The 72,089-nt window shown below is 38.6% G+C and overlaps 1 protein-coding gene across 1 annotated transcript; it reads right to left on the reverse strand.

Annotated features, from left to right (window-relative positions):
• Positions 1–28,032: 28,032 nt before the first annotated feature.
• Positions 28,033–38,610, reverse strand: LOC147602920 (gibberellin 2-beta-dioxygenase 8-like). Its single transcript, XM_086797138.1, has 3 exons — positions 37,995–38,610; positions 37,516–37,846; positions 28,033–28,430 (listed from the first exon to the last, which is right to left on the reverse strand). Exons 1-3 carry the CDS (start codon positions 38,510–38,512, stop codon positions 28,182–28,184), a joined length of 1,098 nt encoding a protein of 365 aa, XP_086653264.1. The 5' UTR covers positions 38,513–38,610; the 3' UTR covers positions 28,033–28,181.
• Between the last annotated feature and the right edge of the window lie 33,479 nt (positions 38,611–72,089).

Consider the following 72,089-nt stretch of genomic DNA (forward strand, 5'->3'; position numbering starts at 1 on the left):
AAAGAACTCCCCTTCCTTACATATGTGTCAAAATGGAATCATTATACCCAAAATATCTCATATTTTTAATATTGCTCATAGTTTTTTACTAATAAACCTTGTACATTTTCAACTCTTCATCTTATGTGAGCATTTACTCATTTTTGGATACCCAAAATATCTCATATTTTTAATATTGCTCATAGTTTTTTACTAATAAACCTTGTACATTTTCAACTCTTCATCTTATGTGAGCATTTACTCATTTTTGGGTATCTTCTTTTACTAATTGGATTTATCTCCTCCCTACACATGGATTGATGCTATTGGCCCATAGGAACCTTAATTGGACCATAATCCAAAAATTTCTGAAAATCTAGACCCTTAGGCTAAGGTCCTTTATACCCATTTCCAATTAATTCCAATTGCACATTGGAAAGTTCTTTTTGAATTTCTGTTTCAGGGGAACTTATTTTAATAAGATGAGATAATTTTCTATCAAAAATATTAAAAATCTAAATATTCTCTCTCTAGAATATTTTCTCTCTCTAAGTTAAAACAGTTAGAAACAAGTCTTTTATATTTCTGAAGAGGGATTGATTACAGGGGAAGATGCTGGACATTTTGAGAGGCTGGGGAGGAATCTTACATTCTCTCCCACTTCAAGAATGCGAGATGCCCTCATCTCGCAAACTGGGGGTAATTTCGCAAGATGCACAAGTATGAGACTGAGAGAAGATTTTTAATTAAGATTAACCACCAATTAAAAAAGTCTCAAAGAGAGTAAGGGTCAAGACAAGAACAAGATTTAAACTTTATTCATTCTTGGAACATATACAGTAAAGATAGAAGAACTCTTTACACTTCCATAAGCCCATCCATCATATGATCACAAAAGCAGCACTCACAAGCTGCGCACGTATAAGGTAACTCATCTATGGGAATAATTCTGTTGGTTATTGCCACACCTATCTCAGTGGTATGAGGTGATCTAACAAAAGGACCTCTGAGAGGCAAGCCAAAAACGGGGTAAAGGCATATCTTCTGATGAGGAAGAAAACACGCCAGTAAGAAGACCCGCTCAGAAAACCCAAGATGTCTTGATCTCATGACGCAGTAGTATCGGGGACCCAAACCCAAGGTTTCAATAACCATGGCCAAGCGGACATTGTTACGAAAGTGCTGTTGACCCCAGGGTGTTACCCTAGTTATGTCTTGATAGGTTCCCCATTTGGTCTGAGCTACAGAAGTTCCCAAGTGAGGAAAAAGTGAGCGTTCATACTCTTCTATAAAATCTTTCTTCACAGACTCGCTTGCGTCTTGAAGGTGAGAAATCATCATGGATAAAACTAATTCCTGTTGCCAAGCCATGAAGGAGATTAATAAGAAGAGAGATCGATGGAAGTAAGATTTTACTGTGAGCGACAGGTAAAAGTTACGACTTATAAAAAGGAAGGAGTTAGCGTAACTTAGAAGCCAACGGTATCTTGTCACTGAAGTTTTACCGTCTTTCCATGATTTGGGTTTGGCACATATTTCTATGAAATACATTAACAACTTTAAGATGAGGAGGTAAAAGAAGCTTGTAGGCTAAGTCACCTACTTTCATTGAATTCAGATATAAGGTTCACAATATCTGGGGGATAACTTCTTATACTTCCCAAGAGATAAAGGAATTCTTTTGGGCCGTACTCGAATGAAAACCAAAACCTTGGTGTCCAAAACACCGATTTTCACTTCTGAACTCACTGTTCTGAATCCTTAAAACAAGTGGGCTCGTGAGAAGGTATTCTGGGTAAAGTGTCTTCCTTTTTTTAAACAGTCTTTCTTTTATTTTAGAGAGGGAATAATTTATAAGATCAGAAAAGGAGGTTCTTACTCCTACATACCTCGAAGGCTGGGGGAGGAATCTTACATTCTACCCCACTTAAAAAGTGCGAGATGTCCTCATCTCGTAAAGTAGAGGACAACTCTTTTTCTTAAGATCCAATTTATTCTGGGGTTCCTTATATTCTGGTCAACCCAACAGAATACGGGGATAATTATCCCTTATATAGAACTCATCATTAAATAACAATTCATTTCAGATCATATCATTCATATCTTTAACACGATAATGGTCCATCAGATCAAAAATTTTTCTTTCTGAACATTCCTCCACGGGAATTTCAGTCAAGCAAGTTTTTAATTTGTCATCCCTTAACTTGATATACCGAGTCAAGTGTTAACAGTAGCACTTTGACAGCACAATCCACTAATCTCATAGTGATTTGCTAAAATCATTATCATCATTCCAGTTATGAATATCATCACAGGGACTCGTCCCATTCATCCTCATTGAGGTTTCGCTAAGCTTATTACATTTCAACCAATTTTCAAGAATCATCATTTTTCAATCAGAATCCAAATCAATTCATCAATTCTCAAACAGAATTAAAAATCATATCAACCACATTCGAAATCATCCTCTGGATAGCATTAACGCTTATAATTTCAAGTCTTAGATTTACTCGTATATTTTGTCAGTAAAGAGCTGCAGTTATACTCTCGATATATACGGGTAGTCACGGCCCTTGGAATTATAAGGTAATTACCATCATGTCTAGGCCTCAAGCAAGTCAGGGATTCTATATAATTGCGGTACTTCCATTTTATTAAATTACAAATTTTTCAATTTGAATATCAAATTGTATGAATTATATCACACAATTACAACCTTTTTGTGTTTCTTGATAAATTTTTGACATATTTGGCTTCTCAATTGATCTTTATTAGCCAATTGCTCTGATGATTGTATCCTGTGACGTTAAAATACTCTTCCAAGGCTTCCACCCATTTCTCCACAGCCTCGCCCAGGTTCTCCCCTTCTCCTTTGAAGGGTCCTGGCTAAGTCCTATGAAGAGCCTTGCGAACATCAAGTTCAAGCTCGTCATCTTTAGAGACAGGGTCTGGCTGAGACCACGGTTTCCTCGTCTCATGATTCTGTCAAAATTTATATATTATTAAATTTTTATTTTGATATTATTCACGAGATCCTAAGACTTAAGAGTTCGGAAAACAATTTCTTATACAAGACAAGATCTTAATGGAGATCTATGACATATGTCCGATAAAAGTTTTTTTTTTAAATCAGGGCAGGTCATCCGCCAAATAATCATTTATCCAACATAAATTTTTTTCACCGGAAAACGTTTCTTTATTTATATAAAAGTTGCAATATGTACATAGAGCAACTTGGCTCTGAGTTCAAAAACTCCTCGGAAGACATATAAGAGGACCATACTGGCATAATGCCCTGTTACATAAGTTCTCTAACTACGAAGGGAGTTATTATTTTCTCCTTAGGGATAAATCGACTAAGGAGTCTATAAATTCGACATGAAAGTCTAAAATTTCGAGGTGTCGAATGATATAGAATGACACCACGCACCATTTTTCAGCTTTAACAGGATCATAGTCAATGAGAGATTCTGCCACAGCATTGTACGGCGGTCGCAAGGGGCGTGGACATATTGCCCTGCAAACCACTTATGTTGTATTCTCTCCGTTGGGGTAGGAAAATATAAATCCGCGAAATGGCATGCGAGTCTTGCTCGGCTTGATTGAGTTGAAGCGGAAAAGAGGAAATGTTTGAAGGCGAACGCAGTCATATCTTGAGACTGGGTGAGGTCGGGAATACCAGATAAGTAGGGAACTTCCATCTATAAAAAAAATTCTTTAATTAAAAATTCTTCATTAAAGAGGCTTACAGAATGAAAATACATTATGAAAAATGCTTTTTTTTGAATTTTTATTATCAATTTATGATAAGAATTTGCTTATCCGTATTAGTTTAAACCGGCTCTAATACCAACTGTGAGATCCCTATCCCCACCATGCGACAGATTCGGGGTACCAGCAGCGGAAGTAGCACTTCATGCGCGAGGCAGGGTTCCACACTCGGGGCCTCGTCCACGAATATCCGGACAAAAGACTAATCCGTCGGTTTTTCCAAACCGAACTCGGAAAAACTTTCCTTATCCGGAAAGCACAGGCGATTCCTCCAAGATAACTTTTTACTCTAACGTAGTCAAGACCATTAGTAACTAATCCGACTGCACCTATAGAGATACTCGATCAGATCAAGGAAGAGACTTGCACTTGGATCATTAGGATCAACGCTTTTTTCCCCATCAAGAGGCACAGCCGTTGATTCCTATCCATAGAACAATTACTATCCGGGATTTACTTTATCTATCGTAGTAACAGAAATTGAGTCTCGATTTACGGATCCATCAGTCCAGCCTAACCCCATCCGATCCCATGGGTTAGCCAACCACCCAACCACTGTAGTGATGGGATCCAATTTGGAATTTGGTTAGGTTTTGTATCTATACATCCACATCTACATCCACATACATACACATCTACATGCATACATCCACATCCATATTCATACATCCACACTTCCATTTCCACATCTACACATCCATATTCATATTCATACATCCACATTCACATACATAGATACTCATCCGTATCTACATTCATACATCCACATTCACATTCATACATACACATCTACATGTATACATCCACATCACATTCATACAACCATATTACATCCATTCTCGTCCTAACACATTCCATATACATCTTAACACATCCCAACTCATCTTAACACATTCTATCACATCTCATACACCTCTTATCAGATCTCATACACCTCTTATCATATCTTGACACATTCTATCACATCTCATACACCTCTTATCATATCTTATCACATCTCATACACATCTTATCACATCTCATACACCTCTTATTACATCCTATCACTTCCCATACGCATCTTATCACATCTTATCACATCTCATACACCTCTTACCACATCCTATCACATTTCATATCTTTTTATAGAATACAAGAGAATTCTTATATTTGATATAAGATTTCTCTACACATTTATTTATGCATAAATTTCATTTATGATGAAAATCACACTTTTAGTATAAAAGAATATCTTTTATGCATACCTCTATACATGAAATCCAAATATAATAAAAGTCACACTTTTAAAATAAAATAATCAACTTTCATGCATATCTTTATGCATGAAATTCAAATATAATAAAAGTCACACTTTTATAATAAAATAATCATCTTTTATGCATACCTTTATGCATGAAATTCAAATATAATAAAAGTCACACTTTTATAATAAAATAATCAACTTTTATGCATACCTTTATGCATGAAATCCAAATATGTTAAAAGTCACACTTTTATAATAAAATAATCAACTTTTATGCATACCTTTATGCATGAAATCCAATTATGATAAAAGTAATACTTTTACAATAAAATAATCATCTTTTATGCATACATCTATGCATGAAATTCAAATATGATAAAAGTAACACTTTTATAATAAAATAATCAACTCTTATGCATACTTCTATGCATGAAATTCAATAGTGCTAAAAGTAATACTTCTACATTAAAATAATAATCTTTTATGCATATCTCTATGCATGAAATCTAATTATGATAAAAGTAACACTTTTATGTTAAAATAATAATCTATTATGCATACCTCTATGCATGAAAATCAATTATGCATAATATAAAAATCAATTTCTCTATGAATATCTTCAATTAATCTAGGATGATAATCCCTAGAATATGGTAGGAAGTCCTCTTTTCATGCTTTAAATGAAATTATTTTATGCGTAATTTTTATAAAAATTTTGCCATAACTCCGCTGCTATGATTGATAAATCTCAATTTTTTCTAAGGGATAAAGCTTATCATTAAAAAATAATTAGAATGATCCCTAATTGGATCAATAATCCATAATGGATTGAATCATCAATATTCATGAAATACATAAACTAAAAGCATAGAAAAAACCATTAATTTGACCTCAAGTATAGATTAATCTTGGATTAAGGAAAAGCTTTATGAAAAGCTTCATTTGGATTGAGAATGGATCATGAGTATGACCATTTCTTGAGTGAGAGAGAGAAATTCCATAAAAACCATTTGAATTAAGCATAAATGAAAATTTATGTAATTCTTAACTATCATTAATCAATTAACTTCAATAGCATTCATCAAATTATGTAACTCTTCACTACTATTCATCAATTAACTTCAATAACATTCAAAAACCATTCCAATTAAGCTTCTCAAGCTTGAGAGGGGTTGAGAAGAGAGAAACATTGAGAAATTATAGAAAATGATCAAAATTCACTAATTACCTTACAAATTGCTTGATTCTTTGTTCACGGTAGAGGCCCCCAACCAATCAATTAGTTAAGTATGTTGGTGGAGCTACCAATGGGGATTGAAGAAAGAGGGAAGCTCCAAAAAAACTAGTGAATTATTAATGAATTCACAGTTCTTGGCTTAGGTGGAGTAGAGTAACGATGCATAAACACTATATATTTTTCAACAAGGGGGAGGCTTCTATTTATAGGAAAAATTGAGCTCCTAACCAAACAAACTGATTCTAGAATTTTCTAAATCAGTTTGGTCAATATTTGACCATTTTTAGGTCAGTTAAGCTAACTTTTTGGAACTAGACTTGAATGAGGAGAGAGGAGAGATGAAATATCTCAATTTTTATGAGCTTAAAACTCATTCAAGCATGTGAAATATGCACCTCCTTTAAAGAACTCCCCTTCCTTACATATGTGTCAAAATGGAATCATTATACTCAAAATATCTCATATTTTTAATAATGCTCATAGTTTTTTACTAATAAATCTTGTACATTTTCAACTCTTCATCTTATGTGAAATATGCACCTCCTTTAAAGAACTCCCCTTCCTTATATATGTGTCAAAATGGAATCATTATACCCAAAATATCTCATATTTTTAATATTGCTCATACTTTTTTACTAATAAACCTTGTACATTTTCAACTCTTCATCTTATGTGAGCATTTACTCATTTTTGGATACCCAAAATATCTCATATTTTTAATATTGCTCATAGTTTTTTACTAATAAACCTTGTACATTTTCAACTCTTCATCTTATGTGAGCATTTACTCATTTTTGGGTATCTTCTTTTACTAATTGGATTTATCTCCTTCCTACACATGGATTGATGCTATTGGCCCATAGGAACCTTAATTGGACCATAATCCAAAAATTTCTGAAAATCTAGACCCTTAGGCTAAGGTCCTTTATACCCATTTCTGAAAATCTAGACCCTTAGGCTAAGGTCCTTTATACCCATTTCCAATTAATTCCAATTGTACATTGGAAAGTTCTTTTTGAATTTCTATTTCAGGGGAACTTATTTTAATAAGATGAGATAATTTTCTATCCAAAATAATAAAAATATGAATATTCTCTCTCTAGAATATTTTCTCTCTCTAAGTTAAAACAGTTAGAAACAAGTCTTTTATATTTCTGAAGAGGGATTGATTACATGGAAAGATGCTGGACATTTTGAGAGGCTGGGGAGGAATCTTACATTCTCTCCCACTTGAAAAATGCGAGATGCCCTCATCTCGCAAACTGGGGGTAATTTCGCAAGATGCACAAGTATGAGACTGAGAGAAGATTTTTAATTAAGATTAACCACCAATTAAAAAAGTCTCAAAGAGAGTAAGGATCAAGACAAGAACAAGATTTAAACTTTATTCATTCTTGGAACATATACAGTAAAGATAGAAGAACTCTTTACACTTCCATAAGCCCATCCATCATATGATCACAAAAGCAGCACTCACAAGCTGCGCACGTATAAGGTAACTCATCTATGGGAATAATTCTGTTGGTTATTACCGCACCTATCTCAGTGGTATGAGGTGATCTAACAAAAGGACCTCTGAGAGGCAAGCCAAAAACGGGGTAAAGGCATATCTTCTGATGAGGAAGAAAACACGCCAGTAAGAAGATCCGCTCAGAAAACCCAAGATGTCTTGATCTCATGACGCAGTAGTATCGAGGACCCAAACCCAAGGCTTCAATGACCATGGCCAAGCGGACATTGTTACGAAAGTGTTGTTGACCCCAGGGTGTTACCCTAGTTATGTCTTGATAAGTTCGCCATTTGGTCTGAGCTACAGAAGTTCCCAAGTGAGGAAAAAGTGAGCGTTCATACTCTTCTATAAAATCTTTCTTCACAGACTCGCTTGCGTCTTGAAGGTGAGAAATCATCATGGATAAAACTAATTCCTGTTGCCAAGCCATGAAGGAGATTAATAAGAAGAGAGATCGATGGAAGTAAGATTACTGTGAGCGACAGGTAAAAGTTACGACTTATAAAAAGGAAGGAGTTAGCGTAACTTAGAAGCCAACGGTATCTTGTCACTGAAGTTTTACCGTCTTTCCATGATTTGGGTTTGGCACATATGAAATACATTAAGAACTTTGAGACGAGGAGGTAAAAGAAGCTTGCTGATACCAACTGTGAGATCCCTATTCCCACCATGCGACGGATTCGGGGTACCAGCAGCGGAAGTAGCACTTCATGCGCGAGGCAGGGTCCCACACTCGGGGCCTCGTCCACGGATATCCGGACAAAAGACTAATCCGTCGGTTTTTCCAAACCGAACCCGGAAAAACTTCCCTTATCCGGAAAGCACGAGCGATTCCTCCAGGATAACTTTTTACTCTAACGTAGTCAAGACCATTAGTGATTAAACTGATCCAACTGTACCTATAAAGATACTCGATCAGATCAAGGAAGAGACTTGCACTTGGATCATTGGGATCAACGCTTTTTTCCCCATCAAGAGGCACAGCCGTTGATTCCTATCCATAGAACAATTACTATCCGGGATTTACTTTATCTATCGTAGTAACAGAAATTGAGTCTCGATTTACGGATCCATCAGTCCAGCCTAACCCCATCCGATCCCATGGGTTAGCCAACCACCCAACCACTGTAGTGATGGGATCCAATTTGGAATTTGGTTAGGTTTTATCCCGGGTACCAAGGAAAAGAGTTCCAAGGCCCCCTAGCCGGAAGTTCATGCAAACATACATAAAACTAGTCACACCACTTACACACCCAATATGAAATTGCCTTTTTCTTAGCATCAGCTAACTTTAAAACAATCCTTTAATGAAACCATTATGTCACTGATGACAATTCTCAAAGTCTCTAGTTGAATCCTTATTTCCAGTCATTCATTCATCGGTATACTTATGGCATCATTGGCAACCAGAACGCTCACCACCTGTTCACTCAGGGGCCTTTTCCATAGTTCCTAGCTCATAGTAACCGGCAATATATTCATATAATAGAATGGAATCTCCGTGGAAGATCAGCAAGATCAACCCACATATCCATATAAAAGAGCCATGGACTCATCCGTTGAGGACCAACAAGGTCAATCAACAAGATCCATGCCCGGTTTCAGAAAACAACTCTTACTCCTTGTTCCAATATCTTCCACGACGCACGTGTGGGTATCTTCGGCGACCCAGAGCTCGAGCACCGTATGGTCAGCACCCTCTAGGATCCTTCGCAGGTGACCTAGCGCTTCACTCATAGGCCGCTTCCTTGGTCCCTCATCCACCATACCGGAAGCTCACCATTTAAATCGAACCGAGGCTGGTCAAGACCTTGGTCGACCTTGCTACGCGAGACGTCCTCCATTGACTCTCCGTCAGCAGTTGCAACTTTAACAGTTAGGTCTTCATGACCTTAATCCACAAGACGGTCAAAATGCTTCCCCAGCATTCTTGACATAAAACAGTCATTTACAAACAGTCACAAAATACAGTTTCTAAATCGAACTCTCGTCTTTCCACATTATCCCTCCTTAGTCCACATTACTTATTCCACATTCCATTCAATGTGTACTCATTCTCATCCATTTCCTCATATCGACGACACATTAATTCACATACACATTCACATTCACATCCATACATCCACATCTACATGCATACATCCATTTTCACATCCTCATTTATACATCCACATCCCATATCCACATTCATACATACACATCCATATCCACATCCATACATCCACATCCACATCCACATCCACATTCACATTCATACATCCACATCCACATTTCCATTCACATCTATACATCCACATCTACATCCACATACATACATACACATCTACATGCATACATCCACATCCATATTCATACATCCACACTTCCATTTTCACATCCACACATCCATATTCATATTCATACATCCACATTCACATACATAGATACACATCCGTATCTACATTCATACATCCACATTCACATTCATACATACACATCTACATGTATACATCCACATCACATTCATACAACCATATTACATCCATTCTCGTCCTAACACATCCCATATACATCTTAACACATCCTAACTCATCTTCACACATTCTATCACATCTCATACACCTCTTATCATATCTTATCACATCTCATACACATCTTATCACATATTTTCACATCTCATACACCTCTTATCACATGCTATCACTTCCCATACGCATCTTATCACATCTTATCACATCTCATACACCTCTTACCACATCTTATCACATTTCATATCTTTTTATAGAATACAAGAGAATTCTTATATTTGATATAAGATTTCTCTACACATTTATTTATGCATAAATTCCATTTATGATGAAAATCACACTTTTAGTATAAAAGAATATCTTTTATGCATACCTCTATGCATGAAATCCAAATATAATAAAAGTCACACTTTTAAAATAAAATAATCAACTTTCATGCATACCTTTATGCATGAAATTCAAATATAATAAAAGTCACACTTTTATGATAAAATAATCAACTTTTATGCATACCTTTATGCATGAAATTCAAATATAATAAAAGTCACACTTTTATAATAAAATAATCAACTTTTATGTATACCTTTATGCATGAAATCCAAATATGTTAAAAGTCACACTTTTATAATAAAATAATCAACTTTTATGCATACCTCTATGCATGAAATCCAATTATGATAAAAGTAACACTTTTATAATAAAATAATCATCTTTTATGCATACATCTATGCATGAAATTCAAATATGATAAAAGTAACACTTTTATAATAAAATAATCAACTCTTATGCATACTTCTATGCATGAAATTCAATAGTGCTAAAAGTAACACTTTTACATTAAAATAATAATCTTTTATGCATACCTCTATGCATGAAATCTAATTATGATAAAAGTAACACTTTTATGTTAAAATAATAATCTATTATGCATATCTCTATGCATAAAAATCAATTATGCATAATATAAAAATTAATTTCTCTATGAATATCTTCAATTAATCTAGGATGATAATCCCTAGAATATGGTAGGAAGTCCTCTTTTCATACTTTGAATGAAATTATTTTATGCGTAATTTTTATAAAAATTTTGCCATAGCTCCGCTGCTATGACTGATAAATCTCAATTTTTTCTAAGGGATAAAGCTTATCATTAAGAAATAATTAGAATGATCCCTAATTGGATCAATAATCCATAATGGATTGAATCATCAATATTCATGAAATACATAAACTAAAAGCATAGAAAAAAGCCATTAATTTGACCTCAAGTATAGATTAATCTTGGATTAAAGAAAAACTTTATGAAAAGCTTCATTTGGATTGAGAATGGGTCATGAGTATGACCATTTCTTGAGTGAGAGAGAGAAATTTCATAAAACCATTTGAATTAAGCATAAATGGAAATTTATGTAATTCTTAACTATCATGAATCAATTAACTTCAATAGCATTCATCAAATTATGTAACTCTTCACTACCATTCATCAATTAACTTCAATAACATTCAAAAACCATTCCAATTAAGCTTCTCAAGCTTGAGAGGGGTTGAGAAGAGAGAAACATTGAGAAATTATAGAAAATGATCAAAATTCACTAATTACCTTACAAATTGCTTGATTCTTTGTTCACGGTAGAGGCCCCCAACCAATCAATTGGTTAAGTATGTTGGTGGAGCTACCAATGAGGATTGAAGAAAGAGGGAAGCTCCAAAAAAACTAGTGGATTATTAATGAATTCACAGTTCTTGGCTTAGGTGGAGTAGAGTAATGATGCATAAACACTATATATTTTTCAACAAGGGGGAGGCTTCTATTTATAGGAAAAATTGAGCTCCTAACCAAACAAACTGATTCTAGAATTTTCTAAATCAGTTTAGTCAATATTTGACCATTTTTAGGTCAGTTAAGCTAACTTTTTGGAACTAGACTTGAATGAGGAGAGAGGAGAGAACACCATATTGGGGAATATGGGAATTTTCCACAAGTTTGGGACACGTGGTCAAAAGTTTGGATTAACCATAACTTGAACACCACTAATCCAAAATGAGCGCTTTATAGCTCTTTAGATTCCATTTTTCAAGCGCTTTCCAATGATAGGTCATATGATAGGGTTTTGAGAAACTTACAAACATGTTATCCATGTCCCCTTTTTTAAGTATTCAAAAACGGGAATTGGAAAATTCTCAAATTCACTAATATGGTATTAGAGATGAAATATCTCAATTTTTATGAGTTTAAAACTCATTCAAGCATATGAAATATGCACCTCCTTTAAAGAACTCCCCTTCCTTACATATGTGTCAAAATGGAATCATTATACTCAAACTCATATTTTTAATAATGCTCATAGTTTTTTACTAATAAACCTTGTACATTTTCAACTCTTTATCTTATGTGAAAAATGCACCTCCTTTAAAGAACTCCCCTTCCTTACATATGTGTCAAAATGGAATCATTATACCCAAAATATCTCATATTTTTAATATTGCTCATAGTTTTTTACTAATAAACCTTGTACATTTTCAACTCTTCATCTTATGTGAGCATTTACTCATTTTTGGATACCCAAAATATCTCATATTTTTAATATTGCTCATAGCTTTTTACTAATAAACCTTATACATTTTCAACTCTTCATCTTATGTGAGCATTTACTCATTTTTGGGTATCTTCTTTTACTAATTGGATTTATCTCCTCCCTACACATGGATTGATGCTATTGGCCCATAGGAACCTTAATTGGACCATAATCCAAAAATTTCTGAAAATCTAGACCCTTAGGCTAAGGTCCTTTATACCCATTTTCAATTAATTTCAATTGCACATTGGAAAGTTCTTTTTGAATTTCTGTTTCAGGGAAACTTATTTTAATAAGATGAGATAATTTTCTATCCAAAATATTAAAAATCTGAATATTCTCTCTCTAGAATATTTTCTCTCTCTAAGTTAAAACAGTTAGAAACAAGTCTTTTATATTTCTGAAGAGGGATTGATAACAGGGGAAGATGCTGGATATTTTGAGAGGCTGGGGAGGAATCTTACAGGAGATATGCACATGGTGCACAAATTAATTTAATACTAATGGTGGCTAAGGTTTAAAATCCATTAAATTAAATAGTTTTAGATCAAAGGGTAAGGTTAAGGCTAAAAGGATAAGGTTCTATTAATAAAGGGACTCCGAATTGGGCATAAGGGTCCGTGTGCACATATTTGGCCCTATGTTTGCTAAAAATAAAGGGACCAAGGCTAAAACAAATAGGATAAGGATGGAAAAAGGAAAAAGTAAGGTAAATATAGATGAGAGATGTTGTGCACCCCAACTAATAGATAAGAAGTCCTATATTTACCATAAAAGCATGCTAAATATGCATGCATGTCCCAAGCTTTTAGGGAAAGGTCTCGGGCTGAGTGTAGATCATTCAAATGTACAATCAATGACGCATGTAGTCATGGTTTATACATTAGCAAGATGAGTAGATCCCTCGATATTTTTGATAGTGTGGGATTGAGTAGATCTTCTGTTAGCATTGGGGGGTGAGTAGATCTTCCATAATGGCGATGATAGGATTGAGTAGATCTTCTAGGTGTCATTGATTTTTGGTCCAAAATATAAGGGTCCATACTCTCTTATATCGTGGAGTGACTGGGACCCATGAGTACTTAGTGGACGATGATTATATCTTTTTATATAGGTCTACTTTTACGAATGATTATGATTTTTCAAGTCTAAAATAGATTTGTGCAAAGCATGCGTGAGTGAAAGCTAAATGGAAAATTCAATTATGAGTGTGTTCATCACAATCATCGAATCTCAAGACCAAGTGGTTGGGTGGAGGCTAACCTTACCAACTAAATGGGGTCATGTTTGGAAACAAATTTGGTGGGACTTAACGGATTAAACACTAGAAAGTGAGGGGCAAGGTGGACCCGAAAAGTGATTTGTAAACAAGAAAATGGAGAAAATCTAAGAATCAACTTAGATTATTAAATTTTTAGAGGAAGTAAGATAGAACCCTTCCCTTCATAATGGAGGAATAAGATGTTGTGTTGAGCCTAAGGAAGCCACCGAGATGCCTCTTATTTGTCAAAATTATGAAGATGACATTTTACTTGGAGGAATATGATTCAATTCCTAGCGTACGGTCTATTCTAGTCCATCTATGTTGAGAAAGTTTTTGGATTGGATATTGATGAATGGCGGCGGCCCTAAGTGAGTTTGCTCTACCTCTAGTTTATGATGGAGTTGGAGATTGGTTGCTTCTTTTACGTTCGGGTCTCACCACTTTTGCTCTGAAGGGAGGTTGGTTGGGGTTTTGTCTTCTCTTTTAATAGGGAGTACTCACATCTAGTATCATAGCCAAGGTTTTAAAGGCCAAGAGATAGATTTGTATTTTCTCTTGAGAAGATTAAAGTGATTGTTTTTTGGGTGATGTGTAATAGAGTGGGTTAGAGGAATCCGGTCATTACTATACATTATCTCATATGAACATTTTATAATTAGATGGCTAGAGAGATTTCCACCATTTTCTTATGGGTTTGACAGCTTTTTTGTTTGAGCACCTCTTATTGACTCATGGGCTGCAAGCGAGGAGGTTATTGATCAAACATTTTGAGGAACTATTCTTTCATAATTAACTAGAATAGAAGACATCAATGGTTTGTTCGACTTCAATGGATTTACCCTTATTATAGTCGGGGTGAGATGCTTCAAGAAAATATAAGCTTAGCCTTGATTAATTTTAGGATGAGTATAAAACTAGAACTCTGTGTGTATGGACCCGTACACCAAAGTATTCAAATCCTTAGCAGAATTAATAAGGTTGTGAGCTTCTTCTTTCCTCATCATCATAGAATAACCCCTAGTTGTGTCACTAGTTACTCTTATCACGGGGTGACAAGGGCTTACATCAGGTCTATTAGACAAAGGATGGACCAAAGAAGATTTCTAAAAAAATTATGATTTTTTTTTGGAATAAAGCTTTTTGTCTCCTTCTTGTAAAGAAATTGTACTTGCAAATAGTGTAGTATATAAGAATTGAGTATATAAGTTGAATTTTGGACAAGTGTAGAAATGGCACAAAACATGATAATGGACGAGGCCATTAACGTCATCTTTGACTATTTGTTGGTGACAATGTTTTCCACAACGATGGACTGCTACTTGAGATATTGAGAATATTACTTTGGACAACCTTATTTCTTATGGCCACATGTGTCGGATGATATAGATTTGGAATTTTTACCCCAACCCAAACTACCACAACCAAGCCATCATAGTTATGGATGAAGTGGATATATATAAAGGCTAAATTTATGTAGCCAAGGACCAAAATCGTTAATTCTTAGTCATTCAAGATCTGGCAAACTATTGCGGTAAACTTCAAGCTTTTAATTGATTTCGAAAGAGCTTATTCATTTATATCATCTGGCTACATGCAAAGCTAGTGCTAGAACAGAGGTATGGTAAACTAATGCAAGTTGAACTAGCAAGTATGGGAAGCCTTTTCACTCACCCATGAGACCAATATGATCCAATTCCTCCTGGATGAGAACCTAACCGAGTGTCAAGGTGTTACAATTACAAATGTATGATGGGATAGTCAGAATAGATTGGCTTATCCAAAACCAATTATCATAAAGGAACTATTTTCTTTCTTTACCTTTACAAAAATCAAGTCCAAGGAAGTAGAGAGATGAGCCACCCGTAGATATAGCTAGTTAATGTGAGAAAACTGTTGATGGGGCTTAAGAAGAAGCAAGCTATTTACATGATCAAGCTAAACCTGGTGGTGGATAAGGAGTCCAACACCACATAACCTTAATGGCTGAGTGAACATGATGTTGAAATCTTCCCCAAGGAGCTTACTTAACGAGATCTTGCTAGTCCATGATGTCCCCTGACGACGTAGATCACGAGATAGAATTAGTACCAACAGTGGCAACTGATCACCAAGAGAGCTTATAAGATGGCCGTGCTAGAAGCTATCAATCTCAAAGGAAGATTGTGTAAAATTCTAGATTAAGAGTTTGTTCAACCTAGTGTCTCATCTTAGGGAGCACCTGTTCTCTTTTAGAAGAAGAAGGAAGGAACCCTCATATTACGCATTGACTATAGGGGACTGAACCAATTAATTATCAAAAATAAATGTCTCGTGCACATTCCCCAAATGTTACCAAGATATATCTTAAGTCCGGATATAACCAAATCAGGATCAAGTAATAGGGTATTGCTAATATCCTTCAATACTCACTATGGTCATTATGAGTTCACAGTGTTGCCATTTGGACTAACCAATACCCCAACCACATTCAACCAACTAATGCAAGAAATTTTCAAGGAGCAGTTGGATGACTATGCGCTGGTATTCTTTGATGTGACAACCTAGTGTACTCTACAAACCACAAGAAACATGTGCACAAGGTGTTAGAGTTTCTAAGGAAACACAAGCTCTTTGCCAAAAAGAGAAAGTGTAACTTCTTCACTAATACCTAGGATTTATAGTATCTAAGATGGGATTTCAACAGATCCAGTTAAGATTGAGGCAATAATAAAGTGTCTTTCTAGGGGTCTCCCATGTGCCAAAGTGCCTTCGACAAGTTAAAGTGTATTTGACAAAGATAAAGGTAGCTTGAATCACTAATCCCATGTAATCTTTCCCGTGGACTCCCATGTGCCAAACTGCCCTTCGATAAGTTAAAGGTAGCTTTAGTTATTCCAATCCCATTTGAAAGCTACTTGAGTTTGGCAAACTATTTGAAGTCACAAGGTGCCAATGGAAAATTCTATTGGAGGAGTTCTCACGCAAGACATAGAAGGCTAGTAGCCTATGAGTCTCGAAAGCTCAGACCTCATGAGAGAAATTATGCAGCCCACGATTTGGAATTACTAGAAATTGTTTATGATTTAAAGTTATGGAGACACTATCTTCTAGGCAAAAGCTTCACATTGGTCACTGACCATAAGAGCCTAAAAAGGGATATTTACTCAATGCCAACTTAACATAGGATAGAGGAGATGGATGCAGACTCTCTAATAATTTGACTTTAAAATTAAGCATAGGCCAAGAAAGTAAAATGTTGTTGCAATAAAGGAGGGGGTAAAGGATCACTGTGCAAGTGACAAGTTCTTTTTGCCAAATTTATCACTGCTTTTACAAGGGTGAAATTCCTCTTAAGAAGTAAATAAGGCACAAGGATTTACCATTGTTGTGACAATTTTGGAGAGATAAAATGCTCTTGATAATATAAAAACCTTAAAAATGATTGATTCCTAATTCAAAAGTTCCCTTGAGTATTTCAAAAAGAGGTATGTAACCATTAAATAACACCTTTTTATCCCTAGAACCCTAGAATTTAAGATTATGTATAATAATGTACCAAGGGTAGCATAAATTTACAACACGAATCTGTAGAGAGAGAAAAAGGTCCTAAAATTGAGAAATTTTATTTTTAATACATGAATTAATAATTTTAAGCCCTAACTATATGTAGAAACCCTTGGTAGAAATTTTTAATCATATAAACCCCGCACATGTGCACATTTGGTGTACATTGCACATTAAATTATTTTAGATTAAGGCTTAAGGTGAAAAAGGGAATTAATATTATTTAATCATGAGAAAACTAAATTTAATATCCCAAATTGTGTATAAGATCAAGAGTTAAGGTAGGAAAATTTTGGTTTATAAAATAATTAAACTAGTCCATTGGGGATGTACACATGGTGCACAAATTAATTTAATACTAAGGGATAAGGTCTAAAGTCCATTCAATTAAATAGGTTTACATTAAAGGGCAAGGTTTAAGCTAAAAGGATAAGGTTCTATTAGTAAAGGGACTCCAAAATTAGAGCATAGGGATCCATGCACACATATTTAACCCTATATTTGCCCAAAATAAAGGGATCAAGGCTAAAATAAATAGGATAAGGGTGGGAAAAGAGAAAATAAAGGTAAATATAGATGAGAGATATAGTGCACCCCAACAAATAGATGAGAAGGGCTATATTTACCATAAAAGCATGCTAAATATGCATGCATGTCCCAAGCTTTCAAAGAAAGCATAGGGGGGGCTTGGGCTTATAAATATGCCCCTCCTCTTTCTTTTTGTCAATGCTCCCACTGACTGCACTTTGTTGATCTCTTGTTCTTTGGTGCTTCTAAGATTTTCTACTGTCTCATACATGTGTGGTTTTCCATGGGAAGCCTTGGAAGCTATCAGAGTAATTTGCAATCATCTCAAGTCCTTTTTCTCATATCTTAGGTGCCAGATACACCCACAAGTGGAGTGGTCCCTTTTTGTCTACTAGTACTATAGTTTTGGAGTTTATGAGTGCACTCTCCCCTTCAAGGAAAACTAGTGGACTTCTCCTTCATGCTTGAGCTCTCCAGCAACCCTACTTGCTAGCCATTTACTCCAAATTCACCTCTACACAAGGTTAGTCAAAACTATTATTCAATTTTTTGCATTAAATTTTTTTAGGTATAGTTTATACTTGTGTCCATGCAAATTCAAATTTGAATGTTTACTCATGATTGCCTTCTATTTATCCATTTATTTAATTTTTTTATAATAGTAAATAGGATTAATCAAACTCATAGCCTTAGAATAAGTTCTTAGGCTTGCTATTTAATAAATCAACTTCCTTTAACCTTTGAAAGCCAAGGATGCATAGTTTTATGCTTTTTACACCTAGAAGGATTTTTGGATAAATTTCTTGCCCAGAACTATCTCTAACCTTAAAACTCATACATATTTAAATTAATTAATTAACTATTCAATTAGAGATTCATTTTGTATATTTGTGAAGTCCTAGGCTAAGAGAATTTATTCTCGAATTTTAAAATTTTTCTTGGTTATGGTTCACATGTGGAAATTTTCCCTAGTATGTTTTATTAAGGGTTGTTCCTATGCAAAAGCTAGTAGTCTAGTATTTGTTTTTACCATATGCTAAAAGTAGAAATTTCTATACTTATTTTAGCTCTCTACTTCTAAATTTATCTTTTCAAATTACGTGTATAGTTAAAGGCTATTCACATGCAAAAGTGGAGAAATTAGCACTCCATGAGAAATTAGCACTCCATGATAAATATAATGTCATATGCTAGAAATAACCACTATGCTTTTAAAAAAAGGACCTAGGTAGAGCTAAAAATAGCACCTAGTGCTATAAATAGAGTCCAATAATAAAAAGATAAAATCTCCTACCAATTAAGGTGTTGTTAAGGTTAAACTCAAGTGGGAATCTAGAGATTTAAGACTAAGGATTATTGAGGAAAACTATGGGGGGAAATTTGGAACTTATGACCTTCATTTAGAACCCTCAGGGAGAGAAAGGATACATCAAATTACAAAATTTTTCATACCACTATGATTTGTCTTGTTGATGCTTGGTGCATGATGTTTTTCAAGAAAGAATTGCTTTGTTTGTGAAAGAAATGTTCTTCTTTTGTTTAGAGTGGTGGCTTGTGTGATGTTTGGTCACGTGCTGGGGACTTCACATGAAGTCATTTCTCTAAGAATCCGCTCCCTCTCAGACTGAACATGGATCATTCTAATAGAAAAATCAATGAGGCATGTAGCCCTAGTTTATATATTGGGGGGGTGTAGGTCCCTTGAAATTTTTGCTAGCAATGGGATTGAGTAGATCTCCCATTGGTATTGTATAGTGGGGTGAGTAGGTCCTCCACAGTGGCGATGAGAAGATTGAGTAGATCTCCCGGGTGTGCTTGATTTTTGGTCCAATATGAGGACTCATACTCTCATTTGTTGTGGAGAGACCATGACCTATAATTTCTCAGTGAACAATGATGATTGTATCTTTTTGTAAAGGTACTTTTGTAAATGTATGTTTTTACGAATGATTGTGATTTTTTGAGTGTAAAATATAATTGTGTAAAGCGTGCGTGAGTGAAAGCTAATTCAATCATGGGTGTACATGTCAATCACCAAATCCAGGGACAAAGTGGTCGGCCACATGGAGTTAAGCTTATCCAATGGATTTTATGGGAGTTGAATGGATTAAACACTAGAAAGTGGGTGGCAGAGTGGATCTAGAAATACGCGTACTTTCCAAATGTCAAGACCAAAAGTGATTATTATACAAGAAAATGGGAAAATCTAAGAATCGGCTTAGATTATTGAATCTTCAAAAGAAGTAAGGGTGAAACCTTCCCTTCATAATTGAGGAATAAGATATGTTGAGTCTACGGGAGCCACCGATGCCTCTTATTTTGTGAGAATTATGATGAAGAGGATATTTTTACTTCTTGTTGAAGGAATCTGATTCAATTCCAATTGTTGAGGAATAAGATGTCATGTTGAGCCTACGGGAGCCACCAATGCCTCTTATTTGTGAGAATTATGATGGGAGAGGATATTTTTACTTGTTGAAGGAATCCGATTCAATTCCTACCAAATGTCGATTCCAATCCAGCTATATTGAGAAAGCCATTAGATTTCTAGAGTGATAGGATATTAATGAATGGAGGCCCCAAGTGAGTTCGCTCTACCCCAAGTTTAGTATTCTGCCCTGCCATGATTTCTCTTTTAGGAAGGGGTAGAGATCTCACAACAATGGAGGTGGTTCAGTTCTCTTTTTCCAAGCTCCTCCACTCTTTACTACAGTTTTTCAAAAATATTTTCTTGGAATTGCTTCCTATACATCCTTAGTTTTTTTTTTGTCTGCTTTCTTCCTAAGCATATATACATGTTCCTCCAGGTTGTGGATATAAGCTATCTTGTCGGCATTCTCCAAATGCTCCAAAATTGTGTTTGTTAAAGTTCCTAATACCTACATTACAACCTATGATTCTTCTCCCGAGTCATTGCACCCATTATTGGAAGGCTAAGATTGCTTCTAGATTCATCAAAGTGGTTCAGTGTGTGTGCCTCAACTACATGTGCATAGATCCTTTGGGGCAGACTGCACTTCTCACACATGTGAAGAACGGATTCACCACTTACTCCTCTTTCTCCTAATACTTTTTGGGACAGAGGACCTAATGTAGGATACACTTACTATCTGAGATTTTTATTGGGCTTTCTCCTCCTATAGCTTGGTCTTCTCCAGTATATGTGTTACAACATTCTGAGTCGAGAGTGTTTGTTAGCAAAGGGGTTTCTATCAAAGGACTTCTTCCCATGTGCTTCTTATGCTTTTATGTATTTTGAAGTATTCTATGAAGAAGATAATCATGAAGTACATTAAATGAGTCAAATGAAATCTTATTGAGTTGCTACTTGTTGACGTAGCCACTAGTTGGTGAGGCATGAAGGAATTACGTCAACTTGAGAGGCTAATATAGATATCTTCACTAAAGATTAGATATCAATGTGTTGTGAAGACTTAGCTTTGTTTGGAGAGGTTTGCAATTTGAAGGAAAATTCCAGGCGATGGTTTGTACCATTGACCAGGATTTCGCCTACCATGGCCCCCCCATCTAGAGCTGTACCTGGAAGGTTGTCTATGGTGAGGCTCTAGTACAAATGTTCTCCATTGCATGAGTATGGATATGTACTCATGGAGCAGCTATTACATTAACTTAGCCAAAAGAATAGTAAGCTATAAGCTTAACAAAAATGTATTGGATGGCTATTGAAGATCGACCGGAGTTTCTTGTGATATTCTATCATTTTTAGGTAGGCCATATGTGTGACTCCCTTGTGTTTTTTGTTTTTATTACCACCTTGCGAGAAACCGGTTCTTGTGGTGGCTATTGTCCTTTTTGAGAGAATAGGTTCTTATGTCTATCGCATGGCTTCTTCTTTGCTTCTTATCCAGAAGGGTAAAAAGAGCATTGTGACTTTGTCCTTCATGCGCTCATAAGTCTCTGTTGCAGACATGGGGATTGATTCTTGAATTTGTGGCTCAAGTGTTGTCGAGGCGGTAAGTATAGCTTCTAGTTAGTTGCCATTAGGGTTGACTAAACAAGCAAGCTCTTGTGTATGCGTGAGATGGGTTGAGTGGCTTGCTTGGTGTTGCTTAGGACTCCATTCTTGTCAAACTTTAAGTGAAGCTGCTAGGGTTGAAGGTGTTGGTGAAGTATTTCTCCATTTGTTCGATATCATGGTGGCAATCATATGATGGGATTTCCATCATAGTATCCCTACTCCTAAAGTACATGCATAGGCACCCATCTTTCATGAACATTAGGAGTTGATGGTTGATGCTTTTGAGGCTTCTTTCTTTGAGCAGGCTTGGGGAACTTCCTGATGTACTTGGGAATCCAAGCTTTGGTATTACCTTGGTAGTACCCTTGTGCTTGTAGTAATCTTTTTGGTACCCACACTTGTTGAGTGGCTAGAGTTATTTGAGGAACGTGCATAGGATTTTGTGGATGATGTTGTGGGGTATTGTTATTCTCACTTGGCCTTTGAGATTTGCGTTGAGGAAGACACTTTGATTTGATTGTTGTTGAGAAACCCAAATTGGATTGGCACCTTTGTAGTAGCCTTGAGCTACAAGTAGCTGTTTTTTCTTCCACATTTTTATACCATTAAGATACCTTGATTTTGGTTGTCATGGTGGAGTTTTCTTTTTGGTTAAAGTGGAAGGTTTGGGCCCCTCCTTCACATTGGTTGGCACTAAGGTTGAGGGTTTGAGACTCTTGGGTGTTGTTTTGATAATAAGGCTTGACCCTCGTGCGGAGCGACTTTCGATGTTGAGGCTTTTGAGCATGCAGCCATCTCCTTTGGTGAGGTTAGTCGATGAAGAGACGTTGGCTCTGGGGCTTTTCCCTTGAGTTCCTTTTCGGAGATAGGTGGTTGCGCTTGCGGGACTTCTTCAAGAATAGCCATTAAGTGTAAGGTTTTGGCATTGAAATTTTTAGTTGAGGAGGGAGTTGAAGGATTAGACGCTTTGTCCAAGTTGGTCATTGACGCAAATGGTAGGTCTTCATGTAGAGGGACTTCCAAGGAAGAGGCTTGTAGCTTTTTGCTTTCAGCGTCATAGATATCCATTAGCGTTGGACCCTCTTCTGTGCAGTATGGTATTGTCAACTTTGTGTCGTTGACCATCATGAGATAATCCTATCGCTAGCAAAGCATAGTGGTGCGTGGGCAACAACAATAATCCATTTATGCCCCAAGATCAAATCTACTTCCAACACATACTCAACTAGCTTCACATATATTCCTGTTAAATTTGCAGCAATGTGATATGGTAGATCAAATGCAAGAATCAACATGATTAGCAACAAGTAATTAAAAAGAGATTAAGATAAGATTAGTACATAATTAATGTATTAGTATAATGTAGGCATGGATACTCAAAAACTAGCAAATTCTCATTAGGCTAATGTCTCAATTTATAGCTTTTACATCCACAAGGTGCCAAGCATCTAATCCCATTGATTTCTCCTTGATTTGTGCCACCTCCCCTACATCTAGGGACACCTTTTCCTAGAATCTTTTTGCACCTCTATATTCACTCATACTACCCTTGATTCTCTCATTCAGTAGATTCTTCTCACATTTTCACTGCTACCCACTCAATTACAGACTCCCTTTTACAGTCTCTAGCGAAGGGCTTGTTCTCGCACACACCTATTCACTTGCATATTTCAACACCTCCCCTTAAGTGAATAATTCAAGCACACATGGTCCCTATACCAAGTTTCCCTTTTACTTGGTAGCCCGCGCGACCAATGCCTCAAGTCCCTAACTCATAGTCCTTGACACTCTCTCTCTATGTGTCCAAGGCTACTACAAGTGCCTGTAACTTTAACTAAAGTGCTCACACATACATCTACCACATGGCCTACATCGTCGGTGGCTCAAAGGTGGTTTTACTCTATTGGGGCAGGTTACATTGGGTTATGGGGCTTCTCTCTTCCACTCTTAGAGAAGATATTCTGACTCCTCTACCTTAGGAGTCTACAAGAAGTTTGCAAATGCCAATCCTTCTTCATTTGGTTTGTTGTAGCAGTCTCTAGCCATGTGTCCTGGCTTCCCACAGTTGTGCAAGTGAAGATCCTTGCTCCTCCCTGCTCCTTCCTCGTCCTCGTGCGAGGCCTCCCCAGGTGTAGAGTGCTTTCTCTTCTCCAGTTGTTGGGTCCAATCCTTTCTTCTCTTTGACCTTGTTCTCTTGCTCTAGTAGAGCTCCTTCTATCTCATGCAACTTCAAATATGGTACATTCTTTAAGATTGCCACAATCTTCTCATACTCTCCCTTGTCCACACTCTTTAGAAGTATTGCTAATGCCTCATCATCTTCTACTTTCTTTCCAATGGTTGCAAGTTGTTGTTTGATGCTTTTGTATTTGTTCAAGTGTGTGGTTAGAGGTTCACTTTCCTTCATGTCAAGTTTGTAGAATTACATTAGCAGATTTATCTTTGAATTCTTTGCTTGACTGCCAAATAATTTGTTAAGTTCATCCCATACATCTTTAGCTTATTGTAACCCTGTAATGTGGTGAATTATTTCATCATTTAAGCTAAGTGCAATGAGTCCTAATGCTTTCTCATTTCTGCTCTTCCACTCATTCTCCCCATTCTCCACTGGACATTCATCTTTCCCTCAACTAGCCCCCATAGATTCTTCCTCTCATGAGCAAATACATGGTTTTTGTTTGCCATGTATGGAATTGCTCCCTGTTAAACTTAGCTACTTCTTGTGCAATACTCATGATGATGTGAAGAGGGTCTTACCTCTTGATTCAATTCAAGATTCAAGGACAGTGTCTATCCTTCTACAACTCCAATTTGGTGTTTAATGACGATTACAACAAGTTTACAAGCATGAATACACCAAAACTTGCATAAGCCAAGGATAGTTGGTTTTGTACTGGATGATTAGAATATCAAACCAACTTCAAATTGCAATCTAAAGTAATAAAGATCTGTATCAGATACCCAATGGTAAGTTTGAACCATCAATTACACCAAAATACAGTAATAAATGCTAATTAATCACTAATTAGTGAGATTAATCTCCTGTTTTGTGTGCAAAAAATAGAGTGCACGAGGAGACCAGATCTAGTGCCTTAGAGTTCAAATGAGCTTAAATCCTTTTAAGGGTATCAATAGCAGTTAGTCTACTAAAAGATCAAGTCCAAAAACATAAGATTTGACCAAATATTGAATGCTTAATCTCTGATTTACCAAAGTCACTTCAGATTAAATCCAGAGCTTAATGCCACTTCTCCTTGATGAATTTCTAAAATCTGAGATCATAGGCGTATAGAGCACCGTTGAAAATCCCTGGAGCCGAGAGGATTTAGACTAATTTCATCTATGGAAGTATGAATCTATAATTTTCTCCAAGAAAAAGACCCTTACAAATTCGCGACTTTTCGCTACATCCAACGGTGGTTTAAAGACTTGTGGTGGCAGGCTGATGCATGGGGATACTACCTAGGTGTGGCTAAAAAGATTTTAGCTAATTTAAAGGCTGGAGGGAGATCAAGCCCCTCCACCAGCTAGGGGTGCAGAAGATTAGTGGAATAGAACTAAAAATAAGGATTAACTCTTAATCCATGATTAGCAAGACGATTAAGCTTAAAAATTAGCTAAATTCTAAGCTATGGCTTTGATATCATGTTAAATTTGCAACAATGTGATAAGCTATGGTGGATCAAATACAAGAATCGACATGATTAGTAAGTAATTAGAAGATAATTAAGATAAGATTAGTGTGCACAATTAATCTAATAGTATAATGTGACATAGATACTCAAAAACCAACAAATTCTCATTAGGCCAATGTCTCAATTCATAGCTTTTACATCCACAAGGTGCCAAGCATTTAATCCCACAAATTTCTCCTTGATTTGTGCCACCTCCCCTACATCTGGGAGCACCTTTTCCTAAAATCTTTCCACACCCCGATATTCACTCATGCTACCCTTGATTCTCTCATTCAATAGATTCTTCTCACCTTTTCACTACTACCCACTCAATTACATACTCCCTTTTACAATCTCTAGCTAAGGGCTTGTTCCCGCATACACCCATTCACTTGCATATTTCAATAATTCCACCATTAGTGTCCTCTTATTCGTATCCTCCAACTAACTCTTGTTATTTACTCTTCCTTGTCATTAACATTTTCTTTCTTCACTTAAATCACCTTCTTATTCCTCTTACTCAACACCTTACTTCAATCTTACTTCTTCCTCTCCTCCATGCATTAATGTGAGCACCACAGAATTTGGATTCACAAATGTCTTTATAAATATTGCAATCCTTAGTGCATCAAACTTCTTAAGAATCCTATGAAGACATGAACCCTAAAATAACAATGATCAAGAGCCTAATATGCTCGAGCCACAAGAGCATACTTATGAGATCCATGCAACCAAAGGAATGAAGGTGATAAATCTTTTAAAATCTCCTAGAGTTGAGGGTGTTTTCTATGATTCTCAGAAAGCATTTTGATGGCTTGAGGCAACAACATGCATATGACACCAAGGGTGGCTTTAACCTACCAAACCAATTTATTCACACTATGTGCTTAATGTACATGCAATTTAGTAAAGTTTGGCTTGGAAATCCATAGTGGAAAAAGTTAGTTATACCATGTAAATTAGAATTAGTATCCTAGAGTTGCTTACCCTTATGTGGCCAAATATCATGTAAATGAGGATTAGTATCCTAGAGTTGCAAATATATAAAGACTACTTATATTTCTCAAAGGCCTAAGTTTTTTTGGCATTTTTATTTGGCCTTGTGGTGTGCAACCCTCCCTCATAGGTTATACTAGGTTGTGATCAAAGCATATGCGCTCCCTAAATCCATTGATGTATATATTAACGTTGATTTGCTTGTTGTAAGATGAGATGAGAGTTTATCATTAATACATATTTTTTTCTTACAAAAATGGGATAATTTTCTTACATAATAGAAAAATGCTTCTCTCTAAGTACTGTGGTAGTACATTATGTGTGAGAGGGGGAATGCTTCTTGTCTCTCTAAGTAATGTGGTAGTACATTATGTGTGAGAGGGGGAACTCTTGCCTACTTGTGAGTGATTTCTCTACTCTATTCTACTACTACTTATTCTCTATTCTACTTTGCATCATGTATGAGGGGGAGCTTTTGCCATTACTTGTGACTAATATCTCTATTCTCTACTATAATGGGTAAGCATGATAGGAAAGGCTTGAGGAGAGCCCCACACCACTCCACTCAACATCCACACATACCCATTAACTTGGAGTCCATTTGCAGGGTGACAACATGTGGGAGTGACATGGTGGATAACTATGGACCTCATTGACACGATATTCGATTAAGCTATGTCCTAAGTTTCTAAAGACCCTTACAAACATGCATTTCTATTGCTAGATTTTTGCATACACAAAACAATTTCCCAGAAAGAATAGCTTCAAGGATAGATGGAAAGTGCAAGACAAGTTGAGGGATGGAGATGGCTTTTTGTGCCTTCCTCCAAGAGTCACCATACCAAATCACCCTACAAAATTTCTTGACCAAAATAACATTTTGAGATAATGAAAATCTCATTAAACTTAGAGGTTACACTTTAATGTTTTGCATTACTTAAAGGATATAAAATAAAATAGATAGTCATATGGATAGCTCTAATGGTTGTCAATTTGAACCTTTGCTTATTCACTAAAACACACTTGGATCATCCTCATCTAGATTTCTTTTTTGCAAGGAGAGAGAGAGAGAGAGAGAGAGAGAGAGAGAGAGACCATCACTCATTCAAATAAAGAGGGAAACAAATAATGTGATAAGAATTATACGATTATTGGCATCGTTAGGAGGGCAACATATCAACATGGCTTGAACACTTTTGTACTTTCAAGTTAGAGGAGATGAGAATTAAGCATAAAACAACTTAATAGCTAGGAATTACAAGTTTTAGTGGAATAGACGCCAAAATCATAATCTATGTTATTGATGTAACAAATCTAGGTTAAACTTGTCCCTAAACGCCACATAAGCTTGGAAATTTTAGAAAAATACATCACTCAACGCATGAGGTAGTCCACACCTGGATGTCCTTCTTCAATCATATGTGAATACACATAGCTTCGATGGTCTGACAAGAGCGTGCTCTTAAACTTAGAAGGTTCCCCTGTCTTATCTACGAGTTGTGGGAGCGGAGTCAAGATTGGATCCCCACTTGAATGGTAGAAGTAGCCAATTGAGTAGCGAGACTCCGTTTCATTAAGCACCACACGATGCCACCCACTTCGATAATGGTTATTGCTCCAAACCTAAGGCAAACATTATTTTAAAAAAAGGCTTTCATTAAGCCTAACTTATTTTGTTTTTAAATATAAATGTCACAAAGTATATACATTAATATTTAAAAGTACAAAGTTGGAAGGGTCCACTAAGTTGTGTTAAAATGTGGGTGTTATGTGTGCATGCACACGCACGCGCTCTGTGTGTGTGCGCGCGCGCGTGCATGTTCGTGTGTGTGTACACACTATGTGAAATGTGTGTGAGTGTATTTGTATGTATGTGCATGTGTATATGTGTGTGTACGCATGTACGTGTGCATGTGTATATGCGTGTGCATGGTGTGTGAGAGAGAGAGAGACTCAGAGTGTCTCGGTGGTCGGACCTGCTCGCCTGCTGTTCTGCTCGACCTGCTCGCCCCTTGTGTGTGAGCACGTCTGGTAAGGCGCGCCTGCTTCCTGGTCTATGTCGGGCCTGCAACCCTCTTCGCGACTTTCTGGGGGTCCCTTCTTAGCGCACAGAAACACAGCATTCTCATCGTTAATCTGCCCTATCTTCCTCTCTTCCGTGACCTGTCTGCGTGTGTAGAAGTGTGTGTGTGTGCGGGTGTGTGTGTGTGTGTGTGTGTGTGTGTGTGTGTGTGCCTCGCTACAGGTCTCTGTTTTCCCCTCTGTGTAAGATAGTATTCCAATAGCGTTGTCCCCCTTTTTTTCTGATCTGTGTCTTCCTGCTGAATCGAATAGTCTCGATGGCAGAATCAAGCAAGTATTATGTCAAGAGAGCTCTTTCTCCTGAACCTAAAAGACAATCAAGGGAATCTCTGCCCCCCATAGCTCCTTCATCTAAAGATGCTTCCTATGTGTTTGACATGTTGAATGAGGATTTTCAACAAAGTAGAAGAGAATGGATACTACCTGCTCCGGAACTCACTTACAAGATGAAGTTGCCTTCTCTTGTGCATCCTCTGAAGAAGCTCTCTCAAACTGCAGTCATCATCTTTTTTCCAGGTAAAATACCCTCGGCTAATGATGTGGGACAATGGGTGAATTCTATGTAGAAGGAGTCTATTTTGCCTCCAGAGGATTTTATGAAGTTCATCTCTTGGATGCATTGACAAAACAAAAGATGCTGGAAATGTCCCCTCTATTTTTTGGTCGTCAAATGGTGCACATCATGCCTTGGTCTCCTAATAAGGATTATCAGAGTCTCATTAAACATCACTGCCCTGTATGGGTTGAAGTCGTTGATTTTCCAGATTACATGAGAACAGAGCTTCCAGGTTTAGCAATGACATTGGGACAAGTGATCTGTCCCCCTCATCCCACAGGTAATAAAAATCGTTTTTGCATCTTATGGGATACTGATAGACCAACCCCCTCTTCTATTGTAGTTGAGATTGAGGGTGTTAATTTGGGAAAGAAATATTTTACTTTGAAATGGGGCATTTTTGCTGGAGCTTGCTTCTCTTGTCACAAGTTCGAGCATCTAGCTTCTGAGTGTCCCTCGATTCTTCATCCGCCTCCTCCAGCTGCCATTCCTCAGCCATCTACTAAAGGAGGTCAAAAGACTAATGTGGAAAAGACTGAAGCTAAAGGACCAAAGCCTTCAGTTCATACAGGGAACCAAGCCAATTCAGCTCAAAACAAGGATAAAGGAAAAAGCAAGCTAGTGGAAAATAATTCATCTTCTCACGAGGTTTAGCAAAATGCAAAGAAGACGGTGCCTCTCAAACAAAGACCTCTCCAATCTCGTAATTGGGATGCTTCTGCTCCATCTCCTAGTCAACCTTCTACCTCTTCGGACACCCCCATCTCAAAGGCATGGGTCAATGCAGTTAAGAAGGGTATTCCACTTTGTGAAGAAGATGATCTAGTCAGGGAATTGGATTCTGAGGGTCAGCAAGACCCTGTGGCAATGGGGCAGAGGCCTGATTCCTCCCTTTCTCTTTGAGGATTGCTCATCTCTTGTACATATTTTCATGCGTACTTCTCTTAAATGTTTTTCTTATAACATACAGGGCCTCTGCAATCAGCATAAATGGAGGCTCCTATGGCATTATATAAATATTACTCATCCAGATGTTGTGTGTCTGCAAGAGCATAATCAGCATTCTTTTGCTGGCCAGCATGGGTTCTTTTCAGGATATGATATATTTTATGCAGGATCTGGACAATTCTCTGGGTTGTGTATATTAGCCAGACATGATCTGTAGCCCTGTGTAGCATATAATGATCTTTGTGGCCGATGGATGATTATCCAATGTATGATCAATGGAGAGATTTTTGAAATAGGCTCCTTGTATGCCTCTCAAATTTCAGCTTCCACAGCTCAAACGTGGGACTCCATAAACCAATATCCTTGGTCCTCAAATGCTCTACTTTGTGGTGACTTTAATAATTCTCCTCACTGGAAGAACAATACCACACATAAATCTCATATGCTTCCCTCTGAAATCCAGCAATGGGAACATATGACTTCATCACTTCATACTGCAGATTTATGGACAGCAACTCACCCTTCGGTTTTGGGATTCACTTATCATCATAATGCTTTTACAGAATATTGGGCCAGGCTTGATAGATGGTATCTTATTCATGCTCAGCAATATGATGATTATACATGTCAAATGTGGACTGATTATTCTCAACAACTATCTGATCACACTCCACTTTGGCTCAACCTTTCATTTGGTATGCCTCTGGATGATATTCAGCTCTCTTTAGTCAGACATTTGTAGGTTAATCAATTATATCTTTCTCATGAAAAATTCTAGCAAATGATCAGATTGGCTTGTAAGCCATTGTTATCTCATGCTCAGGAGGATCTGGATTTTGATTGGAACTCTTTTGTACATCGTATTCAAAATGTCATTAAGGAATATGGAAGATGGTACATGGCAGAAACCAGACAACATATCCAGTGGGCAAAATCATACAAGCAATCTTTGGTACAGATTAGCCATCAAAGGTCTCTTTCTGCTTCTGAACAGAATTCATTGTCTTGTGCTTCTTCCATAATTGATGCTAATGATAAACGCAAGCTTTCCAAATGGCAGACAAGGGCTAGAGTTAAACCTATGCTAGATAAGGGTTGCTCCTCGAAATCTTTCTTTCGAAATTTACACACATACAGACAAAGTCAATCTATCATGAGAGTCAGGAAACCCGATGGTCTTTGGACCCAGACTTTATCGCAGTTAGAAAAACAATGTCTGGATCATTTTCAACTTCTTTTTTCTCTACCATCTTCTTCTACACCTCAGGCTGCATTGGCTCGGAGCAGATTTATTGAGCTTGTTTCTCCTATTGTTTCTTTGCAAAACGCTTCAATGCTGGAAATGTCCTTTTCAGATACTGAATTGGATGAAGCCCTCAAGCATTTGGGTAAACATAAATCCCCAGGCTGGGATGGTTTGACGGTTGAATTTTTTGTAGCCTTCTGGGATGAATTGAAGGGTCCAATCTTGAAGCTCATTAATGTAGCCTGGCAGCATCAACATCTTCCCTCAGCTTGGAAGCATGGTCTGGTTAAGCTTCTGCCCAAAAAACCTGTGTGTGAGACAATGGATGACTGGAGGCCTATCACTTTGATACCTGTTATATATAAACTTATTGCTAAAATGTTGGTACATCGGATAAAGGATATCCTTCATGATGGACTTCATCCTAGGCAATATGGTTTTGTTCCAAGAAGGCATATACATGATAATATCTCCAATACTCTCATTGCAATGGAATATGCAAAATACTCTGCTCAAGATGTCTTGGTCATGCAGGTGGATGTGGCAAAGGCATTTGATACGGTACAGTGGGATTATGTTTCTCAAATCATGTCTAAACTTGGTTTTGGGCCAAAGCTAGTTAATGTCATATATTGGCTTTACTCAGATTCCACTGCTCAATGCTTTATAGGGAAACATTTGTCTGAGTCTTGGACTCTAGAACGATCAGTTCGACAGGGATGCCCTCTCAGTGCTTTGTTCTATGCTATTGCTTCACATCCTTTGCTTCTTTATATGGATCATCTGGTTGATACTAGACAGTTAGAGGGGCTTCAGATTTCTAGTTCACGGCCTTTCATTGCACAGGCTTATGCAGATGATTCATTCTTCATGCCAAAGAACAGTCCTCTGGAGCTTCGCCTATTGATGGATACTCTTTCAGATTTCGGGTTGGCAGCTGGTCTGAAAATTAATTTTCAGAAACCAAAACTTTTACCTCTCAAGCATTGTGACTGGCATGCTATCCTGTGGCCCGTCCAGATTATTTATCCGGAAAGCATAGTAAGACATTTGGGTTATCCCATTGGCTGGAAAATCAGAAATAAGCAACAAATATCTTGGGTGCTAAACAAAATTCAGGACAAATTAGAATATTGGAAGATCTCCACTTGGCCATTGCACGTACGGCTTCGAATTGTGCAGTCCATTGTTCTAGCTTATGTCCAGTTCTACCTTCCTCTCTTACATTGGTCATCTCGAGATCTTTCTTCTTTTATGTCTCAAGCCATGGAGATTTTTTGGAAAACTAAGCTTCATAAAAAAGCTTTAAGGTTGCTCAAAATGGACCTGCTTTGCTCACCAAGAATGCATGGTGGTTTGAATATTATAAACATCAAATTTCATGTGCTGGCAAGAAAGATCACTATGCTCAAAACCTTTTTTCAACAAGAGCAGCCTTGGTCTATCATGTTGGCAATTTTGTGTGGTCAGATGCGCACAAATGCTTATGGTCGTTGGCTAGTTGATCCATCGGAAGTAGTACTTGGCAAATTTCAAGGTAAAATCCCTGGTTGTCCATTTTCTACTTCCTTGATTCAGGATTGGAAGAAAGTGCTCTCTCGCATCAAATGGTCTCCCCATCCTGCTTCTATAGCTTCCTCGCTTCGAATGAAAAGCATACATTGGAGTGCTGTTTTTTACTCTCCCCTTGTTGTACAACAACCAATCAGAGCTTACAATCTTATGAAGTTGGGCATCCGGTTCATTGACGACGTGGTAGATACTCGAGGGCAAATTCTTTCGCAGCATGCCAACAATACAATCTTGGGATGCATCATAGATCTATATGGAAAGCTATTGCAGATCTCTTACACCCTTTCATTCCGATTCCAACGTTGGATGTAAGAGACTGGCTTCAAGATTGGCATCTTCAGTCTTCAAGTTCAAGATTATCCTCTCAGCCATTGCATCTATTGACTTCTATACAGGCTTATCAATTGATATTACCTTCTCCATGGATTGCTCATCATGCTAATTCTCTTTGGCATCTGGATAAGTCTTTAGCTTGGTGGAAAGGAAAACTGACATTGATATGGAAGTCTAAAATGCCATTGAAGCAGAGGCTCTTTCTTTGGAGATGCATTGTCGGTATTTTTCCAGTGGGAGTGAAATTGGCTCAAAGAAGGATTGCCTCTCCCCTTTGTCCAAGATGTCATCATACTACTGAGAGTATTCCGCATTTATTGTGGTCTTGTTCATATTCCAGAGACCTTCTGGATAAGATCTCCTATTTTTTATCTCTCAGATTTCCTGCACATAGGTTCTACAAGTTTTTCTGGATGTTTGGCACGTTATCAGCTTCTTTGTCACAGTATTCTCTTTTTTTCCATTGGATCAGATACTGGGCCTTATGGACCCTCTGGCTATAGCGAAATCATGCATATCTGAATTCACCCCTTCAGCACCCTTATGAGTTCTTCCGAGCCTCTTTGCAGCAGTCCTTATATGATGCCGTACATGAGGAAGATTTGGATGTTTCTTGTGTTCAGCTTTTCTTTTACTGTTTCTGATGGATAGGGCATAGGCTCTTTTCTTGAGCACTGCCCTATTCTTGCATAGAACTTTTTTACTGTTGTTTTTAAGTTCTAGGGTTTAGACATCCTCTTGATGTCAAACCCTTTTGTACATTTATGATATAATGCAATTTCAACTGGTTTTACAAAAAAAGTATATGCGTGTGCATGTGTGTGTGTGTGTGTGTGTGTGTGTGTGCACGTGTTGGTGTGTGTGCGCGCGCGCGCGTGAGTGTGTGTGTGTGTGTGTGTGTGTGTGTGTGTGTGTGTGTGTGAGAGAGAGAGAGAGAGAGAGAGAGAGAGAGAGAGAGAGAGAGAGAGAAACTTATTTAAAATAAATTAGAAAAAACTTATTTAAAATAAACTAATGGGATCATGTGATGCTGGTATAATGGAGAAGAAGAGTAAGACACTGTAAAAATAATTCTTCTATTGGTATCTAACCATCGTAATATCAAATTGTCAAACATGACAAAATGGTAGAGAAGTCTTGACAATGTCATAAAAAAGGGAATCTTTCCCTTTTTAATTTATATAATTAGTATGCAACTCTACCAATCACATGTTCCACAAATTTTGCTTTTTTTTTTTCCAAAAAACAAATCCCATTCTTTTGGACTGAAACTTACTATAATAAATAGCCTACCGTATGAACAGTAAAAAGATTACTTTGTGTCATAAATATAATGATATAAACTCCATCATCTTAGCACATAAAACACACATAAGCCCTCAAGAAATATAACGATATGAATTCCATTAGGATTAATAATTTATGATGTCCATTATGATTATTATTATGATGTGATGATGATCTACATAAGGATTGTTGTTATTATGATATGAAAGCTATTGCTAACCTAAGAAGTAGGGGCTCAAACAGTGGGTCTTAAGATTTGTTTTGTACATGATAACATGTGGGGAAGATTAAGGCAAAAGAAAAGACAGAAGCTAGAGGTAAAATAAAGCTTAGGTGGGCAAAAGACAAGAGAGAAACTAGAGGTAAGGAAACCTTGTACAGATGATTCATTACGCTTCTTGTACACTAACAACAACAATGTAAGGAAACCTTTAGAAATTGTGCAGTGATTTGCTAATGCCTCAGGTTCAAACTGTAATATATTCAAATCTAGGCTAATTAACCTGACTAAGGAGGATTCCTTTTGATGCCAAAAGATGGAGCTGCCAAGTGATCAATAAGGGGGAAACTTTCAAACATCGAGGTGCTCTAATGGAGGTGGGAGTGACACATAAACAATTGGTCAACTAGGCATTGGACAGAGCCTTGGCTAAAGTTCAAAAGTGGAAAGGAGTGGTGCTCCCATTTCATGCAAGAGTGGACTTGGTTAATTCAATCCTTAATGCTTACATTTTATTCCTATGCCCTATTGTAAACTTAAAGAAAAGCCACTGGAACAAGTTTATGGCCAAGATAAGAGGCTTCTTGTGGAAAAACTAGACTGATCATAATAGGAGTGTCTCCTGGCTAGCCTGGGATAAGTGTGCATGCCCAAAGACTTCGGGGGTTTAGGTATTTTGTTCCTACCTCTACATGCTGAGGCAAGGGTCACTAGATTCTTGGAGGAGAGAGAAAGTTGGGTCACGAGCAAAGGCATTTGGCAAGGTCTTGATTGGGTAGATAAGAATTTTTCTCATGCCCCTATCAAGATTATTGCAGCCCTTCTTTAACTTCTTAGTCATAATATGGAAGGAAAACACAGGGTTGTTAAGTTGGAATGGCTCTACTAGAGTCATAGGTAACTCTTTCTTCTTTCAACATATCTGGTCGTCCCACTGCTCCCCCAGGTCCTGCAACCCCCCATGTAACTACTGCCATGAGGTTGAATAACAAGGGGCTCAGATACTTTGGTGACTTATGGGAGATACCTTTACAGGGTTGGAGAGATGATCTTCACTTAAATGACTTCTTTGAGACCAGTGAGAGAGATAGATAGGTGATAAGTAAGTTTTGAATTTGTTAGGGAATATCTAAATCACCACAGCAAGCTGCAGTAGGGAAAGATGGATGAAAGACTGGTGTTGGTTTAATGAGGTCCCCTAAGTCTATCTTACAGAGAAGGTTGTGCTTCCAACCAGATTACACATTATTGTAATAATACAGAGAGTTAAATGGGGGCTTTTCCACTTGGAAGGTTAGAAGCTGCTCTGTGGAAGATGGATATCCCCAAGAGCTGCATATTTTTTTTATGGATGTGGGCTTTACGTGTAGGGTATAAGCTGGTCAAGAGGAATTTTACCTCGCATTCTTGCCCCAAATTCATGTCTGCTTTGGAGGATGGAGACATACCTTTTGGACATGCCCCATCAATAAGGAGCTTTTGGACTGATATGAACAAATTGACTTTTCTGAAACTGGGAAATAGACTCACATGGGCAAGCTGGTTGATTGGGAAAGAGATTAAGGAGGAGGCAGAACTTAACCTCATAATAACCATGATTAGGTACTCTATCCTCTAGGAAATACGATTGTCTAAGAAAAACAGGGTGTTCAAGGTAGGGGCTGAGTAAGGTCTGGACAGTGAGCATGCGAAAAGGGTGTGCAAAGCCAACTGTGTAGGTCTTACAACTGTGTATAAAATAGAAAATGACAAGGCTTCTGAATGGTTACAAAGGCTATTGTAACTGGGTGTTAAGGATTGCTGTGCTTAATAGATTAAGTTCGAGCAAGAAGGCAATGCACAAGCTAGGGATTACTGGGCAATGCTCATCATGTTTTCTTTTTCTCACAGAATTGCTACAAGACCCTGGCCTAGGAGGATCTCCAGCTCAGTAAGATTCGGTGAAGAAAAAGTGTGCTCCAAAGGGGGCTTATTTGTAAAGTTAGACCTAAAACTCTGCGGTGGTATAAGAAGATCAAACAGGAAAAACACACTTTTCTTTTGCTATTGTGGAGCTCCCTGTTGGAGGAAGACCTGATATCAAAGTGTGGGCTAAAGGAGATGACTTTGTTGGTGAGTCTCCAAAAGGAGCTACTATCTTTGCCCTCTTGTACTGTGGCATGCAACTTGGGTATCAGCTGAGATGGTGGGTGAGTCATCCTTCAGAGAGGAAGTTGGTTTGTATGTTGTTAAACTATGAAGGCTAGAATAGTGTGTAGTATGAGAGGAGCAGTTTTTGGTTCTGATGGTATTGTTTTGCAGCTACTCTCAGGTATGACGTAAAAATTTGATACAGGACTGGGCTAAGGCACTTTAAACGCGAGATCTCCCCTTTGTCCCCTAAAATTTAAAACTCTGGATGTGTAGCATTTGAAGGGAAGGATCATGTAATGAATGAATGAATGGGTTGATTGCTTAGACATACCTGGAAGATGTCACCAAGGTTGACAACTAGGGCATCACGTCTGGGCTTGACTGCGATCCAAGTTCCATCCCGCTGCTGCACCTGCAGACCCCCAACCTGGTCTTGCCATAGCAAGGTTAATACGGACACATCGGAATGAGGGGGGACGCCTAGGGTCTTATCGGGTTGGGGGCATGGGGGGTAATGGCTCAGCTTCAAGCCAGGAGTCTCCCCACTCTTTATGTACTCTTCCACCACTTCATCCCCTTTGAGGCCCAGCCCTTGCAGCAGAAGTATCGTCAACTGTTGCGCTAGCTCGCTGAAGCCAGTGGTGCACTCCTCCAAAGCATGACTGAACACAGGCTAACCACATCTTGTTAAACACACTACGAGCTCCTAAAACCCCTATTAATCGAGTACAAAATAGCCAGAAATTCATGCGACAGAGAAAAATCTGGCAATTACAACACAGTTACTTAAATCTTGACACAACTAACTACCTGAAAGCCTGCCGATCTTGCTCCTCATCCCACAAGCAGTTGGCAACGTACTGTATGCTTTCCTGGCTAGTAGAGGCTACTCTGACAGCCTCGGCCCACCATTTGTTGGGGCTACCGATAGGGCTTCCACACATGTAGCAGGAGGGGAGGCCAAACCGGGCGAGCAGAGAGTTGCCGGCTCTGTATTTACGCTCTAATGGGAGAGAGAAGAACTTGACGCCATAGGAATAGAGAGTGGCTAAGGCGGAGAGGGAGATGTTATGGTTGAAAACTTGGAAGAAGCCACAACTTGCTGCAGCTTGTGAGAGGCTACGGACCAAGGGGTCACGAGGAGTGAGGTTCTGAATAAAATTGGGAGAGGCGGAGATTAGGGGTTGCAGGTCGATTTCCGGGATAAGATGGCTGTCGGAGAAGCGATTGAAGGGTAGGCAGGGCCTGAGGTTTGGCTCCCACTCGAATTCCTTCAAGGAGAGGTGGCCATTTAGGAAGGCCGCCAGACCCTCGGTTTCCACCGCCATGTATCCGACTGCGTAATCCTCGACTACTAGCAAAGCGAAAGCGCAATGAAAGGGTCGAGTTGAGTCGTTGATCTTCTGGAGAAATACTAATGTTTACGTCAATTGGTGAAGCGTGTCTGTGTGTGTGAGATCGCCCTAAGGACATTACTTGGTTTTTTTTTTTTAAATCTAGCTTTACAAAAAAAAAATCTAATGTTTATGTCAATGATGAGATACGTAATTTTTAAGAAATTATAACGTGATAATAGAATTTATGCATGTGTGGCCAAGGTGTACAACAACATGGAATCCCATGCGCATAGGTTTTGGGATGACCATCTAACCCTAATTGAAAGGAGGCCATGTGTGGGACAAAGGAGTAAAAAATATGTGGAAGAAGGAAGTACATGGTGTTGCATGTGGGGGGGGGGGGGAGGGGAGGGGTGTTATGGCTCTACTGTGGAGAGGAAGGACTGGTCAAGTTATAGAGATGGTTATTTGCAAGGTCTTCTCCCATCAGCCTTGTTTGATTTGGGAAGGGACGTTGCAAGGTCTTCTCCCATCCGCCTTGTTTGATTTGGGAAGGGACGTTGCTTATTGGGTTGTGGAACTATTGAGATGACAAAGATGAATTCATTGATTTAGAAGTAGACTAAATTGAATCATTTTTGAACTAAAATATAGTAACTGTTATGTCTATCATGCTTAAATTTTGGGTAATCGGTAAACTATGACACCTTTTTTGGTTAAAATATAGTAACTGTTATGTCTATCATGCTTAAATTTTGGGTAATCGGTAAACTATAACACCTTTTTTGGTTCGTGTTTAATATATTAGAGTTTTAAAATATAATTATGTCTACATTACCCAGCTGAAATTTTGGGTAGCTATTAGTAAACTATAACACCTTTTTTCGTTTGCATTCAATATATAAGACACTTAATATAAGATTACATCTTTTGAAAAAAAAACCACTAGTTGGTCATTCAATTTCAATTGATCACATACTATTATAACATCATTCGATGAAGGCTTGCCCAATATAATGAAAGAGTTATCAAAAAAATTGTGGACTTTTTCTCCACATTATTTTTTATGCTTTTTTCTCCAACAGTTCTTCTTTTTCTTTTCTTTAATTTCTTCATTCCTCTAAAGGTGAAAGAGTTATAACTTTTGTTTTTTTCCTCTCTCTTGCTATATTGCAATTACAAGAGTTGTATGTAATCCATGAGAGTCCGGCTTTAGTTAATGCAAATGTTGATGCCGATGCCCTCTTGCTCCTAAGAGGCCTTTTTCCTTTTAGGTAAGAGGCCTTTTTATTCTCCTTCAAGCTTTTGTAAATTTTTTCTCCACAATATGTTTTTATGTTTTTTCTCCAACAATTATTCTTTTTCTTTTCTTTGATTTGTTCATTTCCTCTAACACTTTTGTTCATTTCTTCTCTTTGGAGTGCATGTGCTTGTGTTTTCAACTAAGCTTACCAATAAAAATGCTATGACTCTAGGAGTGCCACCTCAACTAATTTTACATGTTTTGGTGGGCCTTAATGTTTCCATATTCTTGGCACTTTATTGTTTAAAAGCATAAGAGCTATGTAGGAAACTTAAAACATGAGAAAAACATCAATGTTCTCCAACTATTTCTGATTATGGGTGAAGTTGAAGTGTTTCCCTCACACAAGATGTAGTTATTTTGATTTTGTACCTTTAATGGGTGCAAATTCATTAATGGGTGCAAATTCTTATGGTTCCACTCACATAAGGGATGGAGGATGTTGTTGGGTTTTTATAGATGTGTACTCTAATTTTATAGGTAGAAAATGTTTATCATGTGCACAAGTTGTTTCTTGCATCTTTCTCGATTGTGGGAAGAGGTTCTTGTGATATTGTTTCATGTTTCTGGGTCACCACACGTGAGTGGTTGGGGAAACTTCTAGTGAGGTTTGTGGGAATGGTGAGGGCTTGGGAGCCTTATGGTTAGGAATCCATACAATTGATTTTCCATCATAGAAGCTTTGAACTTCTAATATATATGCTTATGCAACCACTATTTTTAAGGGATAGGGGTTCCTTGTTGACAAGGTATCTTGCCTTGTTTTTAGCTTTTTCTTAACTTCTTGTTGGCTCCTCTGGGATGAAAGATTTGCCTTTGAAGCCAAAGTTTGGTGTTGTCCTTCTGAAAGTTCTAGACTTTGAGCAAATGTTCGGTCACCCATGAGGTTTCCTAGTCTTTGGTTTTTGTGGCCTCAGTTGGTTCTCCAAGGGGGAAGACATGGATATGCTTTGAAAGCCATAGAAGAGTGTTTCCCTTTTGATGAGGAGTGGTTTATTAGACACAAACCATGATTAAGCAAGGGATTTACTTTTTTGGTGACCTTTGTGTGTGTGTGTGTGTGAGTCTTGGCCTTATATTCTTCTTCGCTTCCTGATGGTGCTTCTTTGAGGATCGTTGGGGTATCCAAATTTTGGTTCTCTCTTTGAATTAGCCTTGAGAAATGAGCAAGTTTCATCTCGAATTCCTTATATATTTGGGAAGTTTATCCCAAAAATGCGAATTAAAGACCTCCTTTATGGTGAATTTAAAATGATACACTTGCATATTTTTAAGTGAACCCCATAGAGCTAGGACCTAGGCTTCCTACCCTAGAGAGGTCATATAAAACTTAGTGCTCAAAATAGGCTCTGCCGTGCCATTAGTCCAAATCAAGGATTTCTAAGTGCTTTTGATTTGAACCTTAGGATTTTAAATGGTTTCTAGTAGAAGGTCTCAAACCTTTGCTTGTTGGGCAACATACGTGTGGCTTTTTAAAAAAAGGGGGCAACAATAATGATATATTTATATTAACAGGGCAAAAACAGCCATTTACAACAAGTCTTTTTTATACCACTACCACATCATTTCTATTCCTAGTCCCTATTGAGAAGATCACATATTAGATCCCACCTCTCATCCTCCCAAACAAAGAAGACATCTCCCAAGATATGTGGTACCGAAACTGCATACAAGAAATCAAAAGAATATTAGAAATGAATATCTTAGGGGTCTACTCTTCAAATAGTCACCCTTAGTCCAGACTTTCACCCACCACCACTGGTCAGGGTTTTCAATCAAGGCCATAAAAGTATCCACTAGTTGCTTCTCTTTTTGGTACCAGCTTTTAGTTTTGGGGCCAAACTTGGGATATTTGGTCCTCACATCTTTCCAAGTGTACACTTGCCACATATCAACAAATATTAGGGTACCCTAGTATGTGTTAATATCCCAAGTAGGAGAAACCATTTGGAGCACAAGGGGACCCTCCCTTTCTCTCTCCAAGGGGCTAGTAAAAAACAAGAGGATCCCTTCTCAAAGGCGTTGGCTCTCTCTCTCTCTCTCTCTCTCTCTCTCTCTCTCTCTCTCTCTCTCTCTCTCTCTCTCTCTCTCTCTCTCTCTCTCTCTCTCTCTCTCTCGCCATACAGAGGGCAATAACCTTGACTCAAAGGCCCCGCCCATGCCTACATCACCATAGGAGGATTAGGACCATCATTTTACACCATCACGGGACTCTAGCACCCCATGTGGGATATCTTAGGATGATATGTGAGCCTATGCTCTTTGTACATGGTAGCATCTCAGCTCTAACATCTTAGCTTTGTCATTTTCTTTCATTTCATTTTAGTACCCATGATGATGTATTCCATGGACATGATGTAATCCTTTTAGTCTCATAGGTAATTCTAGCCTTTTGTAGACATTAATATAATTCTCTCTCTCTCTCTCTCTCTCTCTCTCTCTCTCTCTCTCTCTCTCTCTCACACACACACACACACACATTTATGTCAATGGTGGGATATGAAATTGTTAAGAAATTATAACATAATAATGGAATCTATGCATGGGTGGCTAAGGTGTACGACATCATGGAACCCCATGTGCATAGGGTTTTGGGATGATTGAGAGACAATGACTAGTAACCCCATCATCTAAACCTAATTAAAAGGAGGCCTTGTGTGGGAAAGAGGAGTAAAAAATAAGTGGAATAAGGAAGTAGATGGTGTTGCATGTGGGGGGGAGTGGGGAGAGCGGTAGAGGTTTCATGCCACTAAAACAACACCCCAATAGAGGGGTGTCATGGCTCTAATGTGGAGAGGAAGGACTGGTGAAGTTAGCACTTTAAGAATAAAGGGTTATGACCTTTTCCAGTGTTGGGGAAATGTATTTTCAAGAGACATTTACTCTTTTATTATTTCTAAAATGAAAAAAATTGAAGAAACTTTTTTATAATTGTATACTATAACAATTGCATTTTTTCGATTGGCTCAATTCCTTAAACACCATCCATATTAGTGTTTAAAACATTGTCCCCAACCTTGGATAGTTTTTCCTTTAAAAAATCTACACATCAATCACTTTTAAAATAAAAACCCCAAAGACACCACGCATCAACATTTTATTGTGTCATGGCAAGGGAGGTATTAGGTTGCCAAATCAAAAAGGGTGTATAATGAGGCCTTAAATTTTGAGACTCATAAGCCATAGGTCAACCATCCTTAATAAGAACCAATTATAAACCCACTTGTATCAAGCAATAACCTCGAAGGGTTTGCCAAAATCTAGCAATTTCAACATTTCAGTTAGTTACCAAGGCAACTTTGAGCTTGCCAAAGGCACTTTCACACACATTGGAGTCCATTTAAAAGGTGTATCCTTCTTAAGAAGTTTTGCCACTCATGGGGGAGGTAATCTTGGCCTATCTTTGAATAAATATGCGGTACCATCCTGTGATCCCAAGAAACCCTCAAACTTCTTTCATAGTCTTAGGCTTTGGCCAATCACTTTGGTTGGATTAGCTAAGATTCCATTCTTTGACATAATGAATCCCATATATTTAGTGCAATCATTAAAGGAAGTGCATTTATTCTTTTTGGCAAAGAGTCTATGCTTTCTTAGGATCTCCAAAACTTTACGAATATGCTTCTCATGTTCTGCAACATTCTTTGAATAAACCCAAATTTCCTCAAAGAACACAAGAATAAATTCATGTAAATACTCCCTAAAGATCTCTTGCATGTCGATTAAAAGTTATAGGAGCATTTGTAAGACCAAAGGGAATTATTGTAAATTGATAATGTCCATACCTTGTATTGAAGACAATCTTTGGAATATCTTGCTTATTAATTTGGATTTGATGGTGCACCCAAATTTTAGATCAATCTTTGTGAATATCTGAGCACCATAGAGATTCTCCAAAAGCTCATTTATCCTCGGGATTGGTTGCTTTTTTCTTATCGTTAATAGATTTAATCCTCGATAATCAATACATAACCTTAAGGTATCTTAAGATACACTGGGTTGGATGAAACTTTGTTCCAAAAGTTACCTCAGTTGCTCCTTAAGTTCAATAAGTTCATAGGAATAGACACCTCTTTGCAGTAGGTTACGCTCCCAATATAAGCTCATCAATGTTGTGATCTACTTTATGAACTAGGGGTGTTTCTACCAAATCCTCTAGAAATATATCAACATATTCACTCAACCACTCAGGTTCTTTAGAATTTGACTCCTTGCCAAGTGGATTAAGCTTGACAACATAGATTATTTACTTCTTTCTCAAGCCGTTAAGCATTTGAAATGCCTTCACAACTTGTAAGGTAGGAGTTCCTATCACTCCGATCCCTTGCACCTTGTTCTCGTGGATGCCATTTTGGGTGAGCCAATCCATTCCTAGAATAGCATCATATAAATCAAGAGATAAGACGTTGAACCTATATTCAGTTGCATTACCATCTAAATAAAACTGAATATTGTTTATCTCATGGCAGGTGTGAGAAGCATCTTCCCACTAGCCAATTCAACTTGCATTGGTTTACCACTTCTTTGTTCCAGATTCAAATTTCACAAGCAACTAGACAATATGATCAAATGAGTACTACCATAATTGATTAGAAGTTTAAATTATTTATCTTGGTAATCTATTGGTTCTTGGATGATGAAGAATTGTTGATTCCGACCTTGATGCTCAATAGCTGCATGAATTATTGCTACTTCTTCTTCTTCCAAGTCTTCCATAGTAAGGATTTGGGCATAGTAGACTGAGTTTGGAAGTTCCTTCTCTAATTTTTTGTCATTTTGAGGTGGGGGTTGATTGCTTTTCACGAAATCTACTAGGTCTCTAAAAGGAGGGTCCTAAGTAGGATGGGCCAAGATTGGTGCATTAGGACATTCACTCATGATATTTCTAGGCTTCTAGCACCCAAAATATCTTCTCTCCCTCTACTGGAGTTACTACAATGACCCATCTATTATTTGGGACTCATTCTTTTGTGGACACGTAATCTGAGAACCTTGGTTGGATCCTCTATTTCTCCTTCGCGTAGACTTAGGCCGATGGAGTGAAGGTTCTCTTCAGGGCAGGAGATGGAAATTCCTTAACTGAGAGGTTTCTTTAGGGAAGCTTTAGCAAAGTCTTTAGCCATTCTTATAGCTTCAACAATAGAATCTGGCTTGGCATTCTTTACAAGAGTGTCCCCATGGGAGGGTAAAGCTCTCTGATAAATCTTTTCAAAAGGACAACTTCATCCATAGGTGGGGCGAAACAGACAAGGTCTGCATACATCAAGTGGCATGCTTCAATAGACTTTCCTTCTTGTTGGTGGTGGGGCTAAGTCCTAGAGGCTCATTCATCTTATCTTCTTCGTATCCTGGGCGATAGAATCTATAGAAGAAGGCCTTCATATCATCCCACCTTAAGCAAATCCTAATTGAGATTATTTACTTCCACATGATTCTTCCAACTAGATCAAGTTGTCTCAGTAATCTTCAGACATACTAAGGCCATCTTGTTGTGCTCATTAGAGTCTGCTATTCATAAATATTCATCTATAACGTATATCTAGTTTCGTACATCTTCAGTAACATTATTCCCTTCGATCTGAAGAAATGGAACAAGTTACGATTTATTCTTGGGGGGTTCACCTGAAAATATGTAAATGTAGCATGTGAGTTCATTAAGAGGGGTATATTAATTCAAAAAAATACAAAATTACAATTACAAGAGGGGTTAATTTTTATACCAAATTTGAAAAAAAATTGTAAGTTTATAAAGAAAAAAGAGTCATTTTATTCATAAAAATATGTAAGTGTAAGTGGTTTTTTAAATACCCCTTAAACGCACATGATACATAAAAGTTCTTAGAGGTGAAAACCCCGAGGATTTATGTAAGGCTTCACGAATATTATTGTTTGATTCTTCAACAACAGGCACCACATTATGGTTAGATTTCTCTAATAATCTGGCTCATGGTTGCCTTGAAGAAAATTTAATTCGTCTAAAAGTTATAAAGTTCCTAGGCATAGGCCCATACAACCTAAGCTGAGCTACAACCCTCATCCTAAAACTGATCATAGTTAGAGAGAGATTCTCCCATACTCCTCCCATATCATGACATCTTGACTGCAACAATAAGTTCTGATAGTGTTGTTAGTAAACCAACAATGCCATCACCACTCAACCTAAGTTGAAAAATATAGCTCCTCGCTAGAGCAAGCTTCTCACATCGTCCACAACCTAATAGTAAATGCTCAAATGCAAAATCTATCATATGATGCCTCCTGAGGCAATCTAGGTATCTTCGAAAGATATAAAAAAGTCATCTGCTGCTCTATCTAAAAAAGAAACCCAGTAAAATATTGTAAGTTTATTTTCATATATGTGCTCTCATACCAAATGTGAGACCCCTAACCCCTACTAACAGAGAAGCCATAATGGAAGACTAATCTAAGGGTAGAGAAAACTCATCGGGGCCTTTATACATTAATATCCTATCGCTTGGTAATGTAATAGCTTTCTCGGTATAGCTCAATTGGAATAGACCTTATAATGGGAATATAATTGAGTACAATTCCTCCAAGTAAAAATATCTTTTTCATAATTCTCACAAATAAGAGGCATTGACAGCTCCCTTGGGCTCAACATACATCTTCTTCCTCAATTTTGAAGGGAAAAGGTTCCACCATAATTCTGCTAAAGATTCTACAATCCAAAGCCAATTCCCAGGTTTTTCGCAAGTTTCTAGTTTGCACAATCAAGTTTGGTCTCTAGGTTTAGAAAGCACCCAAAATTCGGGTCCACCCAGCTACCCGCTTTCCAATATTTAAGTTATCACCTTTGACTAACTCAGACTCAGCCTAACCCCATCCAATTTGAGCATTTAGCATGCTACCCTTCACTGGGCCTATGGAACCAATATTAATGCATACACCCGTATTTGAAATTCTCTTTTTCATAGTGTACACATACTTAAGCAGAAAACAGAGTTCACACATACACTCCATGGTAAACATTTCTTTTTGGATAAGAATTACTAAAACAACTTAACTTAAACTCAAAAATATGTCCAATACATCATCATAAGAAATATTATAGCATTCTGCAAAATATCTATCATCATCTCCACACACCACGATTGTGTTCCCTTAGACAAGGAAGGTATACACTATTGAGCCCGAACACTCCCAGACCACTAAGCCGACCAGATAATCACACAAGTCTCGCATTTGAATCCAACAGTGTCATGCCAAAATCTAGGGCATCACTTCTACCAGCCATACCACTCTGAAGGCAAGAACGTTCCACCAGTACATGAAACTGATGTGCATGTCCAATCCCGAGACTTGACCTGCCCTACCTAGGACAACTAAAGCCTTCCCTTGTCCATCACATCGATCATGTTGGGACCACACCCACATCCGATCGAGATGGGTCAAAGTCTTGGGTGACTGTCCTCATGTGACATGACTCACCACTCGGGCACGACATTTACAAAGAAAACCATGTACATGTGTGGTACCTTCACAGATGTACACAACACATGATTTCACAATGAATACAAGGGTAAACAAGTAAAACATGATAAAACAATCATGCATCACTTATGCATCCATAATCTTGGAAAACCATTGCAAGGATTCCACAATCCTCGAGTCACAACTCTGACAGTGCCTCTAGCCACAAAGTCAAGTGAGGTCCACCATTCCATGAACAATATCCAGTTACTCAAGATTACTTGAATTTAGAGAGAATCCTTATATATTATCTATAATCACTAAAGATTAAGAATCAATTTAAGACGATGGTAAATCTTATGGTGGCTTTGTGTCCCTTAGTTCTTAAAGTCATAACTTTTGTTAGACCTCCATAGGCGATTCTAGTCTTCCAACATATTTAATGTTTTAAGGGATTTAGGCCTTTAAGACCTTCTATTTAAAGTCTTATTTAGATAACAACCACTTTTTATACTTCAATTCTATACAATACATAGTTGAGTATACTTATGGGTCTTTTAAGGACTTGAAAAGTCTAAACTAAATCATTGATTCATTCTATTGGTGGCCAAAAACTTTAAACCTTAATCCCTACTAAATTAACTAGATGCTTGGCTCTAACTACCTCTCCTTCTCTCTTAAACTTATTTAGGTTAACCCTTTATCTGCAAGGTCTACTTTAGTTAACCCTTTATCTTCAAGGTCTACTTTCGTTTTAATATCTAGACTATGGAGGGAAATCTCGCTTATGGATTTGGTCTAAGTGTCTTGTTACTTGGCTTAAAAACACAATATCCTAGAAATCTCACCTTATAGATTGAATCTAAGGCTTTCTGTCTCTAGGTTTAAAATTAGATGTGTTTCATCATATTTTAAACCTTGATTTTGATGTAAATAATCTCCTAAATTGATTTCTAAGGAAGGCTTAATACCAAAGATTAACCTTTTAAACATAATCTCCTTTCTAGAGAGAGACTCAAATTTTGACAAGTCTTCTCTCTCTAGAGTTATTCCAAGGTACAACTTGAATTCAAGCCATAATTTTAATCCCAAAAAGTCTTCCTAGGTCAAGGGTTAATTCTATGACAATATTCTATCTATAATTTGATTTCTAGAGAGATAAAAGGGCTCTAGAGAAATATTATCTTTCTAGAATTATTCCATCTTCCTTTATTATTTCCAAGGTCATTTCCTAAGGTCTTCATCTCACAAATTATCATAATTATGAGAAACAAAAACTCTACTTCAATTTAACAATGTTTCCCCTTATGTGAAATGGAATAGCTATATATATGCACACTAGGTGTATATAGAAAAGGGCACGTTTTAGGCTAATAAACCTAGCCTCTTAAATTTACTTGTATTAAACCTAGATAAATTTAAGTGAATCATACCCCTAAAATTCTCTAGTCCTAATTTAGTAAAACTAAGTTTTAAAAAGAGGCTCAAAAAGTGCCCGGATCCATTCGGCCATGTCCGAACGAGTTCATTATTTATCCATGTTCATGCCATCTCATTCACACCCGCCTTATCGACCAACCTCGTTACACATCAATAAGCATGGGAGGTTCTTCTGTCAGCTTAATTTTTAGGGAAGAGAGTTTTTATCCTCCTTCAAAATTTTGTGGAATTTTTCTCCACATTATTTTTTATGTTTTTTCTCCAACAGTTCTTCTTTTTTATTTTCTTTGATTTCTTCATTCCCCTAAAGTTGAAAGAGTTATAAATCCCCCCCCCTCTCTCTCTTGCAAGATTTTTGTGTAATCCATGAGATTATAAATTCCCCCCCCCTCTCTCTTGCAAGATTTTTGTGTAATCCATGAGAGTTTGGCTATAGTTAATGCAAATGATGATGTTGAGTTGCTCTTGATCATGGGAGGCATTTTTCCTTTTAGGTAAGAGGGCTTTTTATCCTTCTTCAAGCTTTTGCTAACTTTTCCTTCACAATATATTTTAATGTTTTTTCTCGAACAGTTCTTCTTTTTCTTTTCTTTCATTTGTTCATTTCCTCTAACACTTTTGCTTTCTTTGAGATTTCTTCTTTGGAGTGCATGTGCTTGTGTTTACAACTAAGCTAACCAATAAAGTTGCTATGAATTTGGGAGTGCCGCCTCAACCAATTTTTCATGTTTTGGGGGGGCCTCCCCAATGTTTCCATATCCTTGGCATTTATTATTTTTGAAAATCCCAAGAGCTATATAGGAAACTTCAAACATGTGAAAAACATCAATGTTCTCCAACTATTTCTGATACGGGTGAAGGTTTCCCTCACACAAGATGTATTTATTTTTATTTTGTACCTGTGGATGGGCATGGTTAACCTACTCTTTGAAGGTCAACAAAGGTTTAATGGGCTTCACGTCTAGGGTCAATTTTATTCATTTATAATCTTAGATTTTTGGACCCAATTCCAATTCTTAGGTTTGAAATTAAAGTTGCCATACATTTAATTAAGTTAAAATATTTTGGTATGCTAGCCCCCAAGGTTTGGAATTGAGTAAAAAAACTTCTAAGTTTAAAGTCCTTAAATGTTTAGTTGAAATTTTCACACTCAAGTCTGAATCTTGAACTAGCTTAGCATAAGATTTACATTCAAGCTAAATATATAGAGTCAAAATTAAGTTATAATCCTGACTAGTGCTAGCCCTAAGATTCAAATTTGAGTCAAAACTTCTAAGATAAAGTTTTCAAATGTTTAATTAGATCTTATTTAGTTCAAATTTTGAGGCATAACACAAAGTTAGACCTTATTTAGTCCAAATGTTGGGGCATATCCAATGTAGATTTGGATTAGAGTTTGAGTACGATTGAGGTTGGAATCGTAATATTTTTTAGGTTCATAAAAGATGTCACTATAGATTTATAAGAATTAAGATTTGGAAAATTTCCAAGATAAAGTCCTTAAATATTTGGTTAGATATAATCTTGAAAGATTTGGACTCAAGTCCTAATCTTGGGGCATAGCATAAGATTTATGTTAAAAACTCAATTGACATACAAATTTAAAATTGACTTAGAAAGTTGTGGGATTTCTAGCCTCTAATGTGAGTCCATAACTTTTACAAATTTATAGTGGGCCTTCTCTTGAAAGTAAAACTAACTTCTAAGATAAATTCCTCAAATGTTTAGTTGGACCCTACCTTGAAAATTTTGGACTCAAGTTCTCAAGTATTGGGGCTTAGCAGAAAGTTTGATTAAATTTATGTCTAGAGACAAGTTGATTTAATTAATATCAAATGGTGTTGAGATTAAAATCTTGGATACCAATTTTTTGGGATTGCAAATGAAATTACCATATATCTACAAATCTAAGTGACCCAACATGTTTGCACATAGTAAGCGGCCTTTGTAAGTGACTTCTTCTCTTGAGCCTATTCGGATGAAGGGACAAGTTTAAAAAGGGAAAGTGGTTTTTGCACATGTGCAAGTTATCTTTGCACATGGTAAGTGGTATTTGCAATTGGCTCTAGATCTCCCAGGGGGGTTCACTCAGTTAACCCTCTATGTAGCATGTGCGTTCAAGGGGTATTAAAAAACCCCCCCTACTTATAGGTTTTTGAATTTTGAAAACACCCCTTCTATAACACTTTTTACAATAAAAGTACCCTTTCTATACCAAAATTTTCACATTTTAATTAAAAATCCCCTTATGTATGTAAATTTTATGTAACTCACCTAGAGAAAAAAAAAACCCTTCTGTTGAACTCACGTGCTATCTTACATATTTTTGAGTGACCTCCCCCCCCCCCTCTCTCGAACTCTAGATGCTTTCTTCTCTTAAGCCTATGTAACCATCTAGCCCTTTATGGGTAATTCACTTTGTAGCCTTTGTGGTATGCTCCTTCATGGAATACATTCTAAGTGATCCTTTATGGACCATCTAGCATCTCTTTGTGAGTCTTTGTCAGTTAGCCTTACTTACACTTTAATCAATATTGATAAGCTTAATCCATGTTCATTTCTCTATGTGAGATATAGTGGCGCATTGTTTTATTAGTCATTAATCAAGTGTTTAGATTTGTGCTCTTGATTTCCTAAGTTCCTTTAATTTGAATACTAATATCTGTAAGAATTCTTGTGAACCAAAAAAATTCACAAGTTCTTTTCCTTTGTATATTTAGCCTTAGTAGTACATAAAAGTGTAAATTCTAGGTTGCTTCTTGCTTGACCAATTGATCATGCCACTATAATGAAAAGATGCAGGGGGGAAGAGAGCTTGAGCTCTTGCAAGCACACACACACACTCACAAAACCCTAATAGAGAACACACAAGGTGAGAGGCTGAAAATCTTCTTCTTCTTCTCACAACACTCAACACACCATATACAAGAATAAGAGTACACACAATATGAAAGGTACTCAACCAAATACATACACGGGTTCTCTATAGTGTGAACCCGACTAAATGAGCTGGCGCTATAACTATGCCAGTCTCTAGAATGGCTGTCACACAGCCTGTCATCCCACTGGCCGCATATCACCTAAGATCTCACCAACCATGCCAGTGGTGTAAGTGCGGGGCCTATCCCCCAGGCGGGTCATCAGTGTCCACCGCCTCACTAGACGAGCTCGATATCTCAACACTCCCCCTCGAGCTCAACTCTATCTCATGTACACCAAGCGAAGCCCTGAATCTGCGGAGCTTCTCTGTACCCAATGCTTTGGTGAAGATGTCAGCTACTTGATCCTCTGTGCTGACATAAACAAGGTCAAGATCTCCTGCCAAGACCTTCTCTCTGACGAAGTGGTAGTGGACCTCTATGTGCTTCGTACGAGCATGAAAGACTGGGTTCCTGGCCAACTGTATACTGCTAATGTTGTCACAGAAAATGACAACTTGTCTATCCACTGATAGACCCAAATCTGCTAGTAGCTTCCTCAACCAAGCTACCTCACATGCTGCCATAGCAGCTCCTCTGTACTCGGCCTCTGTACTGGATAGAGCAACCGTAGGCTGCTTCTTGCTACTCCAAGTCACATCAGCACTCCCCAAAGAAAACATGAATCCACTGGTAGATCTTCTATCTGAGATACTACCAGCCCAATCAGCATCTGTGTACCCATGTACACATATCTCTGTCCCAGTCTCATAGAATAGTCCACAATGCAAAGTAGACCTCACATACCTCAGTATGCGTCTCATTGCATCCAAATGCGGTTTCCGTGGAACCTGCATAAACTGACTCACCAACCCAACAGCATAGCTCAAATCTGGTCTGGTGATCGTCATGTAGATCAAGCTTCCTACTATGCGCCTGTACATAGTAGGATCCTCCAAGATCTCTCCTGAATCTCCACTCAACTTGCCATTCTGATCCAATGGCACAGAAATAGGCTTACAGCCTGTCATACCATACTTGGAAAACATGTCCAAGCCATACTGTCTCTGTAGTAATCCAATACCATGTGGTGACCTAATCACCTCAATGCCCAAGAAATATCTGAGCTCCCCCAGATCCTTCATCTCAAACTTCTGTCTAAGCAAGATCTTTACATCAAAGATCTCTTCATCATGGTCCCCCGTAATGATCAAGTCATCTACATAGATGACAACAAGCACAACTCCTCTATCACCATGTCTCACATACAGCGAGAAATCTGCATTGGCTACATGAAAGCCAATAGTGACAAGATATTCAGAAATCTTGTCAGACCATGCTCTTGGTGCTTGCTTTAAGCCATACAAGGCTTTCTTCAACCTGCAAACATGCTCGGGGTAACCCACATCCTCATAACCAGGTGGCTGCAACATATACACCTCTTCTTGCAAATCCCCATGCAAGAATGCATTCTTTACATCCATCTGATGTAAAGACCATTGCTTTGACGCAGCCACTGCTATCACAACTCTCACCGTTGCCATCTTGGCAACTGGGCTGAAAGTTTCCTCATAATCAATCCCATATGTCTGTGCATATCCTTTGGCTACCAATCTAGCCTTGTACCTGTTTATGCTTCCATCACTGTTATGTTTAACTTTGTACACCCACTTGCATCCAATGGCTTTCTTGCCTTCAGGCAATTGCACTAAATCCCAAGTCTCATTTCCATATAGTGCATCCATCTCCTCGTCCATAGCTTTCTCCCAACACACATTTCCAACAGCCTCATCAATGCATGTGGGCTCTACAACCTGCACAACCTTTGCCATATATGCATAGTGATGTGCCACATAACCATCATATGTAAATCTCTGCATAGGGTTCTTCACTCTCCCTGATCTTCGCAGCTTTTCATTCATGGCTTCCATAGCCTTCTTTACACCAGGTGTTCTCATAGCTGGAATCCCAAGCTCCTCATCAAGGCTCATATCTGAACCACTAGACTCTCCATCAACATGAGAATGCCCTGCAGAAATGTCAGGCATACCAAGGGGCTCAACCACTTTCTCTTTCCCTTTACGTGATGTACAAATCACATTTGCAGGACTGGTATTGTGATGCAGCCTGCCACTCCATGGTCTATCAATAGACCCACTAGATGAGGACTCTCCTGGTCCACTCAAAGACTGTGATTGTTGACCTGCATTCTGTGTAACCACACTTCCACTCACATCAGCCCCAATAGCTTCTTTTTCAACAGCATACCAGCTGCTCATCTCATCAAAGCAGGGATTTCATATTCACATGATCACAGCCTTTTTTCTTGTGATCACAGCTATTATTCACAAATCTCAATGTTCACAAAATTCACAGTTCTCAAATCCTAGAGGGTGGGATGACCTGGTAACCCACAATTGGCCCGCCGGGCTACAAGTCTGGACCGCCGGGCCCGCCGGGCGCGCAGAAGCCCGCCGGGCCCGCCTCCCGACCCGGCGGGCTATATTGTAGTATAAAAGGGTGGTCCAGGGGGTCACTGTTCACAGAATCTTCCTTGTACTTGGTGTCAGTGGTGCTAGTGTGATCAATTTGAGGTAATTTTTAAGTTGAAAGTGTTGGTGTCATTTAATTTTTTGCATACGCTTAAGTTTAACGTTGTTTGTGATGCATGTGCATGTGTCGTTAAATGTTAAGAGGCCCGCTGCAGATGGCCGAGCGATTGGCTAGGTCTGCTGATGTGCACTCTTAATATTTAACTTATGTAGAAGTTTTCGTTGTGGCATGGTATCTGCAAATGGTCGGTTTACTGACTAGGTTTGCAGTTACCAAGTTACAATGCGGCTTTGTTTTTGTTAAATGCTTTGAGAGCCCGCTCTGCAGATGGCCGGTTTACTGGCTAGGTCTGCTGATGTGCGCTCGTAGCATTTGACATGTGTGATGCTTTGCTACTTAGTACGGTATCTGCAGATGGTCGGTTTACTAACTAGGTCTGCTGACACCAAGCTATGTGGTGAAGTTTGTTTTTGTTATTTGGTTTGATAGTCATCTGCAGATGGTGGTCGGTATACTGACTAGGTCTGCTGACGATGTGTCAAAGCATTTAACTTGTGCCATAGTTTTCATCTTAATGCGATATCTGCAGATGGTCGGTATACTGACTAGGTCTGCTGACGTCAAGTTAAGTCGTAAACTTGTGTTTTGTGTTTGTTTTTGACGATGAATGTGATTATTTAGTTTGCATGACATGAGTCATAAGTGTGTTGGATGTAGAAATCTCTTAGTTAGCTTACAAATAGCATTTTTTGTGGTTATAAATGTTGCAACTATTTGTCAATTATATTGTGCAGATTGATAGCGACGCTTGCACTTACTCCTGAAATCAAGAAATCAATTCGTATCAAACTCGTTACCTTCATTAGTTGCTTGTCACCTAATCACATCGAGGGTATTGTGTCTGATAGGAATCGATTTGAGCAAATATTAGGTGAGGTTGTCCACGCAGTGAAAAATATCCATGTGGGTGCTGATGGAGCAGCCATCAAGCATTTTGTTACTAGCATTGTGGGCAACATGCCTAGATGCGCTGTTGACCTAGGTGACGACAGACCAGTGGAAACAAATGAATCCAAGCTGGAGCACTTCCACACAAAATGGAAGGTAGAGAAAGAGAGGTCCAAGCGTGCAAAGGCCATAGACACCCAAGCTATCCTGAGCAAGAGAGCTCGCAAAGAGCTGGACCGGCCTGCTGATGAACAAGAAGATTTATCATCTGGTGCACGTGAGGTCTCTAAAGGCACCCACTTGCAGCGCACAAAGCATAATACTAACTGCAGCATGACAATTGGGTTGCCTGCAGAGGCCATCATCACAGAAAAAAAGATGGGCTCTGGATCGTACGGCGTTGTACATAAATGCCATATTCAAGGTGTCTCCTGGTTTCCAGAAGGCATTTCTTATTGTGCAAAGCAATTCCTTGGTAGTCGAAGGGCTCAATTGAAGTCTTTTGCTCAGGAGGCTTCAATCGACCTAACCCACAGGGGCATAGTGCGCGCCATTGGGCACACAAGGAAGGAGCCATGGATACTGCTCTTCCCCCTCTTTAATGGGGGAAGTCTTGGAGATATAATGGAGTGTGTTCCGCCTCCTAAGGGGACCCTCAGTTCCATGCTTGCTGCAGGCAAAGGCAACAGATATAAGAAAAAACAAGTGGCTCCTCATGAAATGGAGCGATACAAGTCTTTGATTTTTCATGCTCCCGAGCTTATCTGTGCCCTTGTGAATACCATGGCCTTTGCACATGCTGAAGGGATCATCCACAATGATTGCCACCCCTGGAATATAATGATAGATTTTACCAAAGAAGGGGTGCCACGGGTAGGCATCATTGACTGGGGTCTTGCATTGAGGGATGGGATTGAGTTCAAACCCACAAATATCGCCAACAAAGCAGAGCACGATCAACGCCCCTGGAGAGCCCCTGAGCTCGCAGATGTAAGGTCCCCTTGTCCATGGAGCAATGCATCAGATGTCTTCTGCTTGGCTTGGGTGATTGAAAAGTTTACATTATTTTGTGCTGAGTTTGCAGAAATGACCAAAGTGCCGTGGGTGGGTAAAACTGCCATCCACACAAATTTGATTAAGGAATGGACGGCTGCCTATATGACGCCATCAAAGGAAGATAGGAAGACCATGGCAGATTTTGAGGAGCAATTGAAGAATTTGGAAGTGTCACCTGCTGCATGCTTACATCCACTATCTGAGATGACACCACACTTATTTAAAGCCTCTTGTAAATGATATGTTTTGGTTGGCTATCTATTCCATGACCTGCCCTTAATCGACTGACACTATTTTGGTCCCAATTGTTAAATATTATTTTGATCCCAATTCTCTCTCTCTCTCTCTCTCTCTCTCTCTCTCTCTCTCTCTCTCTCTCTCTCTCTCTCTGAGTATTTGAAAATAACAAGTTTGCAGTAAATAAACATTGATTTTATAAACTTATACCTAACATCTGAAAATAACTTTAAAGCTATTCCTAAATTAACATTGATTCTATAAACTTAAAGTGTATACATACTTTTTCTCAGATGGCTGATAATAATGAAGCCGCAAAGAAGGCATTTGAACGCTTAAAGCAAATCTCGGGCACTGGCACTGTGAATGATGCGGCACGTATTGCCGGACGCACCTCCAAATGGGCACCGGCCCATGGATTACAGTATGCCCAAGTAAATAAGAATGTGTCCAAAGAGATGGTCAAGAGCATCTGGCCTGACGTCTCCAATGATGCCATAAAAAAAGGGCGCTTGAAGCTAACACAATGTAGTGTTCCTTTAATTATCGAGCATGCGGAGCGCATTTTTGTGGATGTCATGGCCCAACCCATGCATCACGGTGACTGTCCCCTCTGGTTTGCTAAAATGCTATATGCACAATTTGTGCAGAATTCAGCTGTAGACTTTAGCTCTCGACCTCCTCATCTACATGTGGAAGACATTCGGAGTGAGTCAATCACTATGCCTCGAGATGAGTTGCAACTGGCCATTCTTGGAGCCTCAATGGAAGTTCATCACACGGTTGATGAGCTTCAAACTCAAATCAACCAAATTAGAGGCACCCAAGGCCCTCAACAGACGGAAGCAGCACCAGAGCGCGGGCAAGCACCTGAAAGTTCAAGCGCTAGAGATATACTAAGAGAGAACAAGCTCTTGAAGAGACGCATAACGGAAATGGAGGAGCAAGGCCATGCAAACTCTCCTATGACGGCATTTGAACACTCGAATAGTTTGGAGCAACCACCTCTACATGGGCACGAAAGTGGCGGACCATGCCCTATTTGTTATAGTTTCTTTCACTCATGGTCTGGCCACTACACTGTCCCATGTGGGCACATGTACCACTTGACCTGTCTTTTGCAACACATGGTCAACAGTACTACGTGTGCTTTGTGCGGCAAAGAATTTCACAAAAATTTGTATATATGTTTTAAATTGGGTGCCGACTATGATCGGTTGACCAATGCACGACACATGGACGAGTTAGAGCCGCATTTAAACTTATCTCTCTCTTAAATGCAACCCTGGAATTTAACAAGATTCGGCAACTTTGTTCAAAAGATTTCCAATGCTCTCTCTCTATCTCTCTCTCTCTCTCTCTCTCTCTCTCTCTCGCACACACACAAACACATGCACACAGATTACTTTGGAGTGTGTCAAAACTAACATGATTTCGTATTCTAAGTTTAACATGACATGACTAAAAACCATACTCTCTAAATTGACACTAACATGTTTGATATCCAGTTGTTGCAAGACGGATTACTTTGGAGTGTCTCAAAACTAACATGATTTCGTATTCTAAGTTTAACATGACATGACTAAAAACCATACTCTCTAAATTGATCACCAACATGTTTGATATCCAGTTGTTGCAAGACGGATTACATTGGAGTGTGTCAAAACTAACATGATTTCGTATTCTAAGTTTAACATGACATGACTAAAAACCATTCTCTCTAAATTGACACTAACATGTTTGATATCCAGTTGTTGCAAGACGGATTACTTTGGAGTGTCTCAAAACTAACATGATTTCGTATTCTAAGTTTAACATGACATGACTAAAAACCATACTCCTAAATTGATCACCAACATGTTTGATATCCAGTTGTTGCAAGACGGATTACATTGGAGTGTGTCAAAACTAACATGATTTCGTATTCTAAGTTTAACATGACATGACTAAAAACCATTCTCTCTAAAATGTTCACCAACATGTTTGATATCCAGTTGTTGCAAGACGGATTACATTGGAGTGTGTCAAAACTAACATGATTTCGTATTCTAAGTTTAACATGACATGACTAAAAACCATTCTCTCTAAAATGTTCACCAACATGTTTGATATCCAGTTGTTGCAAGACGGATTACATTGGAGTGTGTCAAAACTAACATGATTACATCAAACGTGAGGAGCGTCTGCGGGTGGCTTTACTAACACCAAAATCGGGTTGCAAGTTTTCTTCTATCTCTTCAATAAAGCACAAGTTATCGCTCGTATGTGGGACATTAGGCTCTACATCTCCATTCTCTTCTGCATCATACTCATCCTGAGTAATGTCATATGTCCACTTAGGCATCTCTTCGTTGTAATCATCTGACTCAATTGACTTCACCAATTTATCATTACAATACATATACACCAACTTCTCAGCTCTATCACTCAATAAACGATTTCTGCTAATAGAATGCACATACTTGTAACTGCTCCAATTACGTTCAGAACTAGAATTTGAAGCACATTGCGCAAGCACTCTCACAGCTAAGCGTCGCAAAGTTGGAACACTTCCCCCATTCAACATCCACCATTTCCAAGCAGGCTGTTCCTTAGCAAGCTTTTGCACAAACTCCAAGGCAAATCTACCTTCTTTCAATTTATACTTGGTTAGCTCAATTACCGCTGTTGCTTGCTCATCTGGATCTTCATAAAATCGCTCCACAACATCATAGAAATCATCGACTACCTCCTCATCTAGGGCATTCACGTCCATATGCCAGTATTCTGGGTCAAGACAATATGCAACACTATGCAATGGACTATGTGCTCCTACCCACCGAGCGCTTACATACTTGGCCAAGATATTTCTCCTTGCTCTGGTGAATGGAGGACTCCAATGCTTGACAACAGTTTTAGTGGGCTCCTCTGGGTTTGCGAGGCTTTCTTGAATGGACCACCACACCATCCAAACCTTCCCGATATTTGGCAATCTAGAATCCAACTGGCGCAAAGCAAGCATAACTGGCATCATAACATGATAACAATCTGCTGCTTCCTCCCATAAACTATGATCTGATATCAAAGATCGCATGTACCTCACCTTTTCTTTAACCTTTTCGGACTGGTCAGCCTCCCACTCAGAGAAGCCAGCACACACAAAGGTTTCCATGACTGCATTCCTATTTCTTAGGAGAGATTGAAGCATATAAAAATTAGTGCAAAATCTGGTTTCACAAGGCAACTTTAGCATAGTTTCCATGCGTTGACGATACATATCTAAAACAAGTTGCCGTTTGAGCACAAATTTGACAATCTTACTTGCACTATCGATAATCTCCTTAAACCACTCTGTATCAGCATTTTTGTACCAATCTTGTAACACCAAGTTAAGGCTATGAGTGTTACAACCAAATGTATAGATATTGGAAAATCGAGATTCCAACATACGACCTGCTGCTCGACAATTAGCTGCATTATCCATAATCACTTGAAGCACATTTTCAGACCCAACTTGGTCGATAGCATCACCAATGATATCGGCGATAAATTGAGCAGATTTAATTTCCCCGGAGCTATCAACAGCTTTGATAAAGCATTCCCCACGAGGACATACCAACATTACATTTATCAATGGACGTCTTTGGGCATTCGACCAACCATCACTGACAATTGTGCATCCAGACTGATTTGTGGTGTCAATTATGAGTCTTTGAACGCTTTCCCGTGTGTTGTCATAGCACTTGTCAAGTAATTGATTTCGCATGTGGTGATAAGTTGGTGGACAAAACCCAGGTCCATATTCTCCAATCTTCTTCCAAGCCATCTTCCATTAATCTTTCGTAACCATAGACAATGAAGAACCAGTAAAGAAGATCGCTTTCGCTAAAGCAAGTTGAGCATCCTCTAAAGCAGTGGCACGAAAGCTGTCAACTAGATTAGTTTGTCTGGTACGAGACATACCCACCTGAAACTCAGGAGATGCATCCATCGGTATTGAGACATCTGGACCTTGGGTGTCATTTTGGCAAGTAGTATGTGTTGGAGTCACTCCTTGGTTGGAGATCCCTCCACTTGATGCTGCCAAATTCAGCGATTGGTGATTTCTTGCACAGAGATTGGGCCTCTTGTTTTGTGATGCTTGTTTACTTATCAAAGCTCTAAGGCGCTTTGCAGCATCATCAGCTCCTCCTGCACCCTTGCATTTACCTCCGGGATTTTTTGTGCTAGTGCCAAGAAAATGCTCCCTTATTCTGGGAGCACCCCCAGATTTTACCAAGCCACAAAAATTACACTTCCATTCGACAAATCTAGAAAGATTGGAAGCAAATTGCCATTCAGGTCCCGGTGATTTTCCTCCGCTCCTCCTCTTGCCACTTTGAGACGTAACATTCAAAGTTTGTGCTGTCATATCTCGTTGCAAGGAAACTCCACTAGTTTCTAATGGTCTGTTGCTTCGTTGGGTTGATGTGCCGCAATTAGAAGCAACCATTGTAACACCTAAACAACAATCATGCAAGATTTGAGATCCAAAATAGCCTGAGTAAAACTAAAATATGCAATTATAAAGTCTAAAACCCACTTCTTGCCAATGCAACCGAACGTTTGGTGAGATGCATTTGAGGCAATCCATCCCTAAATAGAGATGATGTCCCGAACATCTCACCACCTATATCCTCCTCTAGAGAAGCTCCTACCCAGACCAAATGGCACTCGAGTAGACCACCCAAGAGGAGGTATTGCTAGTCGACCTAAAGAAACCAAACGTTTGGTGAGATGCATTTGAGACAATCCATCCCTAAATAGAGATGATGTCCCGAACATCTCACCACCTATATCCTCCTCTAGAGAAGCTTCTACCCAGACCAAATGGCACTCGAGTAGACCACCCAAGAGGAGGTATTGCTAGTCGACCTAAAGAAACCAAACGTTTGGTGAGATGCATTTGAGGCAATCCATCCCTAGATAGAGATGATGTCCCGAACATCTCACCACCTATACCCTCCTCTAGGGAAGCTCCTACCTAGACCAATTGGCACTCGAGTAGACCACCCAAGAGGAGACATTGCTAGTCCACGTAACAAATACGATAAACCATTTACAATCAAAATCTTATAAAATGTAAAATATTATTAACAAGCTTCAAACAAAAATCCAGAATATTTATACTCACCTCTTGTGTCTTTTAGCCTGAGGTGAGCCACCCAAGTGCTTTGGTAAAGCACATTTGGAAGTGAGGGGAAACCCTTTATATAGGTCCCTCCAAAACAGCCAAGTTTTTGGCGCAAAAAAAAGGCCCCGGGGCCCCCCGGGCTAGATAAGTAACCCGCCGGGCTAAACAATGGCCCGCCGGGCCAAGCTAGTAGCCCGCCGAGAAAACCGGGATAGCAAGTTTCTCCCGGTTGTGTGAATATCTATGATATTAACAAGTGTGTGAGAGTGTTATTAACTAGTGTTATTACCACTTCGCGGTTAACGTGATCACGTGAATGAAATCCCTGCATCAAAGACAACATCCCTGCTTACCCTCAACTCATGTGTAGCAGGGTTATAACATCTGTATCCCTTTTGCTCAAGGGAATATCCAATAAACACACATTTTTCAGCTTTCGGATCTAGCTTAGTTCTCAGCTCATCTGGCACATGCACATATGCAATGCATCCAAAGACTTTTAGATGAGACAAATGTGGTTTTCTGCCAGTAAACCTCTCCTCTGGAGTTACATCATGTATGGCTGCAGTTGGAGTCCTGTTCATGATGTATACTGCTGTAGAAATAGCCTCAGCCCAATAGCTATGCGACATATTCTTCTCTTCCATCAATGCTCGTGCAATCTCAGCAATGTGCCTGTTTTTCCGCTCAGCAACTTCATTTTGCTGGCAGAGTGTATCTGCATGTAAACTGTCTCCGAATACCATTCTTCTTCAAAAATTCAGAGAACTCATTGGAGAAGTACTCTCCCCCTCCATCTGACCTTAGGCACTTTACATATTTCCCTGTTTGCTTTTCAACCAAAACTCTGAAATTCTGAAAGTGAGTGAACACCTCTCTTCTCCTTCATGAAATATACCCACACTTTCCTTGTGTGGTCATCAATGAAAGTCACATAGTACCTACAGCCTCCCATAGATATGGTCTTCGTAGGACCCCATACATCTGAATGCACAACATCTAGTGCATTTCTGCTCACAATATTTGTTACGTGGAAACACATGCTTTGTTTGCTTCCCAAATTGGCATGCTTCACATATTTTTTGCATACCTTCCACTTTAAATTTTGGCAGCCCTATCACAATTCCTTTTGTCTGCATAGACTTCAATCTCTGCACATTTACATGTCCAATCCTTTTATGCCAAATGTCTGTGTCTGCAACAATTCCTGAACCATTTGCAAACATCGCAGCACTCATTTCAGGCATGTCTACATTCAACGTAAACATTCTGCCCACTCTGTTGCCTTTTGCAACCAACCTGCACTTGTCTTTAAAGTCTTCAACATAACAACCATGAGGGTTAAACCGAACCTGCAAACCCTGCTCAATCATCTGGCCAACTGAAACCAGATTCTTTGTTATGTTCGGTACATGAAGTACATCTGCAAGGTACTTCACTTTGCCATCCTGCATAGACAATGGCACATCTCCAACATGAGCAATTGGATGAGCAGTGTCATTCCCTGTTTCCACAAAACCTGGTCTTTCCGGGTTTTTCATCTCCTTGAACCACTCCCCATGACTCGTCATGTGGTTCGAAGCGCCTGAATCCACATACCATACATTATCTTTTTGTGCTGCATCAACATTTTCAAACATGGCATTCACGACATGCTGCATAACAAACAACCTTTCATTATCCTCATTATTTTTGCTTGAGGATGCATAGTTGTTTTGCTGCACTTTCCCATTTTGCATGTCAGCCTGCTTCTTATAACATTCTGCCTACACATGTCCAGGCTTACCACAATAATAGCATTCACGTGCATCATTATATTGCCTTTGCCAATTTCCAGGGCCTCTTTGACTCCCCCTACCTCTGAATTTTCCTCTTCCACCTGCGTGTTGTTGTTGTTGTTGATTCTGGGACTGTTGTTGTTGTTGTTGCTGCTGGCCATAATTCTGATTACCTGTTCGGCCACCTCCTTGACCGTGTCCACGGCCTCCTCTACCTCGTCCTCTTCCTGAACTCGTGTAGAAGGCCTGTTGCTCTGAACTGTTTTTGCTTTGTGAAGACTGTTGGTCTTCACCCAAGCTCTTCTCTTCGATAATCAGCATAGACACCAAATCTGTAAAGTTGGAAATGTTTTCCCGAGTCTGAATGGACGTCTTGAACGCCTTGTATTGTGGCCCGAGACCACGTAGACAGACTTCCACCTTGTCATCATCATCTACTGACACACCAATAGATGCAAGGGATTCCACAATACCCTTTATCTTCAGCGCATAGTCATTCACAGACATGCTCTTTTTCTCCACAGTATGAAGTTCATTCTTCAACTGTATCTTACGTGCCTTGGTATTTGTTTCATAGAGCTTTACCAAGGTGTCCCACGCCTCCTTGGGGGACTTGGCATCCTGAATGTGCCCAATCATGGTGTCCTGTATACTAATGGAGAGCCAATACATAACCTTCCTGGCTCCTTGGTTCCAGTCTTTAAACTCTTTCACATCTGCAGCAGTCGGATTTATATCCGGTATCTCCGGTGCCTCTTCATGCTCACCTTCTATGTAGTCCCAATAGCCTTTTCCCATCAGGAAATTCGTCAACCTGAACCTCCAAGCATGGAAGTTATTCTTGTCAAGCTTCTCAGTCACAATCTGAGTTATCCCATCATTTGACATCTTGCCAAACACACAATTTTACCAGAAACTGCACTCTGGTTTTTCTGCACAAACTGCTGTATTTTCTGCACAGCGGTACTGTAGTACTCTCAAATGTCACAACCTCAATGTGCATACATACACCCAATGGCAACTGTAGACCTCTTTGCAGCACCCACAGTGTCTGCACAGTCAATCTGTCTTCCTGCAGTTCTTAAAACAGAGTTCTGCAGAGAATCGATGACTTACCCGCAGTGCTCTAAATCGCCTGCCTTCTGAAAAACGGAGGTCCAGATGCACCCGAAACGCGTTTTCGGCCCGAAAATTTCAGTCCATAGGACTATATAGTTGCCCAATAGCTTCACTCCCGCGAGGAAACTCCTCAATCAGAGATCGTTTGCCGGTGCCTCCCGTAGAGCTCCCGACAAGGGTGTAGTCACCAACACAATAGGGAAGAGTAGTTGAAGCTCTTACCCTCGTACCGCTTCCTGTGGTTCTCTTGCTTGCAGCTCGGCCCTTAGCACGAACCAGGCTCTGATACCATGAAAAGATGTAGGGGGAAGAGAGCTTGAGCTCTTGCAAGCGCACACACACACTCACAAAACCCTAATAGAGAACACACAAGGTGAGAGGCTGAAAATCTTCTTCTTCTTCTCACAACACTCAACACACCATATACAAGAATAAGAGTACACACAATATGAAAGGTACTCAACCAAATACATACACGGGTTCTCTATAGTGTGAACCCGACTAAATGAGCTGGCGCTATAACTATGCCAGTCTCTAGAATGGTTGTCACACAGCCTGTCATCCCATTGGCCGCATATCACCCAAGATCTCACCAACCATGCCAGTGGTGTAAGTGCGGGGCCTATCCCCCAGGCGGGTCATCAGTGTCCACCGCCTCACTAGACGAGCTCGATATCTCAACATATAATAGCCTGAAGATAGACATTTTATCTTCTCTATATTCAACTTAGTACACGTAAAAGTGTAAGTGTGGGTTGCTTCTTGCTTGACCAATTGATCATGCCACTATAATAGCCTGAGGTAGACTTTTTACCTTTGATATTGCCTACCTAATCATCATGTATAAATGTAAATAGATTCATAGGAGAGTTAGATGTGTAAACCGATACAATTGTCCCATTGAGGTACCTAAGAATTCCTCTTGGGTGTGCCAACCAATGAGATCTAGTTGCCATGCATAAATTGAGTCACAATACTCACAGAGACACTCACAAAGAATGAAAATTTTGGTCTTGTGGTTCTCATAATTTGGGATTATGATAATTATTATCTTGTAATTATGAGATAGTTCAAACATCCAACCAATTGCTTGTACAAGTTTGTATCAACCAAATTTTAACTATCATATTTAACAAGATTTGAGTTAGCTTCTCTATAGGAGTAGTGGTAGGTTTACATGAATAGATACGACCCTCTTTAAAACATCATGAGCATATTTTTATTATGAAAGAATAATCTCATTTTCAATGCCAAGACAATAATGGATTTTTTAAAGATCCTTCATCTTATATTCCCTTACTAATCCTCTCTTGATTGCTTAAAATTTCCATATTGATACCAGTGAGTATGAGAGTAATGTGATTACCTACATGTGATTTCCATAATGGAAAGATTAATATGATTACCTTCATGTTTGATGTATCCGTAAGACTCTTATGAAAGCCATGAGTTGTGAGAATCTTGTTGATCTTACTATGTCATGCCCTTGGAGATTGTTAAAGTCCATAAAGTGAAATTTTAAGCCTTCATACGTTTTTCAGAGAGGTAGCTAACTGGCACAACACGATGGACATTCGTTCATTAGAACATACCCAGCAATGCTTGGATTCCCAATATGCAAGATCACTAATTTGTGGATAGCATAGTTCGACACAAACATAGATAAGTACACATAGATATAGAGAAGTATACATGTGGACACTATGTAGACGTAAATAAGTACACACATGGACACACGTATAGAGAAGTACACACACTGACACTATATAGATGCAGTGTGTGTGAAAGGTCACACAGTGAAAGAAGATGTAATATAACTTAGATGATTGTATTAGTATATGTAAAAAGACTAAAAGAGGACTACTATACATGACTCTATGAGAACACACTAGTGTTAGTGAGTGAGAATATTTTTCTCTCTAACCCCTGATTTTTTAAAACTAGCCGAGGAAGCACCTTGTGAAGTTTTGAATCCAAGAGTGGTAAACACCTTCATCACTTGGGCTATCACCTCCTTGGCCTCTCTAACCCCCATTTAAGTCCGTACAAGTTGCTTATACATCTGTGAAATCGGTTACATCTAAGATCCTAATGGATTGATGATTACAAGGTAATATGTATAAGGTAAATACACATTAAAAGGTAATGTGTATAAGGTAATAGATGGTCATTTTGGAATTGGTGGCATTCCCACGGTCCGAGATGTGACTATCAAACTGCACTGATCGGGTGGGTTTGGATTGATGTGGCACCTTGCTATGTAGGATCACATAATGGCTTGTGCATCTCTAAATGAATTTTTGCACTTGATTTCTATAGGCGAAGTGTCCTTATCATAATCTTTACTAGTTGTGTAGGATTACATAATGGCTTGTGCATCTCTAAATGAAATTTTTCACTTGATTAGTATAGGTAAAGTGTCCTTATCATAATCTTCTACTAGTTGTGTTAGAAATTAAGGTACAAAGTCAATGTTGACTCTCTGCAACATTATCCTTGAGCTAGTGCTTTCCTTTTCAGTCTATATGTCTGTCTACATTTGAAGCATCTTTTCTACTAGATCTCTTCAACCATTGCCTCTTGCATCTTTTCTATTGGATGTCTTTAACTAGTGCATCTTTTATTGACACTAGTTATGCAAACACACTTTTTCCAACCCCCTTTCTTTTGGTGTCTAATGCAAATGTAACAACCTCTTGATTTTCTCTTTAGGCCAAATAGTTTTGTGTGCATCATTCTCTGATTGCTTTCCATCTTTCACTGCCATCATTTTGAGTCTTTGTGTTTCAGTAGTAGTTACCTTTGTGATTTACTCCTTCTGCCTTGCATTTGTTGCCTTGTAGCTTTTTTTTGCTTTGGTCTCCTTCCCCCTCCAATCCTTAACTTATTCTTACACTAGCTCCTTATGGACTATTTTTGACAACTTCTTCTTGAGGTCTTCTAAATATGCAAATAGCTTAGCAACATTCTCTTCTTAGCCTTAGCCTACATAGCCTACTACATTGCTTGGACATTTTGGTGTAGCTTTTGATCTTCATTATTCAAAGTTCTTACAACTTCTAAGCTATGATGGTTTCTATTTTGCCTTTTTATGATGCCTTGTTTCCTTTCTTCCCCTTGGTTTTTGTGCAGGTCACTTTCGATATTACACCTTATAGTCCCACATTATTGGATATCAAAATATTTTTTGGGATGTACACATGGTGCACAAATTAATTTAATACTAAGGTGGGCAAAGATCTAAAGTCCATTAGATTGAATACGTTTAGATCAAAGGTAAGGCTAAATATAAAAGGTTCTATCAATAAAGGGACTTCAAAATTGGAGCATAGAGATCCGTGCACACATATTTGGCCCTATATTTGCCAAAAATAAAGGGGCCAAGGCTAAGGATGGAAAAAGGGAAAATAAAGGTAAATATATATGAGATGTCATGCACCCCAAAACATAGATAATAAGGGCTATATTTACTATAAAACTATGCTAAATATATATGGATGTCCCAAGCCTTTAGGGAAATCATAGGGGAGCCTTGGGCTAATAAATATGCCCCTCCCCTTTCTTTTTTCCAACTCTCTCCCTCCTTGAAAGCTATGAGAGTAATTTACCATCATCACAAGTTCTTTTTATCATGTTTTAAGTACCAAAGGACCTACAATTGAGTTCGTAAGTCTTGATATTACCAAATCAGGATCAAGTAATAGGATATTCCTAAGACAACCTTTAATATGGTAATCACTCGCCTCAATCGACGAACCTTATTCTCCCAATGGTATGAGGGATACCTTGGGCCATTCTCGGGCTTTGCTAACGATGCTGCTTGGCTACACAAGCACGGAACGGAGTTAGCATCGAAGCCAGGATAAACTTGCACTCTTTAAAGATAACAATTTCAATACAATTCATTGAATACAACATCACTCAATTTTGTAGCTTCATACAATTTTATGTCATTATTTTAAAAGGAAAAGATACACATTTATTAACACTAATATTTTAAAAAAACTCTTCTTTAAAAGATAACCAAGCTAACCTGGCCACCATTTCCTTGAGGAGCTTGTAAAGGGAGGGTTGGAGCCACATCGGGAGCATCTTCTCTAATCTCGTTGTTGCGCGCTCCTCCCGAGGCAATATTATGACATTTTCGAGAAGGGGCCATCTTGGATGTCGACTTGTAATCAGGATTTCCCTGATAGAGCATAGTTTTATGCTGATAGGGGATGCTCACCTCGGTATTTTGAGCTAGGAGCATTGATTTATTTGGAAGTTCCTAAAGATTCTCTAACTTTATCAACATCAAAGTGCTCAAAATTATCTCCTAGATATTATGGTCCATTCCAAGTTATACATTAGATTGTCACGGTTGCGTATGAGCTAAAACTACCTCCACATGTCAGAGTTCATCCAGTCTTTCATGTCAGCAGATTGAAAGAGAAGCTGGGAGATGAGGATAACAGAGTTACTTCTTAAGAACTCGTTGAGGTTGAGGATTTATCCTATGTTCCATATGAATTTGAAAAGGTACTTGAATTCAAGGAAAGGAAACTTCATAATCGTTTAATCCCTAAGGTAAAATTAAGTGAAAAGATAGAGAAATCGAGGATTCGACTTGGGAGTCAATTGAGAACGTTCAACGTAGGTTTCCTTCTTTTCATTGTAAGAGTGCAATGTTTTGAGAAAGGGGAAGTTTATTATGTGCACATTATATGTGCATATACTAAGAGGCTAACCCACCCTAGGCATGTGAGCATGGGATCATGGGAACATGCTCTAGTGGGGCAAGGGTTAGACCTAACCTTTGTTAAATTTGTAGCAATGTGATGAGCTATGGTGGATCAAATGCTAGAATCAATATCATTAGAAAAGAGATTAGATGATAATTAAGACGTGATTATAGATAGCTTAATGTAGGCATGGATAATCAAAAACCAACAAATTCTCATTAGGCCAATGCCTCAATTTATAGAGTTTATATCCAAGCATCCAATCCCACTGATTTCTCCTTGATTCACTCCACCTCTTTTGCTTGATTCTCTCCACCTCTTCCCAAAATATCTCCACACATACTAAATCTCCTCATGCTACCCTTTATTCTCTCCCTTTTCAAAGGTTCTCTCACATTTACAGATTCTCTTTAACAGCCTCTTGCTAAGGGCTTGTTCCCGCACACACCCTATTGACTTGTATATTTCAACACCTCCCCTCAAGTGAATACTCCTAGCACACCTGGACCCTATACCAAGTTTTCCTCTTAATTGATAGTCCGCGACCAGTGCCTCAAGTCCCTAAACTCATAGTCCTTGACACTCTCTCTCTTTGTGTGTCCAAGGCTACTACAAGTGCCCGTGACCTTGACTAAAGTGTTCACACATACATCTACCACATGGCCTACATCATCGATGGCTTAGAGGTGGTTTTACTCTGTTGGGGCAGGTTACATTGGGTTGTGGGGTTTCTCTCTCTCTCTCTCTCTCTCAAAGATTTTCACATGGCTCCTCACTTCTTGGAGCCTCACATCTTCTCTTGTCTTCATTCTTCTTGTCGTGGAAGCTTCTCTTCATGCGTCCATGTCTTCCTCTTCTTTCAGTCTTCTTGTCGTCGGTGGCAGCTTCTCTTCACGCATCCATGTCTTCCTCTTCTTTCAGTCTTCTTGTCGTGGCAGCTTCTCTTCACGCGTCCATGTCTTCCTCTTCTTTCAGTCTTCTTGTTGTGGCAGCTTCTCTTCATGCGTCCATGTCTTCCTTCAATTCTTCCTCTAGCTCTTCTTCTCAGTGTTGATCCTCCTGTGTTGGAAAGAGATGTTCTTCTTCTTTCATGGCTGGGGCCATGAACTTGAGCATCAGTTCTTGCTCCATATGTGAGCAACATGTTTTAATGTATTGTTGACAGTTCTTTTAAGCTTTTGATGTTTATCTTGTGTCATTGTCCAATGCAAACCCAAATCTATGTGGGAGGTCTTGCCTCTTGCCTTATTCTAGACAAGGGTAGTGTCTGATCCCATTTTTACAATGATGTAATCACCCATGTGTGCCCAATACATAATGCATATAGCATTCATTCTTATGCACATTCCCAAATGCAACTTTGGCTGTGAATAATCTTGAGTTTGAGTGTGATTTGCAGGCATTAACCAAGGGGTAAATGCAGGGTGATGATTACCACAAATTTATTAGCATAATTTTACCCAAAATTACATTAAATCAAGGGTAACAAATTTGTATGGAATGGTTGGAGTATCAAACCATCTCCGAATTGCAATATGAAGTTATAGGGATCTGTATCAAATACCTAATGGGTTAATTTGAACCCTCAATTGCACCACAAAATAGTGATTAGTACTGATTAATCACTAATTAGCAAATTAATCCTTTGTTTTGTGTGCAAAAAATAGAGTATGCGGGGAGTCCAGATCTGAGGCCTTAGAGTTCAAATGAGCTCAAATCCTTTCAAGGCCATCAATATCAATTAGTATAGTAGAGGATTAAGCCAAGAACCACAAGATTTGAGCAAACATTGAATGCTTAATCTCTGTTTTACCAAAGTCACCTGTAGATTTGATGAAGAGCTTGGACCTCACTGTAGACTTGATCAAACCAAAAACTGTCTTCACTCGCTTGTAGAGCACCCTTGAAAACCCTAGGTCTAAGAGGAATTAGAGCCAATGCATCTGGAGTAGCAGAAATCTCATATTCTCCTCAGAAAAATGGTGCTGAAAAATTAGCAAAAATCTACAATTATACACGGCGGTTTGGCGATTTGTTTGAATGGGCTTATGCCTTGGGAGTATGACTATGTATAGCTACGAGCTTGGAGGCTATTGTTAAGCCTGGAGGGAGATCAAGCCCCTCCACTTGTTGGGGCCAGGTGGTTAGCAACATAATGGGCTCATAAACTGATGGATTCTAGGCTAGGCTCTGATACCATGTTAAATTTACAGCAATGTGATGAGCTATGGTGGATCAAATGCTAGAATCAACATCATTAAAAAAGAGATTAGATGATAATTAAGATGTGATTAGTGAGCAATTAACTGATAGCTTAATGTAGACATGGATAATAAAAAACCAGCAAATTCTCATTAGGCCAATGCCTCAATTTATAGAGTTTGCATCCAAGCATCCAATCCCACTGATTTCTCCTTGATTCACTCCACCTTTTTTGCTTGATTCTCTCCACCTCTTCCCAGAATATCTCCACACCTCCTAAATCTCATCATGCTACCCTTTATTCTCTCCCAGTAGATACTTCTCACCTTTTCACAGGTTCTCTCACATTTACAGATTCTCTTTTATAGCCTCTTGCTAAGGGCTTGTTCCCGCACACACCCTATTCACTTGTATATTTCAACAACCTTGGGTTGAGGTCAGGGTCAGGCAACCAAGAGTCACACATGGAGATGGAGAGTCAAGAGTCACTTGAGAGCTCTCCTATATAATAGGGACATGGAGCATTCTCAAGGGAAGTTCTCTTGTGTTGAGCATTGTATCTACTCTCTTACTATTTCATGCTAGAGCTATGTGCTCCTGGATTGAAGACTTACCTATTGGTGGTATGGGACACAAAGGTTAGGTATGTGGTTCTTTATTATGTTGATGTGTTCACCTTTGGGTCGGGGGTGGTTGGGTGGATGAGT

This window comes from Cibotium barometz, chromosome 65 (assembly GCF_041138505.1).
Source record: "Cibotium barometz isolate CiBa-2024 chromosome 65, ASM4113850v1, whole genome shotgun sequence".
In the NCBI taxonomy this organism is placed as follows: domain Eukaryota; kingdom Viridiplantae; phylum Streptophyta; class Polypodiopsida; order Cyatheales; family Cibotiaceae; genus Cibotium; species Cibotium barometz.

Bases quoted from the DNA above. Each gene is read 5' to 3' on its own strand.
- LOC147602920 (XM_086797138.1), bottom strand. From the start codon at position 38,512: ATGGCGGTGGAAACCGAGGGTCTGGCGGCCTTCCTAAATGGCCACCTC. The intron at 37,847-37,994 runs GTAGTTAGTTGT...GCCTGTGTTCAG, and splicing joins CAAGATCGGCAGGCTTTCAG to TCATGCTTTGGAGGAGTGCA. The intron at 28,431-37,515 runs GTATGTCTAAGC...TGTTTGCCTTAG, and splicing joins ACCTTGGTGACATCTTCCAG to GTTTGGAGCAATAACCATTA.